Raw genomic sequence first — 70,908 nt, 5'->3', positions numbered from 1 at the left:
CTTAATGTTTGTAACGTGTTTATAATGTCACCCAGCAGACGGCAAGCACTCAGTAGGGATGTCCTGAGCTGGGTCCCAGCATCAGAGAGACCTCAAATACCAGGACCCTGCGACTTGAGAAGGAGGGTGCCACCTGGCCCAGGCGGAGCCATCAGCAAGTGGAGACCCGGCCATCGTCAAAGGCGTTGTCTTCCTAGCGTCTAAACTCTTCATCTGCACCCCCTCCCTCCAGGGAGCAGAGCTTGCGTGCCCCCTCCCCCACCCCCCCAAGATCCCGGAGGCCACCCAGGCCCGGCCCCCGACAGTCCTAGAGAGCCCTGGATGCAAGGCCACATGCCCATCTGGAGGCCTGACCTCCTGGGGCCAGTGGAGTCCAGCAGCCCAGCGCCAGGACACAGCAGGGGACCAGCACACCCGTGCAGATGACCAACTGGGGTCCATCACAGTCATGGTCGCCCCAAGGCTGGGCTGCTGGACTCCGCAGGCTGCCACTGTTCGCTAAGCAGCATCGCTGAGCGCCTGCTGGATACACTCACTGCACAGCGCTCTCAACAGAGCCAGCATCTGAGCCCCCTTCCTTGCCCGGCTCAGCTACCCGCCTTCATCTCCTGGGTCTCAGTGGCACCCAGGGCTCACCCTCGGCTGGCGGGAACAGGCCCGCGGCCCCTTTAAGGCAGGCCCCAGCTGGGCCGCCTGGATATTGGAGCAGGGACGAGATGAGGTGGCGGCTCAGCCCAGGCCAGATGCGCCCGAGCGGGGCCTCGTTATGTATTCATGAGCTGTGAGGAAAAGAAATAAAAGGATTCATTATCGCCCAAACTGTTACTAATGACATGTACCTGGAGCCCAGGCACCTCTGGAAATCTAATGCGACACACTCGGAGAGAAAATGCGTTCCCGGGCCCGGCGCCTCGGCCCCTGGAAGGCGTCCCTCCCAGCCCTGCCTCATTGCCATTCACTCGGGCGACATTTACAATTCTTCTGCCATTATGTCCGACCAGGGCCTCTAGCCTCTGTCACGACCCGCACATTAGCTGAAAATTGGAAATTCCACAGCGTGGCCGTGGCCGTGGGACGCAGCGGGGCGCGGGGACCAGAGGCGCACTGGACCGAGTGAGGGGGCACCGGGCGGCAGGGCATGGGGACGAGCGAAGGGACGGTGCTGCTGGCCTTGAATCCTGCAGGCCCGGATCTGTCCCCATTCCGGTCACCCACCACACCAAGCCCAGCCTGGGTGCCAAAGGCCCTGGGGTGACCGGGTGAGGACCCCACCCCCTTCTATTCCTTGTCTTGCTGTCCTGCCCACCCCATCCTGCCGACAGTCCAGCTGCGTCCTGCATAACAACCCCAATCCTTTGTTCCCTTCAAGCCTCCATAAAAATATTAACAACGACGCCACAGGAAACACGAGGCCCGATCTTACTTTGCACGTGTGCGGTGGGGGCACGGCATTGCCATCGTCCCAGCCGATCTTCAGCATCACCGAGGAAGTGGGTTCTGTTTCGATCCCCATTTTACAGATAATAACACCCAGGCTTGGAGAGGCAGGAGACTGGCCCAAGGTCACACGGCTAGGAAGGAGCAGAGCTGGGACCTGACCCCGGGTGGTCCCAGGACTTGGGCCTGGCCCTGGCAACACGTGAGCCCCAAGTTCAAGGCTTAGCTCCCCCAAGAAGCCTTCTCAGGGACACCTCTGCCCACTGTGGTCAGACTCCTGGGACGGGGACCTGCAGGACACCCCGCGACCGGCTGTCCCATGGGACGAACCGTGGGCTTCTGTTCAACGCACCTGACAGCTGACAGCTGCCTGGCTGGGCTGTGCCCCGGGGAGCAGGTGCCCAGAAAACGGGGGACTTACTTGCTATAGTTACACCACTGTGTGTCACCAAGTAGGTCCTCAATAAATATTTGTTGAACAAGTAAATGAATGATCTAAATGACCTCCAAGGGTGTACCAACAGTTGATTAATTAATTATAATCATTAGCATCTAATGAAAGTTACTAAATGGTTTTATATATTAACTTCTTTGATCCGACCCTCTGGGTAGGGTTCCCACCTTCAGAGATGGGAGCCAGTCACATCCCCATTTTTCAAACGAAGAAACTGAGGCAGCTGGTCCTGGTTCAGAGAGCAGGTCGGTGATGGAGCCAGGATGCGGCCTGACCCTGGGGGCCTCTCGCTTCGCTTCCTCCTGCCTCCCGTTAGAGAAAACATGAGCGAAGGAGCGAGGGAAAGGGCAACTCTATAACCTTATTCGTACCTGTATTCATTTTTTTCAGCAAATATGTTGCCAGGTACGCGCCAGGTACTATTCTAGAAGCCGGGAATTCAGCATGGAACAGCACAAGCAAAAATCTGTGCCTACGCTGCTTGTATTCCAGTCGGGGAAACAGACAGGAAACAAGAACAATAAGTAAAATACCCAGTGTTACTGCACAATTCCATTTGTATGAAGTTCAAGAACAGGCAAAACTAATCTATGGTGATAGAAATCCGAACAGTGGTCGCCTTTGGAGGGAGGATTAGCCGGAAGGGGCCTGGGGGACTTTCTGGGGGATGGAAGTGTTGCACATCTTGACGGGGGAGGCAGTGACACCGGCGTAAGCATTTGTCAAAACTCATCAGACTACACATGTAAGATCTGTACGTTTTACTGTCTATAAATTAAACCTCAGTAAAGGATAAGTAAAATATATGTGGATGGGAAATAGATGTACTGTCAGATGGTTCTAATTGCTAGGGATGAAATAAGAAAGAAACTGAGGATGGAAGATTCAGATTTTACATAGGGTGTCCATGGAAGGAAGGAACGGGGGAGGGAGGGAGGGAGGGAGGAAGAATAAGGATGGAGGGAGGGAGAGGTGGGTGAAGAAATGAATGAAGAAATGAGTGACTGAGTAAAAGGCGTTTCTGTCCAGACAGGGGCATGCACAGGGCATTCACGCACCCAGGGCTCGAGCCAGCTCCACCAGTGTGGGAGGGACGGTGGCAGTTTCTATGCGAGAATAGCCTTCTCCCTAGGGTTCTGACCAGGAGTCGTTTAAGGACAAACCCAGTGTCCCGAGGTCTAGGAGACAGACGCCACGGACAGACAGACCACGGAGACTGCTCGGGAGATGCAGCCCACTGTCCCCGCTAACACATCCCCCACCCACACCGCCCTCCCCCACTACAGTAACGGCACTGGGACAACTGGAAACCCGTAAGGAAAAACGAATCCGAAACCCGTCCTCACACCCTCTACCATTCTGGAGGGTCTGCGGCTCTCAGTGCGGAAGGTGAAATGATGAGCTTTTACAGGAAAACAGGAGAACGTCTTTGTGACCCCAAGGTAGGCCAGAATTTCTTCAACAAGTCACAAACAGTGCTAACCACAAAAGAAAATAATTATCAACTCGACTATATCAAAATTGAGACCTTCTATCTGTCAAATGGCACCATTAAGGAGGTGAAAATGCAGCCTCCAGAGGGGGAGAAGATATTCGCCTCTGTCTGCCGAGGGACTCATATCCAGAACAGTTTTTAAAAATTTTTTCCAACAAATAAATAAGAAATAGAGAAACCCATAGGAAAATGGTCAAGAGACTTAAACAGACCCTTCACGGAAGAAAATATCCAAATGGCTGTTAAACGTGGAAAGGTGCTCGATTTCATCAATTGTTAGGGAAATGCAAATTAAAGCTGCACACCAGGATGGAGGCGGGGGGGGGGGGGGGGGGGGAGGAGGGTACAGGAAGTGTTGTCGCGGGTGTGGACCAGCTGGAACTCTCACACGCTGCTGCCGGGGAAGTAAACGGGCCAGCTTCTTTGGCAAAGTGTTGCCAGTGTCTAGAGAGCCGAACATACACCTTTCCTACCATCCGGCAGTCCCTCTTGTACGTATTCGCCCAACACAAGCACTGGTGTTCTCCCAAAGCCATTCGCTAGCGTGCCCCTGGCAGGACCACTCGTAGGAGCCCCAAAGTGGACGCTCTCCAAATATCCCAGACAACAGATAGACCCTGGCATGTTCCTGCAACGGGCTAGAACACTACGATGCAATAGGAATGGGCGGATGAACCACAACTACGCACAATAGTGAGTCCAGAAGAACATCACGTAAGAGGAGACCAGACAGCAAGGATGTGTCCTGCAGCATCCCACTCATACAGAAGTAGGTACCTTTCGGGGAGGGGAGTGGTGACCGGCAGGGGACCTGAGGGGGACCTCGGGGAGCTGGTGACATTCTGTTTCTTGATCAGGGTGCTGGCTACACAGGTGTGTTTACCTGGTGAAAAGATTTCCAGCTGTAGGCTTACGGTTGGTGCTGTTTTCTGTATTTATGTCATACTTCCATAAGAGTTGGTTTTATTCACTTTAAAGTCAGAATTTGGCCACTCACAGTGGGGGCTCAGCTAGCCAGCTCGTTGGCACCTTGAAGTGACACCGGCTTGCCCAAACACCCGGTACCTGAGGTTTTAGTGAGAACCTGCTTTCTTTGTCGTTAGGGGTGTGTTTTTCTGAGAATGGCATTTTCCTTTTTTCTGTGATTTGGAAAGAGAGAGAGACAGAGGAAAGAGGGAGGGCTCTGTCAGAAATACTTTGTGACGTGGGCTCGGCGGGAGGCTGTGGACACTTCTGGCCGGGGATAGGTAAGTGGGTTCTCGTTCCACGTACCCCACACTTTGGGGTTCGCTGACCTGATGTTCTCCACCCCATGTTGCTCACCATCTATCCTTAGAGCCCACCTCGCTATCGGGCATACAGACGTGCTCAATAAATGAACAAGGGCATATAAAATAAGTGAATGAATTAAACAGTTTCTGGAGCCTCTGTGATACTGATGACACACCCCCAGTGATGGGGAACTCATCCCTCTGGCAGGAGCCTGCCCCTTGGCGAGCTCCAGCTGTCAGAAGGCTGCTCTGGGATGGAGCCGCCCCCAGCCCTCCATTCTCCTCCTCCACTTTCCTCAACCCCCCTCCAGAAGCCACCTCCCCCAGGGGCCTGGGTCCCAGACAGCCCCCCTACACACACCACCTGCCAGAGCCAGGGAAGACGGCTCTGGCATGTGGGTGGGAGAAGGAAGGCAGAGGTGGTTCCAGGACCACGCTGTGCGTTCATTCACTTGCTCACATATTTGTGCATTCAGCAAACCTCTGGGCTTCGGTTCCCCTTCCTGAGCGAGGCACTGAGAACAGAGATGAATGAGAAACCGCTCCTGCCCTCAAGGGGCTGCCAGCTCCGTAGAGATCCGGCCGGCAGGCAGAGGGGCCTGCTCTGTGCCTGGGCTGCCCTGGGAGTCAGGGCCTGGAAACGACAGGCTGGAGGGAAGAGACTCACAAGCTGACGATCCCCAGCCCTGCTGCCTGCTGGGTGGTGGGGATAAGAATGATCCTAAGAACAATGACGTGCTCTAAGCACTGTGTATTTATTATCTCACCTCATCTTCGGGAGAGACTATTATTACCTTCCGTTCTACAGACGAGGAAGCTGAGAGCTTGCGTCACTTAGCTCAGGACCTACACTGCTAAGGGGTGGGGAAAATGGGATTCAAACCCTTGATAGTCTGAGCTAAGAGCCGCGATGCCTCCATCAGAGTGGAGCATCGGGGAGCACAGAAGAAGGACACCGACGCTGATCGTGGTAGAGTGTAGGGAAGGCTTCCTGGAGGAGGTGGCCCCACAATCTGCCCAGGAAACCAACCCCTTAACTACAACGAACAACCCCGGGAGCCAGCCTGCTATCAGCCAGCATTGCAGGGAGCCAGATTGCCACCTCTAGTGATGATCCAGGAAGCTGAACAGGAACTTTATAACAGTCGGCCCTAAAGGGCCAGGACTTGGTTAATAACTGACAGCTTCCCTAATTTTTATCCCCACTTCCAGCTTAGGACCAAGCAGAGAACGCCAAACCTGCACCCCTGACCAATCATGTAGGATGCCCCATCCCGCTGGCCCACCTGCAGCTTCTCTGTGTCAGCGGCCTCCTCAGGGTGCGCCTGACGCCCGCCCTTCACCACTGTAGGGCTCTCACACTTCTGCCTGCCTCAGTCTCCGCCAAAGCACAGTGGGGGCGGCTGACTCCCTGCCACAGCAAGCTCAGGATAAGTAGCCTTTGCTTTTCTCCTTTGCTTGGTCTCGCTTATTTCCACAATGCAGAGGAGTTTGCCGGGTGGCACAGTAGGGGGGGGAAGAAGGCAGAGACTACAGTATGTGCAAGGCATAGAGGTGTGAATTAGCCAGCCACGGAGATAACAAGAGATGAGGGCAGTGAGGGTGAGCCAAGAAAACTCCTACTCAGCCGACAATACCCAGTTCAAGAGGTCTCCTCTGCACACACAGAATAATGAATACTTCTGGGGTCTGCAGAGACTAAGTGGACCAGCCAGTGCTCACCTGGGAGCCCCAGGGGCAGCTTGCATCACCAGGTGAAGGTGGTTGGGGGTCAGCAGCCTCATTGTCCAGATGGGGACCCCAAGACCGAAGAGCCCCTCTCTGCTCCTGCCCTCTCTGGGCTGCTTGGAAGCCTCTGCCTCGCCCTGCACCCCAACCCCGGTGCCCCTCTCTCCTCACGAGTCAGCCGCATCCCTCCTCTTGAGCTTCCCTTCCTGGCTGTGTTAACTGGCAGAGCACTCGGATTTAATCAAGGCTGGAGACAGCATGCCCCTGCTGCCACTGCTTGTACTGCCCGAGGCCCAGGATGCTCAGATTAATTCACAGGATGTCACAGATGCTGTTCTGCTGTGTTTGTCATCTTCCCCAGCCAGGTGTGAGGTTTCCCAGGGCCGTGGCCACGGGGTCTCAGTGGCAGGGCCCAGAGGCTCCCCCACCCACCACCTTACCATAAACTTCCCCCAGCTTAGGGAGACAGGCTCAAGCGAGACTCACCAGGCCAGAAGAGGGGCCTTGGGTGGGACCCTTGTTCAAATGTCTGAAGCTGGGATGGGTGGCGAGGTGGGAAGACAGATGCTGGCCTGGGAGGCAGAAGATCCCGGTTGGAGTCTCAGCTCCAGCCCAGGAGAATGAAGCTCGTGACCTCGCCCCCATCAATTCCTTCCTCTTTCCATCTTCATTTCAGCAAGTGTGGTCGGGTCACGCACCATGTGCCAAGGCCTGGGGACGCTGCCGTGAATAAGATGGGTGTCCTGCCTCGGGTAGTCAAGGCTCTCTGGCCTCAGTTTCCTCATCTGCAGAACGCAGATGCTGCCTGGACCACTCCCCAGGGCGGTTGTGAGGATGCTGGCAATTGTTAACGTGGCCGCGATGGGGGAGCAGTGGAAAGGAGACCCAACATAGAGTCAGGAGGTCTGAGTCGAGTCTCCAGCAGCCACCAGCTGGCTGAGGGACTTCAGGCAAATGTCTGCCCCTCCCTGAGCCTGTCTACTCAGCTGCAAACTGGGGAGAGTACCAGTACTCAAAACAAGAGCTACCCACCAAGTGCTGAGTATGGGCCAGGTACTGTTGTAAGCTCTGGATGAATTCAGGCCACGCTCCCACCCCCCCACCCCCTCCACCCCCCCACCCCCTCCACCCCCCCACCCCTTCCACCCCCCACCCCCTCCACCCCCCTACCCCCCACCCACCCCCACCTCCCACGTAAGCCCCACCCACCATCCCATCTGATGAAAGCAGCTGATGTGCAAGAGGTCGAATAACACGCTCAAGGTCACACGGGGTTGGGAGCTGGAGCCTGGCTCCCAAGCATCTCTGAACCGGCCACAAAGTTCTGGGAACACAGGCACTGCAGGGCTCTCTCAGAGCCCTCACAACCGGCTCGGGTTTCTTGCATAAATCTCTTGGTGTGTCTTTTTATGTTTGTTGGTTTGGTGTTTTAAAATCAGACGGGACGCTCTCCCAGGGGAGGGGCTCTGCCTCCCCATCAGACACCTTCCCCAGGGAGGGTGCCATGTCTCCTCCGTCAGAGAACCCCCCCAAACCAGGGATTGATTCTCCCCACTGTTTGGGGACTTCCCGGGGTGAGGACAAGAGGGGAGCACTGGTTCTCACCCCAGTTTTGCACCTGCCTGCCCTTTACCGCCCCCCGCCCCCGCCCCAGGTCTCATCTGAGGCCCAGCCATGTCTAGGGACAGCTGGTCTACCTCCTCCGAGGCCCCACCTGCCGGATGACCTTCTCCGGCCTTGGAGAAATGAAACACCCTTTCCTAAATTGCTGCCGCAGTCGGCTGGAGGTGAGAATCCTGGAGCTGGGGCACTGGGGGCTCGAGTGCTGGGAGGTCACTCAGTTCGCCAGGGCGTGTGAAGCTCCCGCCCCGCCTGCCTGCGCCCAGGGGCCGGCCGGCACCTTCCGGCTGGACTTTCCACTTCTGCCAGAGCCACCAGCTCCCGGATGAAACCCCAGCCTCCCCCTCCCCATGCCCCTCCCGTGTGGCCCTCCCAGTTTCCACTTCTACAAAAGCTCAGGCTTGGAAGACTGAGTAAGTCCCACCCCATCAGGCCAGCGACGGCCACTCCCCAAGTGGTGGCCAAGTCCAGCTTTGACCCCAGGATCTCTGACTCCTGGTTCCAAGTCCTGCCTTTGCATATCCTCTTCCCTCTGCCCAGAATGTGCTTCCCCCGGATCTCTGCTCGGCCCCCTCCTTCTCATCCTTCAGGTCTCAGCTCAAACGTCGCCTTCTCTGATCACGTCCTCTCCAGCACCCGCTCCCCAGCAGTTTCCATCCCCTTCCTTGCTTTATTTTCCAAGTGCCCTTGCCCTCAGCTGGCTCACCTTGTCTGCCGGCTCACCTCTGGCTCCGCTTTCGGACTGTCAGCTCCACGAAGGCAGGGCCGGCTGTCCGCTTGCTGCACGTCGTCTTGGTCACAGCGCTGTGTCGGCAGCTGGCACGTAGTGGCCCCAGTAAATCTTTGTGGGATGAATGAAGCCCCCCTGCCTAGGACTCGGCCTCTTCTTCTGTGGTGGTGGCAGCAGGGCAACCAGGGGGACCAGCGCTGCGGGCTGCACCGTCCCACTGCCCAGCTGTGGCTGCGGCCGCCTCTGATTAGGCCCCAATTAGCAGAGAGGCCTTGCAGCCATCAGCTTTCATTAGTCGCTCAGATTTTAGCCGTGAAGTCTGGCTGATGGCCAAGCAGGTGGTCCCCAGAGAGGCCGGTGGAGCAGGCCGCTTGGGAGGTCCCAGGGGTGTGACCGTCCAGCTCTGGCAGAAAGGCTGGGTGGGGAGAGGCAGGGTACAGAAGCTAGGGGCTCAGTGGCTTCCCTGGGGTCCCAGTTGCCCCTGCCGCCTGTCACGGGGCCAGGAGCTCACTCAACCTCTCCCTTCTTGGCCCTAATTCTGGCTCTGCCACCACCATGCTATGCAACCTTGGGCTGGACACTTGCCTTCTCAGAGCCTCAGTCATGGCTGCAAAATTAGGGGATGGGACATTCTTAGGGGTCTCCCAGCTTAGGCAATCAGAGGTTGCATCCACACCTTGTCTGGACATTGCCACCGTCTCCCGGCCTCCTCCCATCACTCCGGCCTCCACACCACAGCCAGGGTCCAAATCGCCCCATGTCCAGGCCTTCCCCTCGTCTCGCCTGCTGCCTCGTCTCTTGCCACCATCCCCCCATGCTGCTTCTGCCCTGCCCTCACGACCTCCCTGCATTTGCCCCCTGTCCCCCCACCCTCCCTCTTCTCTGGTGGGCGCCCCCTTATCCTCTGCCCTCAGCCTGTGTGTCACGCTTTCCTCAGCTCCCCAGATCCAGACAGACAGAATCACTCCCTCCCCTGGGCTCTCACGGCCCTTCGTGTCCCATGACAGTTTATCACATTGCTCTTGACCGTTATCTCGAGCACATCACAGTCGTGACAGCATCCATCTCTGTGTCCCCGGTGCCTGGCAAAGAGCACGGCAGAGGACGATGATGATACTAATAGTAAATATTGATTTGTTAAACCTCTTGTACATGCCAAGCACTATGCTGTGCTCTTTCTGCGAATATTTCATTCAGCCCTCACAATAACCCCATAAAGGAAGGTTCTTTAATTACCCCCATTGTACAAAGGAGGCCAGTGGGGCTCAGAGAAGTTAGGTAATTTACCCAAAGTTGCACAGTAAGTGGATGGTGGAGCTAGGACTTAACTTCCAAAAGTGTGCCCCAGGATATGATCTCCTTTTGAGAATGTTATATGCTTCCCTGTGCTCCAAAGCAGCTAGTTGTTGCCAAAGGGGTTAGAGGAAAATCGGGGGGCGTGATGGAACCTCCCATAGGACAGTTTGGAGATGTGTGGCAAAGCCTTGAAAATGGTCCACCCTCTTTGATGCAGGAATTCTACTTCTAGGAATCTGTTTTGCGGGAGTGGTGTGGTATGCGGACCAGGATTTAATCACAGTGGTGATCTTCACAGCGTTATTTATAACAGGGACCAGAGGAGAACGCTGGCACTCAATATGATGAAGGGTTCTGCAGTCATCACAAACGATGTTTACAGACAGTTTGCAAGAACTCAGGCAGCAAAGGCTAACATTGAATGTTGAGTAAAAAAATCCAGATTCAGGGTGGCAAATAAGCACACAAAAAGATGTTTAACGTCCCCAATCATTAGGGAAATGCAAATTAAGAGAACGACGAGATAGCTCTACATCCTTATTAGAACAGCTAAAATAAAAAAGTGTGATAACACCAAATGCTGGTGAAGATGAGGAGAAACTGAATCTCTCGTGCATTCCTAGTGGGAACGGGAAATGGTACAGCAGCCACTCTGAAAAATAGTTTGGCAGTCTCTTAAAAAACTAAACAGATGCTTTCTGTCTACCCCAGCAATTGCACTCCTGGGCATTTATCCCAGAGACATGAAAATTGGTGTCCACGCAAAAACCTGGACACCAATGTTCCTAGCAGCTTTATTTGTAACAGCCAAAAGTTGGAAACAACCAAAACGTGCTTTGATAGGTGAATGGTTAAACAAATAGAGGCACGCTCATACCGTGGAATACTCCTCGGAGAGAAAAAGAATGAACTATGGATACATGCAACAACGTGGGTGAATCTTTAGAGAATTAGGCTGAGTTAAAAAAAAAAGCCAAACTCAAAAAGTTACATATTATATGATTCCATTTATATAACATCCTTGAAATGACAAAATTATAGAGATGGAGAACAAATTAGTGGTTGCCAGGGATTAAGGCCGGTGGGTGAGAGGGAGGTGGGGGTAGCCCATGGGAGAGCCTCGTGTTCTGTATCTGGTTGCAGTGGTGGCTATGCAGATCGACACGTGGGACATAAAGTGACACAGGACCTTACAATACATTGCACCCGTGTCAATTTCCTGGCTATGACGTTGAACCATGGTTGTGTAAGATGCAACTGTCAGGGGAAACCGGATGAACGGTGCACAGAAACTCTACTATCTTTGCCACTTCCCGTGGACCGATAATTATTTCAAAATTATAAGTTTTTGAAAGCAGGATCCCAAAGTATATACAGCACGATCCTCATAACACAGCGTGATCCTTCCATAATCACAGCCTGGTCAGCTCCTTGCGCTCTGACCACAGGCTCCACGGAAGGCACTTTTCAAACATCATCTTATTTTTTTCCCACAACCACCTTCCCGTGATGTCGAAAGGGAGGGTTATCCCCATTTTACAGAAGAGGAAACTGAGTCTCAGGGAATTTGAGTGCCCGTCCCCGGGGCAGAATAGAGATTTGAACCCAGAATGTCTGGCTTTCAATTACTCCTCACTGCCTCCTTTTCAGTAGTGTTGGCCACTGGGCAGTGGTGTTTGTTTCCTTCTTTGTACGTCTCTGTATTTTCTCTAATAAGCGTGTCTTACTGCAATCATCAGAAGGGAAAATAAGCAAACCCAAGACAGCGTTCCTTGGTGGGTTGCCTGTTTGTTCTGGAGCCCGCCGTACCGCAAGTCTGCAATTTCTGTCTCAAAGACACTCTATCCTGGCTGCGGGCGTGACGGGACTCGCCCCAGGGCGCTCTGGCCTGTGTCCCCCCCTCCACTCCCCCACAGCGTAGACAGCGGGGTCTGCGGTGGGAGTCCTCGGTCTGCTCCACGCCAGCTCGGAGCCCTTGGGCAAGACTCTAACCTGGGAGCCTCAGTTTCCTCATCTGCAAAATGGGAATGAGCGGCATCACTTCTCAGGGCTGTTATGAAGACCCAACAGAATAAGACAGACTATTCCACCAATATTTATTGCGTACCTACTACGTGAGAGCATTGGGTCATTCCTGAAGTGGGATGCAAATTTAAGGAGCTGTCTCGGATCCCACTTAGAACCCAGCGGGGCAGAAATGGCCAGGCAAACGCCCCGGGCTGGTGGCAGTGTTGTCTCCGTCTAGCTGGCCGCAGCCCTGGGCATCCAGACGGGCGTGGTGCCTTGGGAACGGGTGGACCCGGGTGGAACCGAGCCTCCCTGGGAATGGCCGTCCCCAGAGGACTGAGGGGAACATGCCACAGCCCGCAAGCTCGAAAGACCCCGAAAGACCCCGCTTCACCCGTTGGTTTTCCACACCGAGAATCGATTTTCAAGGGTGTTTCCCAGAAGTGGTCTGGCCTCTCTGGTGTCATTATTCATCTCGCTGTGGCTGCCGACCACCTCCTGGCCAATCCCTCCCCAGCCTCTTGCATTTGGGGCCTCCATCACGACTGAGACGGGGGTGGCAGCTGGGGCAGGAAGCTGGTTCCCGTAAATACCCCCACCCCCTGTGGGTCTGGATGCCAGCACCCCCCCCACCACCCCGTATCCTGGCCTTCACCAGCTGAGGCCCTTGGCAAGGCTGGGCCAGGAATGCCACCCCGGGGCCAGGGAGCCTTTCCCAGGCCGGGGCTTAGAGGACAGCAGTCCAGGCCAAGCGGCCATAGCCAGGGTGTGGGGAGACTTCCTGCCCCAAGGCCGGGGATGAGGCCGCGGCCAGCTTCCCATGCCCATCCTAGCTTGCACATGTTCCAGGGCGTGCTCTGGGGAAGCGCGAGGATTAAGGCAGAGAGGAAGGAGATCCACCCAGGGAAGATGGGCGAGCAGCCCCGGAGAGGTCGCAGGGAACAGTGGGAAAGACGTGGCCACAGTCGCCTCTGTTGCTGACCCGCTGTGCCACCCCACGTCACTCCCTCCCTGGGCCTCACTCCTCCATCCACAACCGAACCCAGAGGGCTGGACGAGATGGCTGCTCCCAGGCCTCACTGAGTGCCCAGTGTGAGCTGGGCCTGGGCTGGACCTGGACAGCAGCAAGCCACAGGCCCTCTCCCTGCTCCCAGGTTGGCGGCCTGAGGGGAAGGTGACGTCCAAGGACCTCACTGAGGAAGGTGGGAGCCAGCCTTGAAAGGACGCTAGGGAAGGCCTGACTGACGGGAGGCAGGACCTCCCTGGGGGACCTGGGGGGCTCCCCTGAGGAAGCGAAGACCAGAGGAGTAGGAGCTGGGCTGGGGTCTGGAGGAGGAAGCAGCATGACCCCCTCCGAGGACAGAGTGAGCCCGGCAGCTGGTCTGGGGTGAGGATCACAGGCTGTGCGGGGCGGGACGTCAGCCCGCAGGCCGTGGTCAGGATGTCGATCTCTGTCTCGAGAACATCCAGTAGCGTGGAAGACGGTGATAAGATCTGCATTTTGGGAAGTTCCTGCCCGGAACCCAGATGGATGGAGCAGACACGAGAGGTGCACTGGGCCTGAGGCCGGTGCCCCTGGCGCCCTCGCATTCCCAGAGACGCCCCTCTGGGAACCCCACGACTCTGAAGAACCCAGTTTGGGAAGCCCTTCCAGCACTGACATTCTAGGCTCTGTGAGGGTTTTAGGACGTCCCCAAGCCGCGCTCTGTCCCATGTGACACAAACAAGCAAAGCTGGGACCGAGTCCCCAGCCTATACACCCCAGGGATGCAGCTCAGCAGCCCTCGGGCCCAAGGCCTCCACCAACGGTCTCGGGAGGAGGGGAGGAAGGGCGAGGGCGGGTGGCCACGTAAAGGTGTTCCTTCAGCTACAGGGCGCTTCTCACTTCCCTTCTCTCCGTGACATTCATGGTCCCTTAATGCCATCGTCACATTCTCAAGGTGACAACCGTCACATTGTCACCTCTCAGCAAAACCTCCTCAGACCCCCTAGGCAGAATTGATCCCTCCCTCCCTCGGGGGCCCAGAGCCCTCGTGCCACTCCTACTGCATCTGCTGATCATCTCGCCAGGCTGTGAGCTCCCTGAGAAAAGGAGCGGCACTGATCCATCTGTGCATTCATTCATTCATTCGTTCATTCACTCATTCAACAGGTGCTGGAAATCCCGTGAGGAACAAGTCAGACAAGCTCCCTGCTCTCAGGGACGCAGGGTCTAGGACGGTGTTGTGTTTATTGTGGTACATCGGGGCCCCCCTGGGCCTGGCACTGAGGGTCCCCAGTGAGTCTTTGCTGAATAAGTGAATTCAAGAACGAAAGAGTGTGGACAGAAAGAGGGAGGGTCTGAGGGGAGAGGGGGTTAGCCCATGGGAAAGGCTGCGTGGGCCCTGCCTTGCCCAGTCTCCCCCCACCCCGTGGTCCCCTCTTTCTCTTCCCAGCCTTGCTGGACACCTCGATCCCCTCCCTCACCCTCCGAGCTGTGGGCAAACGCACCGTCAGCCCAGGCTGGAGGTTTTCAAAAGGAAAACCGGGACAGGCCAGCTGTGACGCACACGGGCAGAGGCTCCTCAAGGAAAGTCTGGCTGGAGCGGCTGAAGGGTCGTTGGCCAGGATGGTGTTTCAGCCTGGCTGGGCAGGGTGCTGGACCCAAAGACAAGAGCACCCCCCAAACCACCACCACCACCACCACCACCAGTAACCATGTTAGCACCACCACCGCCACCACCAGTAATCACGTCAGCACCACCGTCATCAACGCCAACACCACCAATACCAGTGACAATATTAGGACCACCAACAATGCCAGTAACCATGCTAGCACCGCCATCCACACCAACACTGACACCACAAGTAATTGCGTTGGTACCATCACCACCAACACCACCAGTACCCATGTGAGCACCTCCATTGACACCAACACCACCAGTAATGTTAGCGCCACCATCATCAACATCCACATCAACAACATCAGTAACAATATTAACACCAACACCAACACCAGTAATCATGTTAGTACCAAAACCAACAACACTGACACCACCAATAATTGTGTTAGCACCGTTATCGACACCAACACCACCAGCAGCAATGTTAACACCAACATCACCGCCATTAGCACCAATACCATTAATAATATCATTAGCACTAACACCACCAGCAATAAGGTCAGCGCCACCACCAATACCGCCAGCAATAACATTAGCACCAACACCACCACCATTAACATCACCAGTCCCAACAACACTGAAAAACAACCTCAACACCAACGCCAATAACTTCAACATTACCTCTAGTAACAATACCACCAATTACTACAACAATGAGAGCCCCTACTCCAACCCCGATATCACCAGTAGAGACATTAACACCACCCCCCTCACCAATGACAGCTTCAACACCGACACCCATCACTTCCGCATTGCCGATACCGCCACACTACTCCTCACCAGCAACACTGCCACCAGCAACAATATTAACACGAACACCGTCCGTGGCCACACTGCCTGCACCATCAGCACCAATTCTAACACCAGTAACCAGTACCATTACTGCCACCAACACTGTCTCCAACACCAGATCACCACCGTCAACAAGAGCAGCAACAATCATCCCAACCACAGCCATTACCGCTACATCAGCTCGCCACCCCCAACTCCTACCATAACAGTAAAACCAACAATACCGTTAACACCACCAGCATAAGCCCCCTGCCCTTCTCCACCGCCAGCAGCACTCACTCAGTGCTGAGCACTCCACACACGGGATTTCAGTCCAGGCTCGTCCCGACTCCGTGTGGCACCTACCGTGGTCCCCTCTGCCGTAACTATGAGAAGACAGAGGCTCAGAAAGGTCACCCATGGCGCGATAGAACAGGAATGCTGCCTGCTGACTCCCAGGCCAGTGCTCTCCCCTCTGCCCCTGCCTGTCTCCTTTGCCAGAAACCCTCCCTTAGCGGCAACTGGTCCCTTGTGAGGCTGGCCTGAAATCTGTCACCGGCTAGGAGGTGAGTCTCTACGTATCTCGGGCTCTCTCCTGCCTCACCTGTCAAAATGGGACAGTTAATCCTTCTACCCGAGTGGGGGGCAGACACCCCCGAGCGCGCATGTAAGTCATCACGCAGGGCCCCCAGCACCCAGGAGGACCGCGTGGGTGGCAGCTGCTATTGTCATCAAGATTGGCAAGAAAAAAAGAAGGTTCTCATTCTGTAGATCAGGATCCAAAGTCTTCAGAGGCTGTTGTGGCAACCATCACGATAATGACAGCCAGTGCTCACTGAGGACCCACTGCTCTGCCAGGCAGCGTGTGGCCCACGAGGAAACTGAGGTTCATGATAATTAATGGTAATTAATTAACCAAGCCAGGAAGTGGCGGAGGCAGGATTTGAACCCAGGCGGTCAATCTCAGCCTGTGCTCTCCATCACTAGCCTTGTCCCCTCCAGTAATGTAATTAGCATCTATTGAGCTACTATTAACTACTACGTGCTGGTGCTTCCATATGTTATCTCTAATCTTTACAACAACCCTGCAGAGTAGATAATACCAACCCTGAAATGAACTTGAACTTGGGTGCCCCACTTTGGCCGGCTCCAAATTGGGGCCCTTGCTGTGCCACGGGGCCCCCACCTCCCTGTCTCCCAGGCTAGGTTGCCCTGGCGACCCAGGAGACACCTCAGCACCCCCGGAGCAACAGCCCCAGGCCCCCCTCCAGGGCGAGTCGAGGCCAGAGGCTGCAGGCACAGAGGGTGGCAGATTCCAGGCCCGCCCTCCTGGCCCCCGGGGCTGTCGGGGCTCCAAGTGGCCCCCCCTTCCCTGTCACAGCCCCAGGGGAGCCCAGAGGCCAGGCTGTTCGGGTTTTTGGCATCCTCATGAGCAGCTGCCTGGGCAGAAGGGTTTCGTCTTTCCAGGCTGGAGGGGAGACTCCCGCCCCACCCTGAGCTCTTGTTCCCAGCAAAGACCTTGGCAGGACCGGTGATCCCCTCTCCTTCGCTGGGACGGATGGCTTCCAGCTGCCCTCCTCGCGGCCTGGGAAAATTCCTAGGAGCTCTGTGGGTCCCGGGTTCTCTGAAACCTGAGTGGCCCCTGCAGAACCCCGGCCCTCTCCCTCCGCCCTGCCCGGGGCTCCCTCAGGCCCCTTTTCCCTTCATCACTGCCCCTTGTTTTCCCAGCAAACCCCAATTAGAGCAATCACAGAAAGAGTGCCGTTCCAACCTGAGAGGGGCTGAAAACAGACGAAGCCCTCCGTCATGGGTCACCCAGTACTGCCGGGCTCCCTGCTCGGCGCCCTGCAGAGGCTCTCCCAACTCCCTTGTGAGTTTGGCGTTTTACAAATAGGGAAACTGAGGCTCAAAGAGGTGAATCCACTTGGTCCCATCATCAATAAACAGCCTAGCTGGGTAGTAGCTTGGGTTGGCCCAAGGTCCCCCACACCTTGTCTGTCCGACTCCCTCATTACAAAGATGGGGAAACTGAGGCCGGCGGGGGGGCGACCTGCCAAGGGGACACCGCCAGGAGGAGCAGGGTTGGGTGTGAGCCAGATGTGTCTGACCCTCGAGCCTGTCCTCGGTCGACGCCATCTCACGGCCTTCGAGTTGGAGCGCATCTCTGGCCTCATCTATGTTGCATCAGGTCCCTCCGTCTCTGCCTTGCTGTCCGCCTCCATCCCACCCCCTCCCCCCCCCCAGCCCTGGGAGAAGATCCGACCATGTCTTCTCCGGCTTTAGAACCCACGGTCACCCCGTCGCCCTCAGGATGAGTCCCAGGGCAGGGCCCTGTCCCCGTGACCCAGGCCCTTACCTACACGCCTGCTGGGGCTGCCCCGCTCCCCGCCTCACACCCGCACAGGGTTCCCCGGTACGCCCTGCCCCACTGTGCCTCTGGGCCTTCACGGATGCTGTTCCTTCTGCCTAGCTCGCTCTTCCCCTCACTGCCTGTGCTCCACACCGCTCTGTAATTGCCGGTCGTTATGTCTGCCTCCCCTAACAGTCCAGGACCAGCTCCTCTCCCCTCTGGGGACTCTCCAGGACCTTCCACCTCTTCTGGGAGGAGAGCATTGTAGCACAGTGGCCGACAAGCCCAGGCCTTGGACAGACGCTCACTCCTATCACAGCCTCGTCACCCTGGGCCATGTCAGGGGTGCTCAGAGCCTGCGACGATGACAGAGGTCCCCCCAGAGGCCTCCGCCATCACAGCCTCCAGGAAGGACTTGGACCAAGCGGCTCAGGGAGAGTGAGAGCAACAGGTGCTGCGCCCCGGCGGGGCCGTTCCCACACGCGGCCGCCAGCTGGGGAAGATGGATGGGCCCTCCCCGGCCAGGGCCGCGGGGTGGGGAGCTCATGTCGCTGGGGCTTCACATCCCTGGCTGGAAAGGGCCATAAAACGTCCCGGAGCCAGACACAGGATTCGGGCCATGTTTCCAAGTCGTGGGAGATCCGGGGTTTTTGTTTTTTGGGTTTTTTTTTTGTTAAGGAAGAAAAGCAGAAAAAAACAAGGAGGAAAAACCTTCCACAGTGCTGTTCCCCCCTCCATTTGCCTGTCGCCGGGATGGCCAGGAGACACCAGCCAGCTCCCCGAGGTGGCTTCCTGCCCAGGTTTCGTCTGCGACCTGCTCTGCCTCCATCGGGCTGCTGACCTGGGGGTGTGGCCCTCTGAGCCTTACCTGCTTCTCTGCCAGACGGACCCATGGGCCACAGACGTTCAGAGGGGCCCCTCCCAGCTCTGTTTTCTACAAGCCTGGGTTTATCAAGAGCAGAGGCAGGATCCCAGTGGAGTTTCTGGGAAGTCTAGTCGAAAGTAGAGAGATGAGGCTGAGCGGGAAGATGGCGAGGACCTTCCAGGGGCTTCTCTGACTCAGCGTGCGCCTTGGTCAGGCACTTGTTAAACATTAAATAAATGCAGGAGCTCTCTGAGACTCAATTTTCCCCACTGAGATATGGGTATGAATGTCCCTTTGCTCATCGAGTGGGCCTGCTGAGGGCTGACCATGGGCCCGACGCACCTCCTGCCGTGGCACACAGCCCCTGTGGGGTCGGGGTGCAGACGGGGTGTGAAAGGGGGTTAGGAGCTTGCCCCTAGGGTCACCCAGCACCTGAGCAGCAGAGCCGGGATTGGAACCCAGGCACCTTGGGCCGTATGCTATGCCTCGTCCAGCGGTGTTCCAAAGGAGAAAGAACTCGAGTAACAGCAAAGCCTCTGAGTGACAGCCGGGAGCCTCTCACCCGGCAGGAGGGACCGGCTACCCCAGGCCCTGCTCCCAGGGCGGAGCTTCCACTCAGCCATCACATCGCCAACTCTCCTGTAAAACCCTGGGGACCAGGAGTCAGAGACCCCGCCAGCCCATCCCCATCAGCTGCCAGAGGGCCTGCCAGTGATCATCCATTCATTCAGCAATCATTTATTGAGGACCTACTATGTGCCAGGGACTGAGGAGGCCCTGGAGATACAACCGGTGTCTCCTTGGCCACAGCCCTGCTCTCACAGAGCTTACGTCCTCGTGGGAGGGACAGGCACAGATAAAGTCGCGGGGGCTCGTGCTGGGCACCAAGGAAAGGTGTGCAGGCTGCTGTGAGTGAGCGAGCCAGGGGACGTGGGCCGCCAGTGGCGGGAACGGAGGCCTGTCTCCCTGAGGAGGTGACGTCTGAACTGAGATCCGAACACAAGGAGGAGCCAGCCTGGCTCACTGTTCCCTGGGAAGCAGGGGAAATTGAGCCCAACTCTGTCCACTTTCAGATGGGGAAACTGAGGCCCAAAGAGCTCACACGGCCAGTTAGAATAGATCCGGGACTGGGCACCAAATGGCTTGACCCCCACCCAGGACCTGGGTTCTTTTCCTCCCTGGGAGCCAGGAAAGGGACAGGGGAGGGTCTCCAAGCCTGAGGCACAGCCTGGTGAAAAGGCGAGGGAGATGACGAGGCCTCTGGAGCTGGGGGCAGGGGAGGGGGCTGCCCTCCACCTGCAGGCACCAAGCCCCTCCCCACGCCAGCCGAGGCCCCCCAAGGCCGGCCTGCCCGCCCCACTGACTAGGCTTCAGAAAATTGGTTTTCTAACGGCCATCCATCAATCCGGCACATCCAGCTGTTGGTGTGACACTCATGTCCCCAGAGCCTTGTCCCCCTGAGGAAACTGCTCCTGGAGCTCCTGCCTCTTCCGAATGACCTCTGAGATTCCAGGAGCTGGTAACCGGAGCCCCGAGAAAGCACGTCCCCTGCCGCTCCCCCCTCGATGCCCCCTCTCCATCAGCACCAAGAGGCCCACCTAGTTCAGCCCTCCCCCAAGATGCCTCCCGGGCCTCACAACCACAGGTCTGCTTGAATACCCCCAGTGACGGGGTGCTCAGCCTCTCCCCAGGTAGGCCTGATGATAACTTCGGTTCCACTGAGTGCGGAGCGACTGGGAGTGGATATTACTTTATTTAAGCTTTAAGATAATCAGATACGTTCTTCTCATTTGAGGGGTGATAAAATTGGGATCCAGGGTCACCCAGCCAAGGCTCCACTCATGGTCCTGCTCACCCCAAAGCTGGGGGTGTCAGCGCTGCAGCACCAGACTGCCCTCGTGACGTTAACAAGTTCCTCCCCCGGGGCTGCTGACGGCTCAGAGCTGGGGCGGCGCCTTCGGGCCCACTCTGAGCTCCCCTAGGCCCTCAACCCCATCCCTCACCTCCGCTCCCAGGCGCGGCTGGACATCCGTCTGTCTGTCTTGGTCCTGACGGCAGTCCAGGCCCAGGACGGTCCACAGGTCTGTTTCCAACGACAGGAGGGAGGAAGGGAGAAGGGAGGAGAGGCCCGGCCCTGGGGTTGGCAGCAGAAAACTGGAACTCCAGCGCAACTCTATGCTGTGATCCGGGGTAAGAGAGACTCCTGTGGGGGCCTCAGTTTCCTCGTCTGTAAAACGAAAATACCAATTCCTAAGAGAGGTGAGACTTTCTTATTGTGGTTAAACTATTCCCAGGGGAGAGGACCCTGGTATAAAGACGGCAGGGCCCAAGGCCAAGAATCAAATTTCACACACGTTAAAGACAATAGGACTACCCCTAGTAAGATAAGCAGGAAGCTGTTGGGAGTCCCAGATGAGAGCTGAGGACTCCAGCCCAGAGAGGGCATGCAACTTGTCTGAGGTCACACAGCCGCAAATGGGCAGACCTTGAGCCAGAGCCAGGTTTTCTGAGTGCTGGGCCAGAACCGTCCTCTAATCCACAGGCCTTCCTGCAGGTCCCTGGGAGCAGTCAAGACCCCAGGACACCTGCCCACGGCCCCCCTCAGTCCCTCTGTCACCCCTGAGGGATCTAGTTTGGCAGGGTTTGTGGGAGACGAGCTGTGCCCCAGCTGGTGGGAACTGGATCAGAAGGGGTTAAGGCTCCACCCGGCTCTGCCTTGATCCTCCTAAGCAGGCAGGACCCCAGGCGGAAGGGGGCTTGGGTTTCATGCCCCCCCAACGTCGGCCTGGCTATAAAATACAATCGTGTCTTGCTGCTGATTAATGGTCTGGGGGAACCCCGGGGAGGCGGGCTGGGGCAAGATCAGATTTTCAAGGGCTCAGCCACTGACATCCTATCCGAAGCCCCCCGGAGCCCAGCACGGGCCCATCCCCACGGCCGTGAGCCTGGGGGAGGCTGCACAGCGGAGAGGCCAGGTGGACTGTCCTCACGGCGCAGCCGCAGGCAGAGGGTTTCTGGGCCCAGCGCCTGCCCTGAGAATGGCTCACAGGACCCCCTCCAGCGCTCCAGGGAGCCTTGGCCTGGGCAGCCGTTCTTCATTCATTCATTCATTCATTCACTCATTTCCTGAGACTGACTAAGTGCCTGATGAAGAGGCTCCAGAGGTGAGCAGAGCTGGACACGGTCCCTGGCCTCACTGAGCTTTTAGTTGGCCCAGAAAAGACCGATTCTGAGGTTTGGTTCCCACCCACGGTGTGCAGGATGGAGGGTCAAGGGCCGTTGGGGCCCGGGGCTCCAACCCTGGCTCTGCCACCTAGGAGCTGACCTCTCCATGCCCACCTGTGGAGTGGGCGTGCTGGTGGACCCATCACTCGGAGCTCTGGGCTGGTGCCGACAAAGGAACAAGCATGGAGTTCGCCCGTCGGGCCTGGCGCTGAGCGATTAAGTACTTCACGTCGCTGTAAGATCTCAGATCCTGGGCAAGGGCCTGGCACTCTATGTGAATGAATGAATGAATGAATGATGAAGCTGGGGTGCCAGGCTGCGTTAGGTGCTTCCAACAGGATATCTCATTTAACTCCCATGGTGATGGCGGGGTGTGGGGAAACTGAGGCTCAGGAAGCAAGGTGCCGGGGCATTGCAGGCATCCCCTCCTCCTGTGAGCCTCGACGGGAGACCAGCCACTTCACGAAGGAGGTCCCGTCTTTGCCCTCCAGTCCGTGGGGAGCTTCTTGGCGGCAGAGGGGTGCCATTCATCTCTGGGACCTCCTCTCACTCACTGAGCACCAAGTACCCAGGAGGCAGGAAGAGAAAGGGAGGAAGAGGAAGGGAGGAGGGAGAGGAGGCGGCGGCGAGGCTCCCAGCCAGCCCCGGGGCCTTTGCACCAGGCGCAGCTCGGAGACAAACAGTCTCGAGACCACGGCCGCTCCTCGGCTCGCCCCCAGCCAGCCGAGTATACTCAGAGCCCAGCGTGGGGACACCAGGGCCAGCGCCCGAGAAAGCAAGACTTGGCCTGGGGAACCCACCCAGTGCATCGGAAAGCCCCGGTCAGGTCTGCTCCCAGCAACCAAGAGGGCAGAGAGCTCCTCAAACCCAAACCAGACCCCACTGGAGACCCCTCAGCGCCCCCCACTCCTCCTCGAAGTCCTCTAGGACTCCAACGCCAGCTCCCCCAGGGAGCCCCTCCCAGGACACACTGAACCACCTCTCTCCCGCCCTCGAGCCCAGGCCACGCCCCTTCGATGGCACCCATCCCTCTTGTGTTCTGCCATCAGCGTCCATCCCCGTGACCGCACCTGAATTAAACACACAGGCTTGAGAGCCCGGCTACCTGGATTCAAATCCACCATCACGTAAAACCACAGGCCCCTAGGCGAGTCACCTCCCCTCCCCGAGCCTCAGTTTCCCCCCATTCAATGGGGATCGTAACGAGGAGGTGGTGCAGACTATTGACTTCCTCTTTCCCCAGCACATAGTAGGTGCTCAGTTAGCATCGTTATTTCCAAGGCCCCATCTGGTTGTCAGACGCAACCCCAACAAGCAGACTACGAGGGGAGAAGAGCCCAGCCAGCAGCTGGCCCTCAGCCCCGCCCCCAGCTCCCCGCATCTCGGCACCCCCAATCCCCTGGCCCCGCGGTCCCTAATCCACCCCAGAGTGACACAGAGCACATGCTCCGTCCCAGCGCCCACCGCCGCGAGGGGCCAGCGGGTCACACAGGCCAGAGAAACCCAAGCCCCCAGAGCCAGTGGGATGTCAACAGCAGATTAGATCTCGTGCTATTCTCAGGATCCAAGAGGGGAGGTGGGACTCTCTCCCCCGAGTTCTCCCCCACCTTCTGCTCCAGGCGAGAGACTCAGCCCACGCCCCACACAAAGCCTGGGAAGCCAGGACTCTTGATAGAACCTGTTTGCTCTTGTCACAGAGGCTCAGAGAGGGCGAGGGGCTTGCCCAAGGTCACACAGCAGTCTGATCCAGACCCAAGACCAGATGCTCAGCTTTCTGCTCGCAGGCCTCATTGCTTCCTGCACGGTCTCCTCGTCCTTCAATCCCAACCTCACTCCAGTGACTTGCTCTGACTGTGACTTTGGCCGGGTCAACGAAGCCTTTCTCCCTTATTAAATCGTCAGCTCACAGTCCGCACCCCAACCTCAGAACGTCTGTGCAGTCGGGCGCTCTATGGAGTGTTTGATACGGGCGGGCTCAGGACCTATGGGCATCACACTGGGGAGGAGACGGGGCCCCGCACCGTAGCTGTGCGAGGTTGCACCTTAAAATCTGTGTTTCCAGCCTCTCTTGAAGAAAATGTTCAGGCTGCATAGTTCCCGTATTTCCACCCAACCACCCACAGGATCGGCCTGGCCTCATTGGCAGTTCTGTCCACAAGCCTTAAGGTCAGGGTGCGCCCTGGGGCGGGGAGGGGGCCGGGGAGCGTGGAGACCGGCCTTCGCTGAGCGTTTCAACGCTGGGGCAGCCGTGGTTCTGGGAGCATCCCGGGCCTTAAGACCCTCTGTCCCCACCACTACGGGAACTCCTGTTGCCCTATTAACCAACAGGCCAGACTCCGAGAGCGTCTGGCCGCGACGACCACGGCCCGGAAGTGGCAGGACTGGAACGCGAGCCCAGGCCAGCGGCTCCAAGGCCCGGAGCTGCCACCCCTTCTCATTCGGAGTACCGGCGCCACTGCCTCTCAGCCTCGAAGCTTAAGTCTCCAAATTAACCCAGCTCACCCCGCTCTCTTCTTGGCCTCTCCCTTCCTCCCCACCCGCCCCCCCAAACTCCCTGGAGGGGTGCTGAGCTTCCACTCCTCCAGCATCTGGCCCTCTGGACAGACTTGCTGGGGTTCAACTTCAGCCCCACACTTTCCCTTGGTCACCCCACAATGTCACCATGTTGCTAAAACAAATGACAAGGGCCTGAGCCAGGCCACCTTGCTCCCTCCTCTGCCTCCCTTCCCCCTCAGGTTGCCCCACGTCCCCCGGGAGGAACACTCTCTGACCCCACGACCATCGGCTGTCCTGCCTCGCTGCCCTGGCTCGCTGCACCCCTGCCGGCACTGCCCTCCCCGCCGCAGCGCCCCCTCCGAACCTTTCCCCACTTCTGGACTCGGCTCAGCTGCGTCCTCCCCACCCCGGTAGGACTGGCCCTCCCGCTGTCTGGCAGGCACGGATCTCAGAGTCTGATGGACCCAGATTCGAGTCCAGCTCGGCCACCCACCGGCTGGGGGCCTTTGAGCAAGTCACTGTCTTCTGTGCACCTCGCCTTCCCCATCCGTAAAATGGAGGCCGGGAGTCCCCCGTGCGGGGGATTTGCGAGGATGGACCCCGCCCTCCCTCGAACAGCTCTTGGTTCTACAAGGAATCGGTGTAACCCCGTGTGCAAGCCCCTCGCGCACCGCAGGCGCCCGGTGAACGCCCCTCGCCTGCGCTGGAACCCCCATCTATCTCATGCTCAAGGTTTTAAGCTCCTGGCATGCAGGATGCTGGTTTTGTTCACCTTTTTTGCCTCTGGATGGCGCTGAGATTCAGGAAACGTGCAGGAGGCCTCGTCCACTTGCTCCCAGACGAGATGTGGGGGAGCAGGAAAGGGAGGAACTAAGGGCCACGCCCGGGTGGGGGGACGGGAGCCGCTGGGTCTGAGCAAGAGCTCGCAGACTGGAGCCTGAATTCAGCAAGCGTCTACACAGGCCCAGTACGGTTATTACTCACCGTGGGACTGAGTGAACCGCTTGGATTCTCGGAGGCCCAGTGTCCACATCTGTAAGATGGGAACGAGGACGTGTGCTCACACGGAGTGTGGTGAGGACCGTATGAGATAAAGGATGCGAAGGGCTCCGTAAATCATGAAATACTTTAAAACAGGAACTATACAAACAAACTTCTTAAAGTCAAAAGCCTACAAAATAGCCTCAGTATCATCAAGATCACTATTTCAGCAGAGGCTCCCCGTTGCGGGCGGCCCGCGACACCATGCAGGAGGCCCCTTGTGCCTCTAAGAGGAATAATGGATCCCACGTCCACCGTCTAGTCGGACTCCTGCCCTGACGGGGTGGAGGGCCGGGGCGCAGCTCGGACAGTAGAGGAGGCCCCAGCTTTGGATCCAGGAGCCCTCCGCCCGTTCCCAGCTCAGTCACTGACTCTTGTGTGACCTTGATCCAGTTGCTGCTCCTCTCTGGGCCTCAGTTTCCCCTTCTGTAAAGCGAGGGGATTGGGAAAATGACCCCCAAAGGCCCTTCCAGCTGTGACCCTCTTCAAAGCCCGTGCCCAGCCCCCTCAGTCGTGCTCAGAAGTTTGGTCTCCCCGCGCCTCCCAGGGAGGGCCAGCTGGCCACACCTGGGACCGGGCTGCCCGGGGAGGGCTCCCCCACAGGCCGGTTTCAGACCCAGCCGATTCCTGCGCCACCCCGGGCCCTCCTCTCCCCACTTCCTCTCCCATCTCCTGGCTCCAGCCCTGCCAGGGTTAATTGGCCCACAGCCCTCAGCCCTGGAGGAAAAACAGAGAAGGGGGGCCAGGGTCCCGAGGCCTCCCCCCCACCCCACCATCCCCGGCACAGCTGTCTCCCCACATCCCAGCCGCCCCAGGGTTACCAGGCTCCCAGGGGCCCAGGAGGAAGTGGATCACATTCTTGAGGGCCTTATGTCAGGCTTGCTGCTTCCCACCCCTGCTCCAGACCCCCGGCCCCCACCTATTCTCCGGGCCCCCCCTGCACATCCCGCTGCCAGGGCGGCCCAGTGGGCACGGAGCCAGCCAGGCCCGGGCGTGCAGCCTGGCCAGGCGAGTCTCCCGCCTCGCTTCCCTGAGCCTTAGTTCCTCACCTGCAAAATGGGGATCAGTCTCCCCTCAAGGGGGAGATGCAAAGAGGCAGTCTGTAGACAGCAAGTGCAGCACATAATCATCGCCAGCCTTACTGCATGCAGCCCCGTCCTAGGGGCTGCATACGAACTTATTTAATCCTCTGAGGTAGGTGGATCCCATCATTTTCATCTCCATTTCACAGACAAGGAAACTGAGGCACAGAGAGGCTGAGTGGATTGCCTAAGGTCACACAGCTAGTACATGGGATTCAGGGCTGGGAACCAAACCCAGGCCTTTCTGGCTCTGACGTCCACAGGACTGATTACACTAAAGTGTCTGCTGGATAAGAGTTAGTTCCCTTCATCCATTCTTCCCCAGCCCTCAGCTGCTCCCCACCCTTGTGGTCCATCCATTGTGGGGAGAACTGTGGGTAAGGTGGGGGTCACACTGTGGCTTTCACCCGTGATCTTTGAGCTGCTGCTCTGCCTCCCGAGCTGTGTGGCATTGGGCAAGGCGCTGCCCTCTCTGGTCATGACTCCCATCGTGGACACTAACATCAGAATGGGAGGCACTGGAGTGGAGGAGCCGGGTGGATACACTCTTCTGGGCTCTTGTGCTTGCAGAAAGCTCAGCTCCCAGAGATGCAGACAGAGCGGGGAGGGAAGCTGGCCGCCCGAGATGCATCTGCAGATACACTTGACACATGCAGATGGGAAGAGGGGAAGGATGCTCAGACATCCCCGTGCAGCCCCCTCGGTGGCTCTCCAGCCTCGCTGCTGCGAGCCACCCCGCTGCCTCCGAGGGGGCCTCCCGCAAGGCCACCCCCTGCTTTCTGGAGCGCGAGTCCAAATGCGCTCAGTGTGTCCATCTGTAAAATGGGAGCTCCAGCTGGAGGCCGGGCTCCTCATGGGGCCCCAGGTACGTCATGGGGACACAGAGGCTGTCGCCCCTCACACCTTGGCCACGGCTCCTCTCTCTCCAGCCTTCTCTCTCTTTCTCCCTCTCCAGCTCCTCCCCTGCCTGCTGCTCACTCTTCTCCGAGCCTCTGAGCCCGTCCCTGTGCTCACACCTTCCCAGCCACCTGGAGGGTCCAGCCCCGGAGCCACCTCCCCCGGTGCCTCCCCGATCCTCCAGCCCCTGCATCTCCTCTGAAAAGAACATGCGCCTGACAGCGGGTCACCTGCCACTTGCCTCTAGACCGTGTGTAGATATAGTTGCTATTTTACTGATGATTCTTGAAAGTCAAGGGTTATATTTATTTTCCCCCCGAAATTTGTTGGCACAAAACACGTGCTGGCTGTTTGACACAGTGAATTAACAAGTCATGATCCCCTCTGTCGCCATCACCACCGTCGATATCACCACCATCCCTTTGCCACCGTCAACTCCCCCCAAAGCAGGAAAGGCAGAACCTTGCCACCTGCATCGCCTTTGTCTCAAAGGCTCCCGTCGCCCTCCTCAGCAACGGCAGCAGCCCTGCGGCTGTCCCCACAGGCCGTCGCCGTAATGACGTCCTTCCACGCATGTTTGCTCAAAACCTCAAGCCGGCCGGACACCGCGCTGAGGGCTCTCCACGCATCGTCCCGTTTGATCCTCGCAACAGCCCTGCTCTGGGCCCCGCCCCTAAGGAATAGGTCCTCTTCTTGTCCCCGTTTTACAGATGAGGAAACTGGGACACGGAAGGGTTTCTTGAATCTCTGAAGCGATAGAGACGAGGTGGAACCCAGGCTGTCTGACTCCGGGGTCCATCTTCTTAAAGACGCTTCATACCATCACCCACAAACCAAGGCAAAATTGCCCCCATTTCCACCACCAGATAAATAACCACCATCAGCGTCATTACTGTGATTACTCCATCGTCAGCACCACAACCATCGCTGCCAAGACCTGTCGCCAATAACCTCCCCAGCGTCACCTCCACATCACCACCAGCCCCATCATCGTTTTTAGATTCAACTCAGCCGACATTAGCCAAGGACGGAGGAGTAACCCGGGCCCTGGCCTCGTCTGTGCCCATCATCAGCACCACTCCTTCCTCCCCAGCCGTCCCACCTCACTGTGCAAAGGATGCCCTGAGAGGACCAGTTGTTTTCCTCAGGATTGTAGGGAGGGAAATTTTCAGGGCCAAAAGGTAGGGCCTTTGTTTGAACAACTGCATTCAGTGAGCATCCATTCAATCATTCATTCAATACAATCAGCATTTATTGAGCACCACCATGTAAGCCAAAGGGATACAGAGTAAACAAAACAGAAACAGGGCCTACTGAAATGGAGTGGGGGGGACAGATGTCAAATAAATCATTACAGGAGGGATGGAGCACCAAAGAAACGGGCTGGTGGTAAAAAGGAGTGGAATGGAATAACCTAACCTGGGAAATCCAAGAGGACTTCATGGAGGAAGTTACATTAAGTCGAGACCTGAGTGCCAAGTGGGAGTGAGCTAGGCAAAAGGAGAATATGTTGAGGCTGCTGGGAAGGAGTTCTGGTGGAGGATGCAGCATGTGCAAAGGTGCTGAGGTAGAAAAGGCACCTCCTCTTAGGGGAGCTGAAGGGAACATGATATGGCTGGTACAAGATGGCACAGGGGAAGGGAAGGTGACCAGAAATTGAGGCACCCCTACCAGCCTCATAGGGAGAGGAAGGAGGGTAGTGGTGGGAGGCAGGAGACAAGGGGTAGTTCTTTCTGGGATTTGGACAGAGAGGGCCCAGTCCCAGAAAAGAGGGCATGGGCAGCCCAGCACGAGGCCCAGAGGAAGTGGCCGGAAGGGCCGATGGGGGCTGATGAAATGTCATGGCGGTACTCAGCGACCACACAGGGAGAATCAGTCCCACCGACTCTCGGGGCACGTGGAGGGTGACGGTGGCAGCTCGAGGGAGGGCCGGAGTGGGAGCCCGAGGGAGGCGGAGGAGGCCTGTGGGCCCTCCTGCTGACCCCGACGCCCTCCTGGCTGTGCCCCTGCCCCAGAAGCCACCTCTCTGCAGAGCCGGTGCCTGTCTCCAGCCGGGGCAGCACCCCGAAATCATGATGCCCAGCGCCTGCTCTGTGCCGTGAACTCTCCCACCTCTCGTCTGAATTTCCGGCTATACCTTCAAAGTGGGTGTGATCCCACAGGAGGAGAAATTGCGGGTTGGAGCTAAGTGGCCCACGGCGGGCCGTCCAGGTCACTAAGGGAACAACTCCTGGCCCTGCACCGGCCCTTTGCACGCTCCATCCCATTTCATCCTCGTCGCTGTCTGATGCACTAAGACGCATCCCCATCCCCATTTTACAGATGGGGAAACTGAGGATTTCAGAGAGGTAACTTGACCAAAGTCATCTTGCCAATAAGAGACGAGCTGGGAGTCAAACTCTATGCCAGGATGGAGGGTCTCCACCCGGGACCTCGCTCCCAGGATCCACAGTGGCGAAGAAAACACTCGGGGCATAAGAGCATTTCCGGCTCAGGGACAGAGCCGGGGGTCACAGGACGCACGGACCGAGGGAAGGACGTGACCAGGAGGAGGGTTTGCTCTGGGATCCAAAGTTCAAACGCCAGCTGCCCAGGCCGCCCGTGTGACACACGGTGGGTTTTACAGGGTCCCTGCCGCCCAGGAGTCCCTTTCTGCGGAATTCTCCAGATCACATCCTGGCCGCTTTAAAAGGCAACTCAGATCGGGTCCTTGCCTGGCAAAGCTTCCTGTGGCGTCCCCGGGGGGCTGAGAATGAACCAAGACCCTCGCGGACACCCCCAGGCCCTGCTGGCTCCGCCACCTGTCCCTCGGCCCCCGCACGTCCCTCCTCCTGGCACCTACCTGGGTCTCAAGGGGTCTCATCTGTGCTTTCTTCTCTATTTAGTGTCTCCCTTGTGTCCTGAGCTGTTTCCTGGGTGGGGGAGCGAGTGTTACTGCTACGTCCCAGCATCCAGAACCAGGCCCAGCGCACAGCTGTGCTGTGAACACTTGTGGAATGAAGGGGGCGGGCGGGCCCAACAAGGCTTCTTGCACCAGGTCAGGGCCCGGCACACGGGGAAACCGAGGCCCTCAGAGGCGGACCCCACGCTGAGGGCAGGGCCGATGCTCTGAGGCCAGATTTTTCCGCAGTCCCGGTTGCCTCCTTTCAGCCCCGGAGTCAGGGCCTCCCTTCCCTCGGGGCCCTGGCTCTGACACCTGCCCTCCCCACCCCCAGCCTCGGGCCGGCTCTCACCAGTGGGCGTAACTGCCCGCTGGCCAGGCCTGCTGGGGTGGAGGTGGCTGAGGGACAGGGCCCCGGGCCGGACTTTTGTTCAAGATCCAGCTCCCTCACTTCCTGGCTGTCTGACCACAGGCAAGACACGCTCTGCCTCCCTGAGCCTCAGTTTCCCCATCTGTAAAAGGAGGACAATACAGGGATGTCAGGTGAGACAGCAGATGTGAGGGCCTGGGAGAGAGTGCACACTCATTAAATTCGTAATCACAGTGACATGGCTGCCTCCCAGCTGGAAGGGGTACCTGCGTCCCCCTGATCCGGGTCCAGTGCCTGCACACCGGGTCTGCAGCCTGAGCCTCACTCACCTAACAAAGTCGTTAGCTCCTCTCCCCGGCCTGTCTGTCCACACCCTGCCTACTCCTCACACCGTTCCCGGTTCCTTCTGCGTCCTGTCCACCAGCCCAGCCCAGAGGCTGCAGGGAGTTTGTGATGTGCACACAAGCAGGTGCACATACCCAAACACGTGTGCATGCACACACACACACACACACACAGGCACAGATACACGTATGAATAGCCATAGACACACACATCGGCACACACACAGCTGCATAGGCACAGCCAGAGGGACGTGGTGTGGGGGTGCTTACAACACCCGTTCACATGTGTGTGCATACGCAGACACACTTGTGCACCCACATCCGTGTGCTGCACCCTTCAGGTGTGCACATGCACACACACGGGCCACAGACACAAGTGTGTGTGCACCCACGCTTACCCACAGGGATTCACGCAGCTGGGTCCCTCCACTCCCTCCGCACCCAGCCTGGCCGACCCCACGCCATGTGGGTTACACGGATGCGCACACACAACCCTTGAAAATCGCATGCCAGGCATGTGGCCCCACGCAGATGGAGGCTAACAGCCTGTGTGCGCCTCTGTCCCTGTGTGCACGTATCTGCGCAGCTGTGCATCCCGCTTTCCGTGTCTCCCACCCGGGGGCCTTTCCCCAGCACAAGTGACGGGCCACGGAGGGTGTGCGCAGAGTCTGGCTTCGAGTGCAGAGGAGACGGGACGCCAAGCCCCGCGGAGCGCTGAGGGCCCTGGAGCTCCGGGCCGCCCCTCGCGCAGGAGTGGGGTCAACAGCACCATCTGCTGTCGGCTTGCGGACGTGCCCTTCAGCAAGGACACCGCGGCCCTCAACTGGCTTTCCAGAAGGCCCAGGGCCACGGGAATGATCCAGGGAACAAGCTGGGGCCCCAGGGACACCCCAGTACCATGATCTAGAATGAGGCTCGTCATCAGAACCACCCAGGAAGATCTGTACCCAAGATGGGGCCCACTGTCCTTTCATGGATGGGGAAACTGAGGCCCAGAGTCAGGGAGCGACAGGATCCCCTGGCTGTCCCAGAAGGCTGTGGCGATTTCACAAATGCAATGTTTTCTCAAATTCCTCATTTCGCTTCTCATCTTACGAGTGTGTTTGACGGGCAGGAGACACTTGGGGGAGCTGTGTGGTGGCGCCGGGGGGCGGGCAGCCTGGGGTGAAGCGATAGGAGACACACCGGGCCCGGCCCTGGACCCGAGGCTCACGGTACCGGTCATGCTCACCCACACGGATGTGCACCCACTTGACACCTTGTGACAGAGGCCGCGGAGGGGGAGGCGCAGGCAAGAAACCCCAAAGGATGAAGGCTGGAAGGAAGGCCGGGCCACACCGACGGGAAGGCGGCCCGGCTGGGTCGGCACCGTGCTCCAGTCTCGCTGGGCTGGACCGCCGCTGAGTGCAGGACGAAGCAGCCTGAGAGTGGAGACGACCTGATCCTCCATTTTACAGACGGGGAGACGGAGGCCCAGGAGTGACCCCCGAGGTCACAGGAGCCGACGATCAGCTAAGAACCGGTCCAGGTCCTCGGAGCCCCAGCAGGGTCCCGCACTGCCCGTGCCTGGCTCCTTCATCCCCTTGGTGCCGCATGACCCTTCTGGGGACGGGGGCTCTTTTCACATTCCTGGTGGGCGTGGCTGAGTTAGGCCCTAAAAGGGTCGGGCGGGCCTCCCTCCTAGAACCAGGGGCTTCGCGGAGCCTGAAAGTGCCGGCAGCCTGGGGACAAGGTGGCTTCTGCCAGGTTCCTAAGCCCAGCCCTTGGCCACCCCCACCTCTGCCTGCCTGCTACGCAGTCGTAGATGTCACCGACCCCTCGAGGTCGAGGGCTTCCTAACAGCAGTGATCTGATCAGCAGCGACTGCGTATTAAGGAACCTGGGCCTCTCCCCGCAGGAAGGGCTCCTCTTGCCCCACTCAGGGGAGGGGAGCAAACTCCGGAGGTGCAGCAACAGACCCGACGTCACACCGTCTCCAGCGGCTGCACCGGGACTCGCCCTTGGGATACTGGCCCCGAGCCCGAGCCCCTCTCGTTGCCCGCACTGCCGACGCGGGCGGGGCAGTGTTCGCGTCCTGGAATGTGTTCAGCAGTGTTGGTGCCCCACTGCAAACGGGTGTGAAAACCCACGGAAGTTCATCGACAAGCACTTATTGAGCACCTACTGTATGCCAAGCTCTGTCTCAAGGGCTGAGACACAGCAGAGATGAAACAGACAGAACTCTCTTCTACTGGGGAGACAGGTAAACAGATGAATTAGCAAAAACACACCCTGCCAGATTGTGCCATGGGCTGTGGGGAAAAACAGAGCGAGGAGGAGGAGAGGGGATAGAGAGTATGTAGGAGGGGGTGGGGCGTGACTATAAATGGAAGGAGGCTCAGGGAGGTGTAAGAGAGGAGGGAATGTTTGAGCAGAGACCTGATGGAGGTGAGGGAACCAGCCATGTGGATGTGCCCTCCAGGCCGAGGAAACAGCCTGTGCAAAGGCCCTGAGATTGGACCGTGCATGGTTAACATGTTCAAGAAACAGAGAGGAGGCCAGTGTGGCTGGAGCCGAGCAAGCAGCGGGGAGAGCAAGAGGAGGTGAGGTCAAGGAGGCCCAGGGGCATCAGGGAGGCCTAGGGGACCCCCAGTCAGGACTCCGGCTTTCGCGCCGATGGAGGGGGGAGCCATTTTGAGCAGGGAAGTGGCAAGGTCTGATGCAGGTTTCAAAGGGCACCTGGGACACTGTGGCTAACAGACTATAGAGGGGGCAGGAGCTGGGAGACCGTGAGGGGCTGCCTGGAAATCCAGGGGTGAGAGGAGCGAGGGACGGCTAAAGGGGGCAGGCTGGGGGAGGGGTGTTTGTGACCTGTGTTGAAGGTGTGCACACACACACACATGTTCACACCCCCCTCAGCTGTAAAGGACCAGCTACAACAGACCCTTCACTCCCTCGCACATGGTCCCCAGGTGAGCCCACCACACACGGGGCAGAGGGGCCGGGCTGGCTGATGGCAGGCCTCGGCAGGGTGATGAAGGGAGCCCGGTGTGGACCTCCTGCCTCCATGCTGCCCCGGAAGCAGTCCTCAAGCCACTGTGAGAAACAGCTTAACCCTCAGCTCTTGTCTAACCCCCTCATTATGCAAGTGGGGAAACCGAGGCACAGAGCAGCAAAAGGACTTGTCATGTCACTCACGGGGCCAGAACCAGGGCACGGTCTCCTGGCTCCCAATCCAGTGCTCTCTCTGTCTCTCTCATTCCGTCAGCCCAAGGCCTGCCCTCAGGACTGTGGCGACAGAGTGTCAGGGGGACGGTCAGCCCCACCCACCCTTTTCTTGAGAAGGGGGTTATGGCGAGGGGCAGGGAAGGAACACAGCCTTGTCCACCCACTTCCTCCCTGCTCCACTCCACCCTGTGGTCTGCTCCACTCCAGCCAGAATCTGGATGGATCCCCTGATGACTCAGATCTGACAAGGTCTACACCGTGCTGGTATAAGAGAGGACAAAGGAAGTGACCTTGGCCTTTGACCTCTAAATCAGAGGCTTAATGAAGGCATTCAGCCAGAAAGAAAAGGATCAGCATTAATATCCTCCTCCCTGCGACCACCACCATCATCACCATCACAACCAGCATCACAACCAATACCATCACCATCACCACCACCACCATCACAACCAATACCACCATCACCACCATCACCATCACCATCACAGCCAATACCACCATCACCACCATCACCATCACCATCACAACCAACACCATCACTATCACCACCACCACCATCACTATCACCACCACCACCACCATCACAACCAATACCATCATCATCACCATCACCACCACCACCACCATCACAACCACCAACATCACCACCATCATAACCAATACCATCACCACCACCACCATCACCACCACCACCATCACAACCACCAACATCACCACCATCATAACCAATACCATCACCACCACCATCATCACCACCACCACCATCACAACCACCAACATCACCACCATCATAACCAATACCATCACCACCACCATCATCACCACCACCATCACCACCATCACCATCACCACTTCATCACCAACACCATCACAATCACCACCAGCACTGCCATCATCACCATCACCAGTACAGTTAACGCTATCACCAACAACACTATCATCACCATCACAGCCAACACCATCATCACCATTACCACCACCATCACCAACATCAACACCAACACCATCATCACCACCTCAATCACCACCATCACCACCAACACCATCACCACCAATAGCAGCACCACTAACTCAAACACTGCCAGCAGTGTCATTACCACCACCACCACCTTCACCCCCAGCATAAATGCCATCTTGATAATCATCCTCACCACCAGCCTCTCCGCCAGCACCATCAGCACCATCATCTTCCTCGTCTTCACCATCACCACTATCCACACCTCACCACCCTTGCCACCACCATCACTCAGCCCATCTAGGTTGGGTTGCACAAGGGAGCCAAGGGGACCCCCTGCAGCTGACACTGAACCCGGAAGCCCAGCTGAAGAGAGCGAGAGTGGACTGGCTCTCAACCTCCAGGGAGGCCCAACAGCTGTTAGTCAGCAGGGAAGTGAGGCTGGGTGGACTGCATGGCCCTGAACTGGGCCTGGAGGTCAGAAGCAGTAGACAGACCCCACCCAGCGCAGGCTTCAGGCTGGCCAGAGGAGAGAGGGACTAAGGAGAATGCAGGCTGACAGCTGTCCACATGGAATGTTCGAGAAAGGAAGAAAACAGCCCCTACAGGAGTGTTACCATGAGGTGAAGGCCAGCAGCAGGCAGCTTCTCAGAGCTGGGGTCCGGCAGGCAGGCAAGCCTACCCTGGTGAGTGAATATCAACATCGCACCATCATGGCTTCCCACTCTCTATCATGGCCATGACCCCCATCACCAGGACAACCAGCCTCACACACCGACACCAGAGCTGTCAACACCTCACATCCCCACAGTTATCCCGCCATGATCCCACCGTGCCTGAAGCAGGCTTCTGCTGTCCATCAGGCACCCTCTCCCTTCTTCCTTTAATGACGGAACTCCTTGTGCATTTGGTGGATGCCGTTGCAGGCTGAGTTCCCGGGAAGCAGACCCCGAGATGGAGATTCACGGGCAGGTTTACTGGGGGGCGCCCCCAGAGCCAACACCTGCGGGAGGGGAGGGGGAGAAGCGGGACTGGGCGGAGGGAGAAGCTGGGCTGCAACGCCGTCTCAACAAGGGCTCCGGCCGACCCCACAAGAACCCCTGGAGGTTGGATGGCTCCTCGCACTTGTCCTGTTTTGTGCCTAAGAGGTAGGGCCTTGACATCCCGCAGCTTCCAGTCAATGAGCTGCCCCACTGGATGGGGGCATGTCCTTGGGTAAGACAGCTCCCTCAGGCCGAGAGCCATTTCTGGAGAAGCCTGAGGACCTTCAGCCAGAGCCCTCCCAGCAGCTGGGAGAAGAAGTCCTTCAGACCTAAAGGGAGATCTGGGTGATGCCTTACAGTGTCCACAACACGCGTCCACTAAATATCGCCTTCCCACCTTCCCTTGTAGGCAGGTGTAACCAGATGGTCAAATTCTGGCCAATGACATGTGAGAGGAAATTATGTCTGTCACTTCCAGGGTGTGTCTGAAAAGGAATGGGCATGTACTCTCCTTTCTATTCTCTTTCTCACTGGCTGGGATGCAGATGTGAGGGTGGGAGCTGGAGCAGCCACGTTAGGTCCAGAGTTAGGTGCTTCAGGCAGAGTTGCCCACCAGTTCTCGACTGTATATGCCCAGCTCTTACATGACAGAGAAGCAACTTCTGCCATGTTTAAGCACTTCAGGAGTCTGTTATTGCCTACTCTCCTTTGCCCTAATAGAGAAGCCACCACCTATATCACTATCCTGCCAACAGGACGACCACTGTGTCCACGTCACCAAGTTCCACTCCAGGTTCAATCCCGGCTTTGCCACGCACTTGGTCTAAGGCCTTGGACAACTCACTACACCTTTTTGGGGCCTCAATTTCCTCTTCAGAAAATATGTAGTTGAAAATATATAATTGTGTATATGTCGCAAGGTTGCCAAAGGGTTAAACAAAACGGCATCTGTATGAGAGGAACAAAATGCATCAACACGAGCTTTGCCTTCTTCGCGCCTCCCCACCCTGTGAATCCACAGCTGCCTCCTCAATGGCGGCCCTTGTTGTTGGGACTGCTGTCACGTGACACGTTATCGCGGCATAGTGACGAAGGCCACCACCAGGTGATCCCCTTCCTAATGACTAGAAGGGTCGCTTCCATTTTTACTTGCAAGTCCGACAGACCTGGGTCCCAGTCCCGACTCCATCCATGACCAAATGAACGACCCGGCCGCCCCCAAGCCTCGGTTCTCCCATCTGTGAAATGGGGGTGACGACAGCGCCCGAGTGGGTGGCTGTGAGCATCAAATGGGACGACGTGTGTAAAATGCTACACACGGGGCCCGGCTCACAGGAAACGCTCATAAATGGCACCTGCTGTCGTCGCTGTTTATCTTCCTAAAACACCTTCAGTTTACCAACACGAGAAAGCCGTGAACGAGACCCTCCCTGGGCCCGGAGACAAACCTGCTGCTGGGGGCTCGTGACTTGTGTTCAAGGAACCTGCCGGGTACCACGATTAGGCGGGAGCCACCGGGGCTGGGAGAAGGGACTGAGACCAGTGCCGTCCGGAACCCACGGGACGGCCAGCCTGCCGCGTCCCCAGGAGCCTACGCTTCCAGGGCACTGAGAAAGGAGCCACAGAACAGGCCGTGATCAGAGGTCCCCCGAAAGGCTGGTCTTGACCGTCTCTGGTTGGGACAGGCGGCTCATGGTCCAAAGCAAAGTTAAGGGGGTGACCTTCCGTAAGACCCTCACGTCGCTGACGGCTCAGCTCTGAGGCCGGGCGTGGGGGGTAACCAGGCTGATCCATGCTCCTAGGGTGGACTCCCTGCTGGGACTGGGAAGGCCTCCTTGGCAAGACTGTCCCCCTTCTGGCTGGCCCCTGAGACACCACCACCAGCTGCGTGCTGAGCTCAGAGCCCTCCTCCCGGAGAGACCCAGACTTTCACCTTTGGGGAAGTGTCGTCTGAGGCCTTTGCCTACAGCAGGAGGGACGGGACAGACCGAGCGAGAGCCCCAGAAACAGAGGGGAGGGACATTAGCGACAAAGTTTGAAAACCTCACCATGTTGCCACAGTTCAAAGCAAACTGAGCACAGAACATCTGGGTAACGACCCCCCACGTCTCCTTGGCCCCTCGTTAATCAGTCACATGTGGTCGATCGCATTGTCCTCTGCACATTCACTGCCCTTCCAGGTGACAGGATTTACTTTCCCATCCCATCAACATCAGGCTGGGTCACGTGATGCACTTTGGCCAATGAAATGGGAGCACGAGTGACGTATGCCACCTGAAAAAGAAGTGACGTGTGCCACCCCACACAGAAGCTTTAAAAGATTTTGCCATCTCTCTGTTCGCTCTGCTGGATCCTGGAAAGAAGACACATGGGGAAGAGTTGCAGGCAGCCCACGGCCACCTTGTGACACAAGAAAGGAATTCATCTTCGCTCTGTAAACCACTGGCATTTGGGGGATGTTTGTCACGTAGCATAACCTATCAAACGCTGACCAATACACATGCTGGCATTCACACAGCGTTGACTCTGGGCCGGTCACAGTTCTGAGTACTTTCCGTGTATTTAACCCTCACAGCAGCCCCAAGGGGATGGTTCCTGTCAGTCACCTGCTTCACAGATGACGTTAGAAAAGCTCTGACAGGTTGGGTATCACGCCCAAGGCAGTAACCAGCACAGCTGGGGTCTGAAGCGAATCTGTGCACCTTGAGTGATGGACAAGGGTTGTTCCTATTTTACAGATGTGGAAGCTGAGCCTCTGAGAGGTAAAGCCACCAGCCCAAAGTCACACAGTGAAAGCCAGCCCTTCACGGCGTGCCACCCACAGCAGGGCCTCCAGGAAGCAAAAACTGAGGTCTCTCCGCTCGGAGCCCGGTAGCTTCCCGCTATGTCCATCTCTGCCGGACCCGCCAGCTCTCGGATGGATGTCTCAGAGGAAACCGCCCTCCGGGAGCTCTTCCCTCCTCCTCAACGTTCAGGCTTGAGTTTCAGGGGCCCCGCGCCCACCCCGGCCGGAGGGCGGGGCCAGAGCCGCATCTGCCCGGCGATTCAAAGCTTTTTGACACCTGTGACTATCCTCCCCCTTCCGGCGCGAGGTCTGGTTCCCATTAGCGCCCCAGGCCCGAGGTGGTCCGACGGAGGGCTTGGGCTCCGTCCAAAAGTGTCAGCCTCCGCGGGGGCTGCTCTAACTACTTACCTAACACGGAACATCGAAGGGTTTGATCTGCCAATTAGGCTCCCCCGGAGCTGCTAACTGGAAGCAGATGGGCCCACGCCTCGATGCATGGAAAGCCCTGCACCTCCCGCTGCCCTGCAGAAGGGGACGGTGGCAGGTCCGAGGGCCTCCTCAGGGGGCCTGGCGGGAGATCTGAGGCCCGTGGAGATTCAGCCTCATCCCCAGTTCCCAGAGAGTCGGAGGAGACGATGCTCCTGCTGGTGGAGAGAGGCGGGCTGGGAATCACCCACTTGGCCCTGAATTCCCGGCGTGTCTACAAGCTCCTGCCAGCCCCCCGCATCCAGGGCTCCTGGGCCCACCCCGGGAGACCTTTATAAAGTGGCTCAGCCCCACACGAGGCCGGGCCCAGGGCTGCACAGAGGCTCGAGGGTGGTGTGAATGAACTGGTGGTCCCGTCTGACTCTTAGGTGGTCCACACCCACCCAGCCGACAGCTGTCCCAGCCAGCCACCACCCAAACCAGGGTCCCCGTCCTCACTCCAGGGCCAGTCTGTCACCAGAGAGTATTGATGCTGCTGCCCCATCTCCACGGCTGCCACCGGGCCAGGCCACCATCCTCTCTCACCTGGACCTGGTGGCCGACAGTCGAGGGGTCTCCCTGCGTCCTCTCTCAGACCCACACTGCTGGTTTCCTCTCTTCAAAAGCCCTCCAAGTTCGTCTCTTAGGACGAAGTTCAATTCCTTACAATGATTGTAGCTGACATTGCCGAGTACTCGCTCTGCGCCCGGCTTCCTGCTGAGTGCTTCACGTGGGGCGTCCCGTGTGATCCCCAGGCAGCCCTGTGGGCCAGGACCATGACCATCACCCCTTTTTATAAGGAAACAGCAATTCAGAGAGGTACATTATCTCACCCCAAGTCACACAGCTGGACAATCTCTGTCTCTCCTTCTCTCAGTCTCTCCATCTCTCTATCTCTCCTCCTCCCTCCCTTTCTCTCTTCCTCTCAGTCTCTCTCCCTCCTTCCCTCCACCTCCCTTTCCTTTCTCTGAGCTCCAGAACATCTCTGAGCTTCAGCAGCCTCTTCAGTAGGATAAGGATGCATTTGGGGTTGCGAGTGGCAGAAGACCCAGCTCGAACTATCTGAAGCAACAGTGGATATTACTGGCCTTGTGAAACGGAAGACGTCAGAGGTCAGGCTGCCTGCAGGCAAGAGCCATCCGCTCAGAAAGGCTCCGAGGACCCAGGTGTCCCACCCTTCCACTTTGCCTCCTGCCAGGTCCAGCTCTCCTCTGAAGCTGACTTGCTTGTGGTCCCACGAGAGCCACCCTCAGCTCCTGCATCTGTAGTCTTGCTGGTTCCCAGAGGAAGAAGTCCTGAGAGTCCCTCTCTCTGATTGGACCAACTCAGGTCACGTGCCCACCCCTGAGCCAATCAGTGCTGCCAAGGGAAGGGCGGGTGCTGATTGGCCTGGCCCAGGTCACCTGCTCCGCCCCCTGGAGCCAGGACACGGAGTCAGCTCCCCTGGCACCCACAGATCTCCCTTGGGAGGCAGGGCTGCTGGGTAGGGTGGGAGGGAAGGGATGCTGGGAGGATCAGCACATGGCCACTGGTACCCATCACTGGGTACCAGGGTCACTGGGACCCACCAGTCAGGGTCCTTGTGGGCATTAGAGATAAAGCGAGTCGAGCACCTGGCACACAGTAGGTGCTCCTAGGAAGGCAATTATTCTTTCTGTTGTGACATACAAAAGCCCATCATGAGAAAGAGGAAAGAGACTCAATCTGTGGTCCCAAAGGATAAAACTGGTGGCCATAAATGGAAGACACAGACAGTTCGGTTTTGATTTAATCTAGGAAGAATTTTCTAGCTAGCATTGTCCTCAATGAGTCTCCCGTCACTGGAGGGGAACAAGAAAGGATTAAGGTCTCAGCTCAGGGCAGCTGGAGGAGGTGTGGAGCCTCTGAGGTCGGCGGGATTCCGGATTCTCTCTCTAATGGCGGTCCGTGAGGCAGAACCAGAAAAATGAGGTCATTATCTCTCAAAAAAAAAGATTTAAACCAGGGCGTCAGAAGCAGGCAAGAAAAGAGAATTAAGAGCTTAAAACTCCCTGAGCCTGACAATCTGGTCCCGAGGGTGAGGGGGACGGGACACAGGCACAGCCGGGAACAGACGACAAAGAGCCGCTCCCCGGAAGCTGGGGGCCAGGAGGGGTCTCAGCCGAGGCTCGGGGCTCCCCTGGGAAGCACGTGGAGGAGGGAAGCTCACACCAACAGTCTGTCCTTGGGGTCTTCTCCTGGCAGTCTCCAGCCTACCGGGCCAGGACAAAGCCCAGGACTGTGGAAAGAGGACCAAGCCAGAGGAGGCTGGTCAAACAGGAGAGGGAAGGCCAGGAACATCACCTTGGGTGCCCCAGGAGAAGGGCAAGCCAGCCTGTGCACAGACGTCTGCAGCAGCCACCAGGGAAGACTAGGGTCCCCCATGTGTAGCTCAGCCATCCTTCCAAGCTTGCCTCTCACCATCTGGCCACCCTCAGCCCCGGGCTCCTGTCCGAGCTGCCCTGGGCCTCCTCGTACCCCTGTTCTGCTCCTGCTGTCCCCTGCCATCCTTCCCGGCTAAAACCTCCCGCCTCCCAAACACTTCTCAGCCCTTCCAGGCTCTTTCCAAATCCTGGCTTCCCCCAACGTCTTCCCTGGTCACCGCAGCCGCCAGCCACCTCCCTAAAATCTGAAGCCCCCAGCACCCCACGCTGCCTCGGCGGGGACCCCAAGTCTCCCCACAGTGACCGCGGTTCCCCTGAAGCAGCTTTCCAGGCCGGCCCGGGTCTTACTCCACAGCAGGGCGCGGTTCCGCGGGTGCGCTGCGCGGGGCTGGGGAAGTTTCACAACCTCTTGGCGCCCCTTTTTCTCCCTATCTGTGTCAGAGGATGCTGACGCTACCCGACTAATAGGGTTCTGTGAGGACTGAGTAGATGAAGCAAGCAAGTGCTTGGGAGGGGAGCAAGTGTTGGCCGTTGTCCTCGTCGCCTGGAAGTACAAATATTTGTTCTGTGTTTCTGAATCCTCTCAGCGTCCGGCACCCGAGGCCGTGAGAAGTGAACTGAATGAAGGAGGTGATGGTTTGAGGGGATGGGTGGTGGGGGAGAAGGGGAAGGAATCCGACGGGGCCTCAGCTGTTCCATCAACACGCACGGAGCACCGCCGCGTGCCCGGCTCTGGAGAGAGGCTCACGGAGGAGACGCAGGGACCATCCCGGCCGTTATGGAGAAGTGGTCCAAAAATGGGAAGGCCGGTTCCCCAAATCCCAGATGAGTCAAGCTGAGATCCCACCACCCACCACCTTGAAGCTTGAAAGAGGTAAATTCAGGACAAGGAGGAGCCAGTCCTGCCCTCCCACTGCAAATAAGCTTCTGGAATTTGCTCCTGCAGAGTCGGGCCGGCCAAACGCTAAACCACTCCTGGGAGCCCTGAGGCGGCCACGGCACCACAGAAACGGGTCTTCAGGGAGCCTGTCCCCCCGCCTGAGGCCGGGAGCTCTGCCACCTGTGAGCTGGGTGCACCTGCACTGGCCGCTCAACCTCTCTGAGCAGCAGTTTGGAGGGCTCAGCACTGAAGTTCCGGTTCCCTGGGGGTCTGTGAGAGGCCAGGTCTGGTCCCCGGACAGGGAAGTCAGAGCCCTTCCTGCTGCTGGCACCCATCCTGGCAGTGGCAGGGTCAACACAGCACAGCCATGCCCGGCAGCCCAGCGTCTCCGAGGCTCGGCCATGCCAAGGTGACAAGGCCATGGCCCATGCTGGCTCTGGAGCATGAGTGAGGCCCGAGGACCCCAAGACAACACCCAGAATTTGCTGGCATGGGGCTAGTTTCCAACAGAGACGAGCGCCGTGGACGAGAGCATGTACGTGGTCATCGGGGTGTACAAAGGAAACACAATCTTATTTTGTCCCTGATGGTTCCAGGGACATGTGGATTTGCAGTGGTTGGCATTTATTGAGTGCCTACTGTATGCACTTTATACACATTACGTCTGACCCTTAAATGTCCTCACTGGTCCCCATTTTAGTGAAGGGGAAGTGCAGGCTTGGGGGCAGCAAAGAATCTATCCGAGGTCCACAGCTCGGAAGAGGCTACGTGGGGACCCAAACGGAGGTCTCTCTGACCCCACAAGTTCTTTCCCAGGGGACCCCTGGAAACAAGAAGGAAACTTGTTCATTTCACCCAGGTGAGGTTTATTTACGAGCATTTATGAAGCGCCCACGGTGCCCAGCCGTTGCTCGGAGGTAACAGAGGAGCTGGGGTCTGAGCTCTGGGAGAAGCCGGGAGAGGAGCCCCAGGTGTGCGCGCAGCTAATGAAGGAGGCCAGGGCAGCACTGGCTGAGCTCACCTCCTCCCACACCGACCCCAGCTCCCCCGGCCCACCCACCAGAGTGGCTTCTCTTCCCCCACCAGGAGCGAAGAGCGTGAGCCAACGTGCAGATACCGCTGTGACCACCAGATGGCGACTGTAGGCCACTCAATCGGACTCTGTCCTTGGAGACCAATGGGTCACCTCAGGCCGTTTTTCTAGTGCCTGGCAAGCTAAACAACTCAAGGGAAAGGAACAAAGTGTGTGTGTTTTTAGGCATCCATCACCAGGTGGGTAAAAACGGCCAGGATGCGGAGAACCTTGGAGGGACACCAAATCAGAGACCAGGGATGGGTGGAAAGTCAGGGATGGCTTCCCTCATCCGTCCGGAGTTGAACGAGCGAGCCCTCTGGCCCCCGCCTCCCGACGCAAGGCCCGCTGTGCAGTGGCAGCGCTAGTCCCTGCCCATGGTGAAGCCCTGAATCATGCTGTTGAAGTAGGCCTGCGTGTTGCGCTCCGGGTAGGAGAGGATCATGTAGCACTTGGGCCCGAAGTAGCCCAGGCCGATGCCCAGGAGGTTGAGCACCGTGACCAGGAGATCCAGGATGGTGACCAGCACCCCGTCGTAGACGGACATGAAGGTGCAGAGGGAGATGGAGGAGGTGAAATAGAAGGTCATGCAGAAGGTGATGAACTTGGCCTCGTTGTAGTTGGTGGGCAGCTCGCGGCCCGTGTAGGCGAAGCTGAAGCCCGCCACGCAGAGGAGCAGGTCCAGGCTCGTGTTCAGCAGCAGCGCCTTGCGGTAGTTGGGGTTGCAGGAGACAATCATGATCTTGGGGTCATCGAGGTCGGCATGGGTGGAGGGCTCGGTGGTCATGCCCAGCATGTTGCCCGCCACGATGACCCCCTTGAGCGCCGTGACAAACGCCACAAAGACGTAGGGCCCGTGGTAGCGGACCCAGTAGGCGTAGGCGCGCGGGAGGCGGCTGGCCATCTTGAAGATGCAGACGATCTGGAAGGAGCGCACGGTGAAGCAGGAGATGCAGATGGTGAAGCAGATGGTGAAGAAGGCCTGGCGGCATAGGCAGGAGAAGACGGTGGGCGGCCCTATGTACACGGGGACCATCATGTACGCCACCAGCAGCGGCGTCAGCATGAGGAAGCACATGGGGCCCCCGGCCGAGCGGACCATGGGCGTCTGGAAATGCTTCCCGAAGATGACCACGATGGCCAGGGTGCTGAGGAAGCCCAGGGCGGCCAGCGTGATCACAATGATGGTGGGCGCCTCCTGCCATTCAAGGAAGACCAGCCGCCGCTTGAAGCAGGACGTGTCGTTCCTGTGGGACCACTCGTTACTCGGGCAGGGCTGGCAGTCAAATTCATCTGCAAGAGCCCACAGCACCCCGTCAGCCAAGCCACCTTCCCAGCACCTGCCTGCTCCGGGCTGCCCTGGGCTCATCCCCAGGGGCGGAGAGAGAGACACGCGGGCAGCCCCCGCCATCATGGCCAACACTCATGGGTCCCTTACACCCCGGCTCATTGATTCCTCATGGCAGCCCCATTTCACAGATGAGGAGACCGAGGCTCAGCGAGGTAACGTCACAAAGGCGGTAAGTTAGAGAGGAAGGACTTGAACCGAGGTCTCCCTGACTCACAGCTTCACAACTGTGATTCGTTCCTTCCAAGACCCCAGCCTCTGATGGGAGAGACAGTCACCCATTTCTTCAAAGACTCCATTCGACGAATATTTCTTGAGCACCATCACTGTCATAGGCACCCGGAGTGAGAGGCCACAGAGACGGGTAACACCCAGCCCCTGCCTCCGGGCTATGGACCAGCCGGGGGAGGACGGCCAGTGAAATGATTCGACAAGCCAGATGAGCACCCACTCGGCGCCCTGTGCTCTGCTGGGCACAGAGTAAGTCCTCGGGTTGCTGGACGTTTGCATCCACTTAATCTACTAGTCAGCAAAGCCATGAAAAGAGATTTGAGCCCCAACTCTGAACTATGCTAAACACTAAGGTGGACAGAGAGACAATGCTGTCCCCACCGTTCCAGAGGTTGCGTCCTCTAGGGAGGCATGTTAATTCTTCCAGCAGAGGAAGTCATTCAGTAAACATTGCCTGAGTAAACAGCATATGCTCCGAACTAAGCACTTGGGAGGCCAGAAGAAGAGGTCAGGTACTGTCCCTGCCGCCCGGAAACGTTGCTTCTGTTGGCAGAGCCATGCACCATTCCTCAGTCTTCATCCCTGGACCCTCCCTGGCCTGACGGCCCCGGGCCTCGGTGGGGTGTGTGTGGAGCGGGGGTCAGTCACGGCCCCGCCTGGGTGAGGGCTGTGCCTTCTCCACCCTCCTGGAGGCATTGCGGATTTTGCTCCGCACCAGGAACTGGGGAGATCCAAGAGGAATCAGACATGGTCCCTGGCCTTTGGACAGTTATGTCCCCTGGGGGAGACCCCAGAGAGCCTGACAAAGGGGAGGGGCCCCGGAGAGCGGCAGGGCAGGGCAGGGGCATGGGCCTGAGAGCCGTACCTGCAGTCTGGTTGAGGAACGTGCCGGGGAGGCAGTCGATACACTCGAAGCAGCACGGGTGCATGCCCACCACCTTCTTCCTTTGCCCGGGCTGGCAGTTCTTGGAGCACATGGACACGGGGACCTGGAGGGAGGAGGGCCAAAGACCCTGAGCCCTCTTTCCCCACCCTCTGGGGCCCCCTACTCTCCCCAGCTAGCAGGATGTTCAGGGGAGGGAAGCCTGGCCCCTGGCTGGGGTGGGCAGGGATGCCGGGACTGCCATTGGAATTGGGACCCTTGTAGTTTTGCCTGCCCAAGACCCAGGCCACCTCCTTCAGGTAACAGCACCCAACTGTTGAGATGGGGACTTTCTGAGGTCCTGAGGAGACAGGGTGTGACTCCGGGGCTGCTGGCAGACATCTTTCTCCAAGGGGAGAGCATGCCCGACAAAGGCTCTGAGAGTTGGAGAGAGTGAGATCCTGGATCCAGCCTTGCCTGAAGCCTCATGGTCTACCCGTAGAGTTTTCAATAATGTGAGACAATAAATTAACTTTTTTGCTTACATTGCTTTCTGTCGCTTACAACCAAGAGTCCTAATTATCCCAGGCTTCGTGGAGGGGCAGGAGAGAAGAGGCAGGGATCACATCTATTGTTTCGACTGCTATATTTCTAGAACCTAGAAGAGTCTCCAGCACCCAGGAGGCCTCCAACGATTGTTTGTGAAATGAATGAAAGAATTCCAAGTGAAGGAAACAGCAAGAGCAACGGGGTAGAGGAGCGGAGCAGGTGGCATTTTTGGGAAGAGGGCACGTCTGGGCCTGGCTGGAGTCAGGGTGCATGAGGAGAGGGTGGGAGAGCCACGTTCTGAAGGCTCGTCAACGGCACACTAAAAATGGAGGGCAGTGGGAGGCGGCCATGGGGTTCTTGAGTGAGGGAGCGGCCTGATTATGTTCAGGCTGCATAAAAATCATTCTGATGACCAATTAGGGAAGTGTTGCAAGAACACACATAGGAAGAGCCAAAGGCCCAGACAAACGGACACCCTGTAGGACCACTTGACCCCAGTGCCCCTCTCTCCTTGCCTCTCAGAGGTCTCCTGCCCTCCACTCCACCCCCATGGTCCCTCTTGCACACGGCTATCAGACGGCATCTCCAGATGTCTCGTTCTCCCAGAAACTCCTTCATGGAAGAACCTCAGGGACTCTCCATCAACCAAAATTCAGTCTGATCCCCTGCCAACCTTCCCAGGCCCCATGGTCTTCTCTGCCTCCCAGGGGACCACACACAGGTGAAGGCATGGACACACCAACAAGCACACACACACACCCCTCATCCAGACCTACACACCCCACTCCCTTGCCATGTATCCTCCCTCCCCCGCTCCAAACTCATCTCTTCACTATCCCCTAAGTAACCAGATTAATCCGACCTCTTACTCATGGAACCTCAACCTGCTGTTCACTCATTCATTCATTCAAAGAGCTATTGAGCACACACTGATGCCAGGCGCTGCGAATACAGCAAGGAACCAAATAAGGCAAAGTCTCTGTTCTTAAGGGATGAATATTTTCATGGAAAAGAGAGACAACACACATATAAATGTGTGATATGACAGATGGTGATAAATACTATGAAGGAAAATAAAGCCATGCAAGGGGGGTGGACAATGACGGGAGAGCTGATTGCAATTTCAAATGGGATGGGTGACATTGGATCAGAGACCTGAAGGCTGCAAGGGAGGAAGTCATGAAGATGTCTATTCTGGCAGAGGGAATGACATGTGCAAAGGCCATGTGGTGGTGAGACTCAGCATAGTTGAGGAGCACTAAGGCCAGTGTGACTCAAGCAGAATGAGCAAGAGGGAGAGTGGTGGATTGGTTCAAAGACTTTGTCTTTTACTCTGAGTGAAATGAGAAACTACTGGAGGATTGAGAGCAGAGGAGTGACAGGATCTGACTTCGTTTTGACAGGATCACCCTGTTTTCTGTGTTGAGTATAGACTGTGAGGGGCAAGAGCCGAAGCAAGAGACCAGGGAGGATGTTATGCAGCAGCCCAGGTGAGAAACGGTGGTGGTTCTGATCAGGGAGACAGCAGCAGAAGAATGAGAAGTCGTCACATTCTGCATGTAATTTAGAGGTAGACTGAACAAGGCTTACTGCTGGACCAGATGAGAAAAGAGTCAGGAATAACTCCAGTGTTTGGGGTCTGAACAAAGGAAAGGTGGTGTTGCTTTTTACTGAGATGAGAAGACCTCAGGGGAGCAGGTCTGAGTGGCCAGGTGAACATTTGAATTGAAGTTGAGGGGAGAAGTCCAATCTGAAGATATAAAATTGGGAGCTGTGAGCATATGGATGATATTTCAAGCCACGTAGACAGAGAAGAGAACAAGTCCAAAGGCTGAACTCTGGTACCCCCCCCCCCAAGGTTTAAAGGTCAAGGAGAGAAGAAGGAATCAGGAAAGGAGACCTAGAAGGAATAGTCACGGATGCGCGAGGAGCAAGAGGGAGAATGGCTTGGAACCCAAGTAAAGATATTATTTACAAAGAGAGGACGTGATCAGCTGTGTCAAAGCTGCTCACAGGCTGACCGTGACGATGACCATTGGAATGGCAATATGCACACATCAGTGACTCGACAAAAGCCATTTCAGAAAGGTGGTGTGGAGGAAAGTCTCAGCAGAGTGGGTTCCAGGGAGACCGGGGGACCAGTGGTTTCCAGTCTGGTGTGTAAGGAGCTAGGGCTCGTCATTTCTATCCTCACAACAAGAAAAGGCTGAAAAACTGAATATCAACAACTCTTCTTAGCTCCATCAGAGAATTGGGGTCCCAGAGAAGCACAGACCCCAAAACTGGAGAGACAGGTGAATATAAAGAACCACAGCTTATCAGGAATGGAAACTGCAGCAACTGGCAGGAAGACTAAGAGAGTGACTGCTGGAGACTGAGCTGGGACCAGCTTCAGAGAGAGACTTCCAGGGGCACAGCCTTAACCTCCAGGAGCCTCATCAGGCTTTCAGGGTGAATACTGAAGAAAGATCCCCTCACACTCCTAGTAGGGGAGGAGAAAAAGTAAACATTTTAAAGTACACCAGAGCATTCTGTTCTCCATCACAAAGGCCTGCCCTGGATGGGGGGGATCTATTTTATCAGAGCTTAACTGACATAGGGGAAGGGCCCAACCCCAGCCCCCTCCAGCCTTCCTGTCTCACCTAAGGTGGGGGAGCTGAGAAGCACTTATGAAGGACACAGCCTAGGGGCCAGGCTGTGTGAGTGAGACCTAGTTCCAGGATTATTTCAGAATGCTTCCCCTCCTCTCACACCTTGCCACTGCATCATTCAGGCTCACATATAATAATGGAGGGTTACAACTGAAAGAGCTGCAAAGTTCAGATTCTGTTTAAGAAGGAGTCTACAGGGAAACATGGAGACAGCAGGGGAGACAACAAAAAAAGGACACTGGAGGCAATTTTAGTCTCTGACATCACAGCTGGAACAAAAAGTAAATACAGCAGCTCATTTTAGAGGTTTATTTATCTCAGTTCTTTTTACCTAATATATCATATCTAGCTTTCAACAAAAAAATTACAAGGCATGCTAAAAAGGCTGAAAAAAACAGCCTGAAGAGACACAACAAGCACTCAAGCAAGAATGAGAAGGAGCAGAGATTCCAGAATTAGTGGACTAGGAATTTAAAATCACTACGATTAATATGTTAAGGGCTCTAATTGAAAAAGTGGGCAGCATGCAAAAACATATGGGAAATGTAAGCAGAGAAAAGAAAACTCTAAGAAAGAATCGAAAGGAAATGCAAAAATTCTTTAAAAACCCATGGTAACAGAGATGAAGAATGTCTGTGATGGACTCTTCTGTAGACTGGACATGATCAACAAAAGAATCAGTGAGCTTGAAGGTATGTCAATAGAAACACCCCAAACAAAAAAGCAAAGAAAAACAGAGTGAAAAAAACCCCAGAATATCCAAGAACTGTAGGGCAATTACAACAAGTGTGACACACACCTAATGGAAATAGCCAAAAGAGAAGAAAGAGAGAAAGGAATAGAAGAAATATGGCTACGATGTCTCTAAAATTAATGACAGACACCAAACCACAGATTTAGGAAACTCAAAAAGTACCAAACAGGATAAATACCCAAAAACCTACCCCTAGGTATATCATATTCAAATTGCAAAACAACAAACAAAAGAAAGACAAAGATAAAATCTTAAAGGAAGCCAGAGGGGGAAAATACCAACAAAAATGGTAACTAGAGAAAAAGAAGAACATTTTATTATGATGAAAGCATCAACTCATCAAGAAGATATAATAATTATTAACACGTACACATGTAACAAGAAAGCCCCAAAATACATGGTGTAAAAACCATCAGAACTGAAGGGAGAAATAGACAATTCATCACATGATATTCCACAATAACGGTTGTAGACTTCAATACCCCACTCTCACTAATGGACAGAACAACCAGACAGAAAATAAGTAAGGAAGTAGAGGTATTGAACAGCACAATAAGCCAACTGGATCTAACAGGCATACAGAGAACACTAGCCAACAACAAGAGAACACACATCCTCTCAAGTGTGCATGGGACATTTTCCAGGACAGGCCATGTGTTAGACTACAAATTATGTCTCAATAGATTTTGTCAAATAGATATCCACAAAGTATCTTCTCTGACCACAATGGGGTGAAGTTAGAAATCAGTGACAGAAGGCAAACTTTGTGGAAATTAAACACAGCTCCTAAACAACCAACAGATCAAAGAAGATATCACAAGGGAAATTAGAAAATGCTTACAGATGAATGAAAGGGAAACACAACATTACAAAACATGGGATACAATGAAACAGTGCTAATGGGGGAAACTTATAGCTACAAATGCTTACGTTAAAAAAACAAGAAAGATCTCAAATCAACAGCCTAACTTTATAATTTAAGGAACTAGAAAAAAAGAACAAACAAAACCCAAGGCTAGCAGAAAGAAGAAAATAATAAAGATCAAAGCAGAGATAAATGAAATCGAGAATAGAAAAATAATAGAGAAAATCAATGAAACCAAAAGTTGGTTCTTTGAAAAAGATCGACAGAATTGACAAACCTTTGGCTAGGTTGACTAAGAAAAAAAGAGAGAAGACTCAATTATTAAAATCAGAAATGAAAGTACTGATTTTACAGAAATAAAAAGGATTGTAAAAGAGTACTATGAGTAATTGTACACCAACAAATTGGATAACTTTGATGAAATAGACAAATTCCTAGAAACACAAAACCTACCAAGACTAAATCATGAAGAAATAGAATATCTGGATACACATATAACTAATAAGGGAATTGAATCAGTAATCGAAAATCTCCCAACAAAGAAAAACCCTGGACCTGATGGCTTCACTACTGAATTCTACCAAACATTTAAAGAAGAACTAACACCAATCATCCTCAAACTTTTCCCAAAAATAAAATGAAGAGGAGGGAACACTCCCTAACTCATTCTATGAGGTCAGCATCAATCTAATACCAAAGTCAGACAAAGACACTACAAGAAAAAACTATAGATCAACATCCCTTATGAATAGCGATGCTAAATTCCTCAACAAAATGCTAGGAAACCAAATTCAGCAGCATATTAAAAGGATTATAGGGGCTGGCCCCGTGGCCGAGTGGTTAAGTTCGCGCGCTCTGCTGCAGGCGGCCCAGTGTTTCGTTGGTTCGAATCCTGGGCGCGGACATGGCACTGCTCATCAGACCACGCTGAGGCAGCGTCCCACATGCCACAACTAGAACGACCCACAACGAAGAATATACAACTATGTACCGGGGGGCTTTGGGGAGAAAAAGGAAAAAAATAAAATCTATTGAAAAAAAAAAAGGATTATATACCACAACCAAGTGGGGTTAATTCCTGGAATGCAAGATGGTTCAATATATGGAAAATGATCAATGTAATACACCACATTAACAGAGTGAGGGGGAAAATCCAGATGATCATCTCAATTGATGCAGAAAAGCATTCGACAAAATTCGACATATTTTCATGATAAAAAAAAAAACACTCAACAAACTAAGAGCAGAAGGAGACTACCTCAACATAATAAGCCATATATGAAAAACTCACAGCTAACATCATGCTTAATGGAGAAAGACTGAAAGCCTTTCTCTAAGATCAGGAACAAGGCAAGGATGCCCACTTTCATGACTTCTATTCAACACAGTACTGGGAGTCCTAGCCAGAGCAATAAGGCAAGAAAAAGAAATAAAAGGCACCCAAATGAGAAAGGAAGAAGTAAATTACCTGTTCACAAATGATATGGTCTTATGTGTAGAAAATCCTAAAGATTACACACACAAAAATTTGTTACACTCATTAAATTAATTCAGCAAAGTAGCAGAACAGAAAGTCAACACACAAAAATCCAGTGCATTTCTATAAACTAACAATGGACAGTCAAAAAAGGAAATTAAGAAAATAATTCCATTTACAATAGTATCAAAAAGAATAAAATACTTAGGAATTAACTTAACCAAGGAGAGAAAGACTTGGACAATGAGAACTGCAAAACATTTCAGAAAGAAATTAAAGAAGACACAAATAAATGGAAAGACGTGCCACGTTCATGAATTAGAAGGCTTAATATTAAGATGCCAATACCATCGACAGCAATCTACAGATTTAGTGCAAGCCCTATCAAAATCCCAATGACTTTTTTTTGCAGAAATAGAAAGCCCATCTTAAAATTCATGTGGAATCTCAAGAGACTCTGAATACCCAAAACAATCTTGAAAAAGAACAAAGCTGGAGAACTCACATTTCCTGGTTCAAAACTTACTACAAAACGACAGTAAGTGAAACGGTGTGGCACTAGCACATAGACAGAGATACAGACCAATAGAATAGAATAGAGAGTGCAGATATAAACTCTCACACATATGGTCAAACGATTTTTGACAAGGGACTCAAGGTCAATGAGGAAAAATAATTTTTACGAATGGCACTGGGAAAACTGGAAATCCACAACCAAAAAAACAAAGTTGGGCTTGTACCTAACACCACATACAAAAATGAACTCAAAATGGATCCATGACCTAAATGAAAGACCTAAAACTATAAAAACTCTTGGGAAAAAAGCACAGAACAAAATTCCATGACGTTGGATTTGGCGATGATTTGCTGGATATGATGCCAAAAGCACAGGCAATAAAAGAAAAAAGAAACAAAATGGACTTCATGAAAATTTTAAAATCTTGTGCATCGAAAGACACTATCCAGAGAATAAAAAGGCAACCCACAGAATGGGAGGAAATATTTGCAAATCATCTATCTGATAAGCACTAATATCCAGAATATAAAAAGAACTCCTAAAACTCAACAACAAAAGTACAAACAAGCCGATTCAAACAGGAGCAAAGGACTCGAATAGACATTTCTCACAAGAAGATACACAAATGGCCAATAATAAGCACGTGGAAAGACGCTCCCCATCAGTAATCATTAGGGAAATGCAAATTAAAACTACAGTGAGATACTATCGCACACCCATTCGGATGGCTACTATGAAAAGATCAGAAAATAAAAAGTGGTGGCAAAAAATGTGGAGGAATTGGAAACTTTGTGCACTGCTGGGAATGTAAAACAGGACAGCCAATGTGGAAAACAGCAGCAGTTTCTCAAAAAATCAAAAATAGAATTAACATATGATTCAGCAATTTCACTTCTGGGTATAGACTCGGAAGAATTGAAAGCAGGATCTCAAAGTGGTATCTGTACACCCGTATTCATAGCAGCATTATTCACAATAGCTAAAATGTGGGAGCCACCCGAGGGTCCATTGATGGATAAACAGATAAACCAAACGTGGTCCATCCATGCAATAGGATATCATTCAGTCTTAAAAAGGAAGGAAATTCCGCCACAGGCTACAACACGGATGAACCTTGAGGACATTATGCTCAGTCAAATAAGCCAGCCACAAAAAGACAAATACCACACAATTCCACTTTTATGAGGTACTTAGAAGAGTCCAAACAGCAGAGACAGAGAGGAGAATGGTGGTTGCCAGGGGCTGCGTGGAGGCGGGGATGGGGAGCCATTGTTTAACGAGGATAGAATTTCAATTTTGTGAGATGAAAGAGTTCTGGAGATGGACGGCGCCGATGGTTGCACAAGAACGGGAATGCATTTAACACTCCTGAACTGCACACTTAAAACTGGTCAAGATGGTAAATGTTATGTTATGTGTATTTTACCACGGTAAAAAAAAAATTGTAAAAACGCTTAGGATGGTAAATTTTATGTTTTTTACAATTAAAAATAAAAATTGATAAAAACATACCAAAACTTACGAGGAAGCAGTTCTTAGAGGGAAATGTCTAGCTGTAAACGCCAATATTAACAAAGAAGAAAGATCTCAAACCACGGGCATTCATCATCTTACGGCAGAGTTCAGTTTACTCTTCTGCCATCACAGTGTGGGCCACGTGGGACTTCATCGTTCTGACACTGCGGGTCATCCAGCTGGTCCACTATATTAACGACGTCCTGCCGACCGCGTCTGGGGAGCACTCTTTATGCCACAAAGACAGGAATGCTGGAGGGTAGAAGATAAACCCTACAAAGATTCAAGGGGGACCTGCCACATTAGTGATGTTTTTAGGGGTCCAGTGGTCTGGGGAATGCCAGGACATCCATTCTAGAGTAAAGGACCAGTCACCACATCTTATATCTCCTACCATTAAGGACGGCAGCTGGTGAACCTCTTTAGATGGAAACAGCATAAATTGCTCTTGGAAATACTGCCCCAACCCACTTTGATCAGGTGACTCAGATGGCTTCCAGCTTCAAGGCAGAGTAACGGGCCCAGAGAAAGACTCTGAGGAAGGTCCTGGCTGCAGTGTGAGCTATGCTGTCACTCGGGCCATATGCCCAAGCAGATCCGAGATGTTAGGGTTCCCTGTGGTGGGTAAGGATGGGCAAGCCCAGTGGGAGAGTTTGCGACAAGGCAACTGCAACATGCCTTCTGCAACAAAGCACCGCTCACTGTTTGCAAGTTAGCTCCTGGTGTCCTGCTGGGCCTTCGTGGGGACGGAGCACATGGCCTCAGGACATCAAGTGATTGCCACATTCAGAGTCATGTGGTTGGGCAAAAAGAGTGGCAAGTCGCCACACAATGGAAATGACGCATTTGGGATCAGGCCAAAGCAGGTCCAGAGGCTACAAGTACGCTTTAAGTCAGTGGTTACGATTCTTACAACATCCACCTCTGTCGTGACAATTCCTCTGCCTCAGATCACGGCTAAGTCCTCTCGGAGGGATCCTCTACGGCCAGTTGACAGAGGTGGAGAATGTTCAGGAATGATTCACAGAGAAGGCAGCTTGGTAGATTAATGTGAGCTGAAAATGAGCGACTGCCCTGGTAAGCTCCTCTCGGGGTGGGGGTCGGGGGGTGGGACCCTGAGGGACAGGAAGGAGGGAAAGTGCTCCTCGTGTGGACAGGTGCAAGCAGGGCACTTGCTTGACCGCTCTGCATGGATGGAGAAACTTCCTGGAGCCTGGGGAGTGGGGCCCCTGGGCAGTGAGGAACGGCTGGGCTGGTGGTTCAGGGGCCCGGGAAGAGCACGATTGGAAGAACGGAGACAAGATAGCTCGAGGGGAAAGGTATGAGCATGCATCTGTGGGAGCGAGCACAAAGCACGAAGATCTTTGCATCTCATTGGAATGCCAATCAGAGAACAGAGAGGAATGAAAAGCCAGATAGAAGAGATGAATCATCCAGGAGGGACCAGCTGGCCTCTGTCCTCAGCCACCCAGGGCTGGCACAACGGCCATGAACAGAGTGGCCACAGGGCCAGGGATGGAGGCCATGGGCCTGGACCCAGCATCTTGGGCTTCCTCCCACCATGGTCAACCCAGCTACTGCCATGGCTGGACACCTAGCCTGCCCGCAACAGAGACCACGCTGAGCCCCAGGTTTGGCACCATTATGCAAGACGACCAGCCAGCCGGCTGCTGGCAGATGAATCACATCAGATGCCTTCATCCCTGGCAGGAGCACTGACTCATCTTGCAAGGATTTGCTTTCTCTCACAGTTGCGCAGCATCGCTATGCAAGGGCTCACAGACGGCATGATTTACTGACATGGGGTCCCCTGTAACAACACCTCAGACAAGGGACCCATTTTATGGTGAATGGGTGTGACATGGGCACGTGATCCCAATATACGCCACATCGTCTGGAAGTATCCAGCCTAATAAAATGAGAGGATGGCATGCTAGAGCATCAGGCAAGGCACCAGCTTGGGGATGACCCAAGGGCGGGGGCACTGCCCTTTAGGACGAGGTCTAAGCCTTGAGTAGAAGCTGGTTCAGAGCGCTGTGGTCCCAAAAGCTAGAATATGCGGGTCCAACAACCCCGAGGGAGGAAGATGGCCACACTTACCAGTGTTCTCAGGGGCATGCTGTCAAATTGGTCCTTCTCGTCCCCACAACCTTAGACCCTGCTAGAATAGAGGTTCTGGTCTCCGGAGGGGACTACTCCCACCACCATTCACGTGGGCTCTATGGGTACCAGCTGGTCATTTAGGGGGCCTCATGCCAGTGAACAAGAAGGCCAAGAAAGGAGAAGGTAATTGACGCGGATTAGCACAAGGCAGGCAGGAAGGAGTAGGTCTGGATCTCAGGGGGCTCATCAAGGCAGCCCTTGGCGCTTCTGGCCAGTGATTACTGCTACTGGACAACAGCCACGACCACAGGCCAGCAAGGAAAAGGCGACTACGGGCTCAGACACCTTGGGGATCAATGTCTGGGTCACCCCACCAGCCCCGTGACCCAGAGCAGCCAAATGGCTGAGGGTGAAGGAATCCAGAATGGATGGTGGCAGGGAGAGAGGATGCATATCTGTTACACCTGGGCCCAGCTGCAGCAGCAGGGCTGTGGCTGGGCCACTCCAGTCCCCTTGGGTAGAGGCGGGGCCCTACCCGGCCCTAAAAGCTCCCACTCACCAGGCTGAAGGGAGGACACAGACACAACGAGTGAAATGAAGCATGGACGTCTCTGTGGCCTCCCTCATACTTTCTCGGCCCACCTTTCATTCTGGCCATGGCTGCAACAACCAATTTCACCCAGATGTCACCTGCCAGCACCTCCCTCGGCTACAGATCTCTTTCACTGTCTGCCCTGGCGCTGCATTGTGAGATGCCCGCAGGAAGCTGCCGGGCTCTCCTCCAGGTGCGACCCGGAAGTGCAAGGAAGTCGACGCCCCTCGGAGCAACCCTTGAGCACTGGGGTGGGATCCGGTATGGAGCCGGTGAATCAGTGCTAGCCTCTTCCCTCCCTTGGGGGACAATCTAACGTGGCTCCTCAGAAGGTCCTGGAAAGACTGAGTGCCGTTTGTTCACAGCGGCGTCCAGCTAAGAAAATTCTCTTGTACCGACTTTTCCTCTTCCCTGTCAACCTCTCCCCGGTCTCTCTCTCCTGTTCCCCTGGATCACGTCCTGGAATAAACTATCTGCACAGAAACCCTTGCCTCAGGCTCTGCTTTCTGGGGGAGACCCAGGCTAAGATACTGTTGTTTGTTGAATTGTGACCCCCTCAAAATTCAAATGTTGGAGTCCTAACTCCAGGACCTAAAAGGGTGACCTTATCTGGAAATAGGGTCATTGCAGATCAGCTAAGACGAGGTCATACAGGAGTGGAGTGGACCCTTCCTCCAGGACAACTGATGTCTTTATAAAAGGGAGCGATCTGGAGACAGACGCGCCCACAGGCGGGACGCCGGGGGAAGGTGAAGGCAGAGAGGGGGCGATGCTTCTACCAGCCGGGGAGAGCCAGGGATGGCCAGCACAGCGCCAGAAGCCAGGGGGAGGCTGGGACGGATTCTCCTTCATGTCCGTCCGTGAAGCCCCCCAGTTTGTGGTACTTTGTGGGCAACTCTAGCAAACAAATTGACCCCAACCCCACTTCCACCATAAAAATCCCCGAGAAGGCTGGAGCTGGCAGCACCGGCTACCTCTGGGACTGGGGATAGAGTCGGGCGTGGGGAGATGAAGCTTCTTTGAGAAGCTCTTAGAGCCCCTCCTCACTGCACAAGGCTGGGTCTCCACCCCTCCCCGCACCAGTGGCATTCTGACAGCTAATTGTCTAAAGAGGGTAAAACGAAGGAGCTTTAGACCGACAGATGTCAGACACAGTGGAAGGCACAGCTACTGTGCCAAAAACGTGAGTATTAATTGATAGGATGTTGCCTGAATGTGTATACGGAGACACAGACAAGCTGTGTGGCCTTCGGCAGGTCATGCAACCACTTTGTGCCTTCAGTTTTCTAACCCATAAAACAGAGAGAATAGCAGCATCTATTTCCTAGGGTCGACATGAAAATTGAAGTCCTTTGCACACAGCAAACGTTTCCTTTCCAGGGGACCCTGAAGAGCGAGAAAGCCCTGGACTGCCACAGTCCTCAGTCAACGGAGGAAGGACAGTCCCCCAGACAACACACCTACAGAGAGAGACCCCCCCCAGCCCTCAGGCCCCGCCCACACCAGCCCCGCTGAGAGCTGACCGTGTTGTTGGGGGTGTGCCAGGAGACCTCACGAATGTCCCTCAGCTTCTGCAGCATGGGGTGGTAGGAGGCCACAGTCTGGAAGGGGCTCTGGCTCGGGTCCCACTGCCGCTGGACGATCTCCAGGCACACGGGCAGGTCCCCTTGCTGGTCGAAGAAGATCTGGTGGCCCAGGAGGGTGAAGTTGACCTTCTTGATCTCCTGAAGCAGCTAGAGGGGCCGGAGGGGACGAAAGAGGAGCTGGAGTCCAAGGTCGGGTCAGACTGGGAGAAATGCCACCCTCCCGCTGGCCGTGGTTTCCACATCAGTCACGTGGGGCAGTAAGGCTTTGAAAGTGTGGGGTTTGGAGGCAGTGGCCCGGAGCTCGGACTCCGGAGTCAGACACATGTGAGTTTAGACTTCCTGCTGCGAGGCCTTGGGCCTGTCACTTAACCTCTCTGAATCCTAGTTTCCTCTTCAGCAAAGTGGGAGAAACAGAAACACTGTCTTCTGGGCCCTGAAGCAATCAATGCGTTAATAGATTTCTGGGGCTTAGACAGGTGCCTGAAAAATAGTCAACGCTCCCCTCCCACCAAAGAGCTGATGGTTCCTTTTCCCTGGAAGCCACCTCGGCCACCCCTCTGGGACCCAGTACCTGGGGTCCAGAGTCCACTGCCTCTCCCACCTGCAAGGGTCAGCTGGGATCGCCCTGCCCCCTGGGTGCCTCCTGCCTCCCTACACTGTAGAGTCTGCACTCTCTCCAGTCTCCCCCACCTCATCCCGCATCACTCAGGATGCAGAAGCTGGTACATACGAGAACATGCTTTGGACTGGGCCTCCTTTGGCCTGAATTCCAGGCCTAGCTCTGTCCTCAGTTTACTGGGTGACTTTGGGCAAGTCACCGAACCTCTCTGAGCTGATCCCGAAAGGGCTTCAAGCTTAGATAGCCCATTAATCTGGCTCCTAGGTTTTCCCTCCATAAATGGGAGAGTCTATTGCGCTACCTCTTGGGGACCCAGAGCTCACCTCACCTCGGGGACTGACAGACAGATAGCCAAGGGAGATGAGCCCTAGCCTTCTCCCTGCCCCGCCCGGGGAGTGAGCCCCTGGCTCTGGAAGCCTCTTTGGGATTTGCACAGCTTGCCGGGCCTGAGGGCAATGGTCCTGGGAGAGGAGAGGAGGGAGGCTCCTCCCAGGTGGGTGGCCTGAGGATGGGGATCGGGATGGCAGAGCCTCTGGAGAGCCAGGGCTGCCGGCCCTGTCACACCCCTGCAGTGACCTGGCCAAGCTGGCCTGAGCAGCCTGGGCTTCCAGGGGTCCAAGGCATGGGGTCGGAAGACATTGTCCCTGCCATTGTGCGGCGGGGGCAGCGGCCAGCACTGTCATCAGCAGGGGCCTGGGCATCTCAGGCGCCCCGTGGGGCACGAGCCTTGATTCCCTCCTCACCTAGCCCCGGCCCTGCCCCAGCAGTGGCTCCACCCCCAGCCCCACTGTCTTCCCTACACTGGGGGCAGAAATGAACGCAGAGGACACTCAGCTTCTGCTCTGAGCCAGGTGACGGGCACACGTTATTGTCAGTCCTCTCAACAACCCAGCAGGGTATTACGAGTCCTTTTATTTAACAGATGAGAAAACGGAAGCTCAGAGATATTAAATAACTTGCCCAAGGCGGCACAGCTCATGGTGGCGGAGCTGGGATTCGAACCCAGGTCTGCCTGATTCCAAAGCTCTGCTCAGTTCCTCATCAGCTGCCTCCCAACAGATGGGCGATGGGTCATAACTGAGACGTCTGAGGGGTAGGGGGAGGTGGAGAGAAGAGTGAAGCGCGAGCGAGGACGGCGAGCAGGTGGAAACGAACCCGGCTGTGGTCCTGGCTGGCTGAGTGGGCCCTGTTACGGTCCCTGGGACCCCATCCCCCATTTGTAAAATAAGGGATTGGACCAGAAGATACTGAGGGGACCTCGCAACTCTGACCCTCAATAACCTGCTGAACACTTTCCCTCTGACGGCCGAAGCCCCCACACACGTGCCAGCTGGCGTCTACCCAGCCTCCCCTGATCGGACACCTGCTGTCACCTGCCAGCACGTCCTCCCAGCTTCCGTCTCCAAGCCTCCTCATCTCCCCCGAGGCCTCTCCCTCCACCTCGCCTCTCCCGGGGGTGCCCTCCTCTCCATCCCCACTGCCCCTCCCCTATTTCACCGCCTCTCCCGAGCTGGGTGACCGGCAGCTCTTTGAATGTCCGTTTCATCTGCATACGGGAGAGAAAGAGTAAAGTAACAGTGTCTGCACACGGGGTCCTTGGGGATCAGTGATAGTTCGTGGAAGGGGTTTGGCGCTGTGCTGGGCACACTGTGTGCTCATTCCCCCATCCATCATCCAATAAACCTTCAGTGAGAGTCAGCCCTGAGCCAGACCCAGAGACAGCAGCCAGGGACACAGCACTGAATACGACTGACAGGTCCCTGCTCCCCTGGGCTTACATTTGAAGGGCGGGGTAGGGAAGAGACAACAGGCAAGGACACAAATAAATAAACACAATAACAACAACTTGGGATCAGTGTTATGACAAAAATAAACAGGGTGGCCTGGCATGAGCCAACCTTGGTGGGGGCACATAAGGACGCCACGTACGGTTTCACAGGTTGTGGGTCTGCGCAAGTGGGTCCAGCTAGGGCGATGGGAGGGAGGGCTGGAGCCCAGGTCGCCCAGCTCGTGGAGCCGCGCACCTGCTCGGGGCTGGCCTCTATCGCCCTCCACCCTAAGCCGAAGCTGGCTTATTGGATTGTCTCAACAGCACCATCGTAGTGCTCAGCGTGAACTCTCTGCAGGCTCCTGCTGCATCCAGGACAAAGCCCCAACCGCTCCCTCTGGCCCTGATGCCCTCCACGGTCACCTCAGCTCCCCTTCCCCCGACTCTTCCGCCACACTGGTCCGACCACCTGTCCAGGCCCCCCTCCCCTCCTGGAATGTGCAGTGTCTGCCCTCCCCCACTCCTTGAACCCTGCCTTCGCTGACCCCTGCCACCCGGTGATGCCCCTGTCCCCCCCAGGCATGGTGGCACCTCTGACTGCCTGCTGTACCTTTTTGAGATAAGCATGTAGGGCTGCAAGGTTAGGCTCTGAGATTATGGGGTGGAGAGGTACCTACAAACAAATAGAATAAGGGGAGGGGATTTTTTAAGAGCTAACGAAGTTAAGGAAGTGAACAGGTGTTTGGGGATGGGGTGACCCACAAAAGGGAGGAAGGCGAGAATAAAGACGGGACATACACAGGGGTTGGGGGAGAGGCCAAGCAACAGCCTGGGCAGCTGGGCATCCAACTATGAAAAGACAGTGAATTGTTTAAGCCCAGAGAGCAAGGTACAAAGTGCACGCCTCTGACAGACATCCCCTCTGCTCCTCCCGGTCCTCAGCAAAACCTTCCACACCCCCGAAGCTTTCGCAGGAGGGTGAGTGTGACTAGGACCGACAGGTGCCTGCTCTCCCAGGCTTACATTTGATGGGCGGGGTAGGGTGTGTGTGTGTGTGTGTGTAAGTCAAGAAAATACAGATTTAAATTCCGGGTCTGAATCATGGTGATGCAGAACCGGGACACTGCGACGGTCCACAACCCTGGCCACGGCCCGGGAGGGCTTATGGGAAAACTCAAGCCCACCGCCGGGGCCTCAGGCCTGGAGGGATGGCAGGGGACCCGGGGCTCCCACTGCCCGCGGGACTTCCTTCAAGGGTCATTCACCCGAATCTCCAACAGCAGACTATTTTGGATGGTGATGATTAAATTAGTATTTTTAAAAGGCACGAGGAGGGAGTTTTGGTTCCATGCGTCTAGAGCTGGGCCTGCCCCACGGTATCTCCCACCTGTGTATCCAGAACCCGCCAAGGGAGGGAGAAGCTAGAGCAGAGCAGCAGGCACCCTGTGGTCTCCTCGGCCATGGACTCTGCGCCTGCTCCCTGGGGCCCCCGCTTTCTCCGGGCCGAGCCTCACCCGCCATGGGTAGACCACCTCCTTGCGGCACTTGGTCTGGTTGCAGCCCAGGAGGCTGTGCAGCGCGTGGGCCACGGTGTACACGGCCGAGTACACGCCGTAGGACGTGCGGTCGCCGGAGAGAGTGAGGATGGTTTTGAAGGATGAGGTGGTGTCCAGGCAGGTGTCACACTCCTGGTTGCAGGTGGCCCCCTTGCTGGTCCTGTTGGGCGCGGGCTGCCTGGCCTGGGCGCGGCGCAGACGGAACTCGTTGAAGCCCGGGATGGTCATCCTCTGGGTGGTGACGCCCAGGAAGGTGCCCGTGTGGCGCAGCTCAGTGAGGTTGTGCAGGACCGGGTCAACGGCCCAGGACTCAGAGGCGATCCACACGGCGCCCGTGAAGTTCTGGTTCAGCACCTCGAGAAAGAAGTTGTGCAGGGCCAGGTCGGGCGAGAAGACGACAACCACCCGCGCCGTGCTCTGCTTCAGCTTCTGCACGATGACCGCCAGGCGCTGGCGCTCGTAGGGCGTCACGGTCTGGTTGGGCTGCGGCATGGGCAGCACCTCCTGGAAGGCGATGCAGATGTCGTGGCTGGCCAGGTGCTTGCTGAGCAGCTGGCTGTTGTCGCGGCCGTAGTCGTCGCTGCTCACCAGCACGATGATCCAGTTCCAGCGGAAATGCACCATCAGCTGCACCATGGCCTCCATGTGGTGATGGGCGCCCAGCACCGTGCGCAGCACGGCCGGGAAGCTCAGCTTGTCGCGCAGGTCGTCGCTGATGGCACTATAGGTGATCTGCCGGAGGGGAGGGCCGCTGGCATTAGTGAGGGCCCCACTTGGCCACGGCCCCACGGGGGCTCCACCTGCCACATCGTCCTGGTGGCGTTTAAGGAGCACGGAGTACCAGCCACGCCCAGGGGTGGGTGGTTTACCCCATCGTCATCATGGTCATCACTGTAGTGACGTTTCATAAGAACCTACTGTGTGCCGGACCCCAGCTAGGTTTTTTATGTTAGCATCATCATGATGATCATTGTAGTAACATTTATTGAGCACCTACTATGTGCCGCACCCTGGTCTTGGTGATGTCCACCATCATCATGATGGTCATCAGCACACAGCATTTAATGAGAACCCATGACATGCCAGGCCCAGCCTATGATTCATATCATTGTCATTCCTACCATCTAGTAACACTTACTGAGCACCTACTGTGTGTCCCTGAGCATAGTGCTTTCCTCCTCACCATCACCACCATCAGATTAGTCCCATTTCCTCCCTCACCCTCTTGGTCTTCTCAACTTGCTGGTCGCTCGATCTCCTCTGCTGGTTCCTTCTCTTCCCTGTGACCTCTTAACCTTGGAGGACCCAGGGTCTGCCTTCAGTCCTGGTTTCTTCTCCCTCTGCTGTCCCTCCCTGGTGATCTCATCCAGTCAGTAGTTTAAAAGTGTTTGAAATACTTTGCATGCTGACAACTCCCAACAGCCCTGGCCTGGACCTCTCTCCTAAACTTCAGGCTCCTATTTGCAACTGCCCATCTGGCGTCTCCAACTCAACAAATCCCACCCGAACTCCAGTCCCTCCGAACCTGCCCCGCCCACAGCCTGCCCATCTCAGTGGATGCGAATCCATCCTTCCAGTTCCTCAGGCCCCAAACTGTGGAGTCCTCCTCGGCTCTTCTCTCTCACACATGCCACATTCAACCCATCAACAAATCCCACTGGGTCTGCCTTCAAAATGTGTCCATCCAGAGCCGGCCACCTTCCCGCACCATCCTGGTCCAGCCACGATCATCTTTGCTTGGGCTACCACAATGTCCTCATCTACCCTTAATGTGGCAGCACGGTGTCCTGCTCACACACAGGTCAGTCACGTTACTCCTCTGCTCAAACCCTCCAACAGCTCTTCAGGAAAAGCCAGAGGTCTTCAGTGGCCCCTAAGGGGCCCCGTCCTTGGCCCAGCCCTCATCTCCCTGACTTCATCTCCTCCTGCTCTACCTCTGCTCCCACTTCTGAACACACCAGGCACCTCTTCCTGAATGCTCTTCTCCTAGAGGCCCACATGGCTCCCTCACTCCTTCACCTCCCTCAGGTCTCTGTGCAACTGGCAGTGAGACCCCCTGACCACTCTGTTTGGAACTGCAGTCCCCCTCTCCCCCCGTGCAGGTCCCCCGACACCCTCCATCTCCCTTATCGCTTAACCCCTCCCAGCCATCGCATGTCTCGCGTGCTGACATCCTCCATCACTGATGCATTCGCGTCTATCGTCTGTCTCTCCCCAAGATGAGCTGCCTAGGGCCGTGACTTCTGTTGGTCTGTTTGCAGCTGCACCTCCAGTGCCTCCAACGGTACCCGGCACAGTAGGTGCTCAATAAATCCTCATGAGATCAATGAAACAACGAGTTCAGTCCCGGACTAGATGCTTCACATGAGAATATTAACACTTATTGAGTACCTACTGTGTGTCAGCCCCTGGGCCAGATGCTTTCCACACTAAATACAAGAGTGAAAATGACAGTATTTGTAACTACCTGCTGTGTGCCGGGTCCAGTGCCAGCTGCTCTTTAATGAATAGATATTTTATGCCAGTTCTGGACTAGCCCATTTCAATCTAGTAAGAGCAGTAATACTAAGGGCACTTTTCTGAGGACCTGCTATGCAGCAGACAACGAGCTAGGATAATATTGGGCACTTTCTGAGTTTCTGTGTTTGTGCAAGATGCTTTACACGACAGTGTGGACTCCCTACCTGCAAACTCTTCCGTAGGTTGAATGTTGATCTTCAGACAGTCCTGGGATAGGACTCTTAGCATCCCCTTTTATAGGTGGGGAAACTGAGGCTCAGAAGAATTAAGAGATTTGCTCAAGGCCTCACAATGGCCAAGACTCGGAGCCAAGATGCACACCCAGGTCTGTCTGCCTCCAGAGCCGGAGCCCTGAACCAACAGTCCAGGCTGCCTTCCTGGATCAGGGTTGTGGTCCTGATGCTGCGTCTTCTCCCACCTCCACCCCCTGTGATGGTGGGGGGAAGTGAGCCCTCTGGACAATCACTCCTCAGCCCCCCATCCCCAGCCTCTGCTCCACGGGCCCAGGGCCTCACCTGCGGAAGGAGAAAGAGGGAGAGGAAGTGAGCCACGGTCATGGTGGACTCAGAGTTGTCAGGGCCGATGACGGCCACCACGCGGGGCGCGTAGGAGCTGTAGTCGTCCTCGATGGGCAGTAAATAGTCCTCCCCCGCCAGGAAGTAGAGCACGGGATGCACGTTGTTGAAGACGTAGCAGATGTCCACGATCTCGTAGCCCAGCAGCACGCCTGGCAGCAGGCTGCGGTGGTTGTTGATCTCCTCCACCGCAAAGCGCATGGCCTGCATGAGGTTGTAGCCCAGCACCTTCATTTCATACCTGGGGGCCACCACAGGGTGGGGGTGGGGACAAGTCCACAGTGAGGAGGAGAGGGGAGGGCGGGGGAGGGGAGAGTCACCTTGCCCCTCCTGCCTGTCATAGGAAGGCCAAGGCGTTGCCTAAGAACGAGCCACTCCAGAAGACTCTGGAATTTTTATCACATCATTGTTACCATTATCACGTCTCTAGGATCACCATCGTCCCTATGAGCACCTCTGACACTAGGATCTCTGTGGCCACCATTGCTATCACCATACCCATGACCTCCATCACCACGCTACCAATGGCCACAAATGTGACCACGACTACCCACTCCATCATCATTATCACCACTCTCACCATCATCATCTACTATTCCTATTACCAGTATCATCACTACTGCCATCACTGTCACCATCATTACCAATACCACCAGGACCACTATCATCACCATCACCACCACCACCATCACCACCACCATCACCATCACCACCATCACTACCATCATCACCACCATCACTACCACCATCATCATCATCATCACCATCACTACCATCAACACCACCATCACCATCACTATCACCATCATAACCATCACTACAATCACCACCACCATCGCCATCATCACCATTACTGCCATCAACAACACCATCACCACCACCACCATCACCACCATCTCTACCATCAACACTACCATCACCATCACTCCCATTACCACCACCATCACCATCACTGCCATCAACACCATCATTGTCACCACCATCACCACCACCATCATCACCATCACTACCATCAACACTACCATCACCATCACTCCCATTACCACCACCATCACCATCACTGCCATCAACACCATCATTGTCACCACCATCACCACCACCATCATCACCATCACTACCATCAACCTCACCATCACCACCATCACCGCCCTCATCATCACCATACTCTCCACCATTTTCATTGTCACCAGCACTACTGCTATCACCATGGTGAGCATCATCACCCTCACCACCCTCACTTCGTTGGACTCCCCACCATTATGGCAAGCATCAGAACATCCAACATCATGCTTAGTGTCTTCACCGGCACCACCACCCTCACAATTCTCAAGCCGTTACACAGCCTTCCCCAACATCATATAACTTGTGCGTTTCTTATAGTCAGCCCTTCACCATCTACTCCACTCTCCCTCCTTGTGCCTCACTCCCAGAATGCCTTCTTCCCCTCTGCACGAGGTCACCACTCTAATCCCGGGATCCCATGCGTGCAGGAAGATGGCCAACCCAATCTCTGAGTGATGCTGCCATGCCAAGGGGCTCACAGGGGAAGGGGGCACTGCCGAAGGAAATCCCTTCCAGTCCTGACAGCACTCCTACCCACCCAACCACAGCCCTGGGAAAACACAGCCTTCCTCTCCAGTCTGAGGACCTGCTGCAGAAAAGCGCATCCTGCCTCCCAAAGGCACCTGGTCTCCAGGCTGGGCCTTGACGCGGGCCCCCTGGGAGGCCCCCAGTTGCCAAAGTGATGGTTTTGAGAGTCTCTAAGGCTCCTCTAGCCTCAAACATCCTATCACTCTTTATTAAGAGATCTGACATTGTGACAATCAGGTCTCAGCATTTCAGAATACAATTGCCAACGATTTCCGTAACGTGGACTGGGTGGGATCTCCCTGGGGGCCAGTGGGGTGCACCCAGGATGGGGGTTTGGCGGTGAACAAGGAGGAGCATCCTGAGCCCTCGGTGCTGGCCTGGCCTCCCCAGGCCCAGCCCCTGCTTCCCACTCCAGCCCACGCCACCTTCCAGCCTCAGCTGGAGACTCACTCCTTGCACTTGGGCACCTTCAGGTATCTGAGGTTGACTGTGCCCTTCACGTTGGCGTGGAGGGTGAAGAGGCCGCCCAGGAGGTAATCGCCAGCCAGGTAGAAGTCCGAGTTCTCAGGCGGCTCAGCCAGAACCTGCAGCAGGAAGAGGACGGAGCAGACCGCCCTGGCCTGGGGTCCCATGGCTGGAAAGTGGGGGTCCCGGGAGATGGCTGTGCCTCACTGGAGAGCTGGCAGCTTGACACCAGGACATTTGCACAGACATTTACATAGGCACGGTCCTGCCACTGTCCGGGGGGCGGGTAAAGCACCTGCGACAGGTGGAAAGGTTCGAGGGCTCTGCGGGAGGGGGAGGAGGCTGGAATAGGATGGTCCTTCTTAGGGCACCGTGGGGCCTGGGTGGTCTGGGGGAACCCCATTTGGAGAGAGAGGGTGTCCTGCTAACACGGCCACACCATAGCCTCCTGACACTTGGTTGGGGACAGGTCTTGTCCCCATGACGTTTCAAACATTTGGGAGGAAAGGACATAGGTACTCACATCAGGAGACAGTAGGCTGGCAGATGGACCCCAAGTTTCAGAGCCCGACCAATCTGGGCCTGGCACGTGGTGACATACACATGGCATCTGACCCACAGTAGCTGTGCCAAAAGTAATGGCCACAGTCAGCAAGAACCAGACATCATGCCGGGCGCTTGTCATTCGGCATCACTGAATGCTCACAGTAACCGGGACAATTCCTAACCCCAGGGGGCCGAGGCACAGAGAAGTTAAGAAACCTGCCCTGGGTTGCACAACCAGCAGCGCTGGGATGGAAGTGGCACCATCAGACTCCAGGGCCGGCTCTGAATCACCACGCCACACTACACACTGCGAGGTCACTGCTTCGTTGAGAGCAGCAGAGCAGCAGCCGGGAGACCAGGAGGTGGGGGCGCAGGAGGGGTGGCCTCCCTCCCTCCCAAGGCCGCCGTCTCTCCACCAGCAACCATCAGTCAGCAAGTTCTGCAGAGTGAGCCCCTAGGGTGCCCCGTGGGGGACCCAGTACCCAGGGGCAGGGGTGTTAGCAGAAAGGAAAGTTGAAAGTTCCTAAGGTCAAAGGTGACTACCCCCTGAGGAGCGGGATGGAGGGAGGCAGCTCCAGCAAATTTGGGACCCACTTGAATCAGAGACCCTTGTCCACGTGATGCCATTTTGGTCCTTTCCAGCCCTAACTGTGTGTGGCATAGTGGGAGCCTTAGGGGACTTGTCACAAAACGCACAGCTCAGATGGTCTGTCACAGGCCTGCCAAGTGCTCCTGAGTCCCGGGCAGTGGGGAGGCTCCATGGTACAAAACAGTGATTGAAAACCCAGCGCTCTCCCTCGGCCCCACCCCAGCAGAGCCCTGTTCCCCCTTCAAGGCCCAGTCTGAGCCTCGCCCTCTCCAAGAAGCCATCCTGGGCCCCAATTCACAGGAACCACCCTGCTCTGAGCTGCAATAACTGCCAGGTCTGTATTGTCACTGAGCCCCCCTAACAGCCTTACATTGTTGACTGGCTCGCACTGATGGGGCATCTACACCTGAGGAACCCTGAGGCAGCTTGACTCTGGCTGACCTGATGGGACATCAGCTCTGTTTGCTGTGTGAGCACAGGCAGGTTGCTTAACCTCTCTGAGCCTCTGTTTCCTCCCCCCACTGAAATAGGGACCACAATTCCAGCCTCATCGGATCCACGTGGGGATTAAATAAAGTGGCATGTGCAATCACGGGGTGCAGAGCAGACCCTGGAGACAGGTGGATCTGCCAAAGTGCGAGATTGTCCCTTCTGAAATGAAACAAACTGCCACAGGGGGCCCCACAGGCTCTGCGTCCCGCTGAAAGAGCACAGAGCTTCTCGAAGTCCCTGGAAGACTCTGAGTGTCTCTAGCAGCTCCGGAAGGAACACGCCTCCCTTGCCCCTGACCTCTCCTGGGGTGGAGTCATCCCACAGACATAGACGTAAATGACAGGGAGAGGTCACCTGCTCCTGCAGAGAGACACCTGATGGGCTGTGTGATCTTGGGCCTGTCCCTGCCCCTCTCTGGGCCTATGTAAACCAGTGGGAGAGAGGCGGAGACTCAACCCATAAAACAAAAGGAAAAGCCCTGCATGAGGTGCCTGGAGGTGTGGCTTCTGGGCCTGGCTCTCCCCTCCCGTGCCTCAGTTTCCTCCTTTGCACGATGAGACCCACTGTGGCCTGCCCTGATCCACCCTCCGCGTGAACCAGTCTCAAACCCCAGCCCAGTCCACCCTCTGTCCTCCAGCTTCTCTCCGACCCCTCCCCGCTTCTGCCCACCCCAAGCTCAGACCCTCCCCACCTCCTTTCTGGACCTTTCTGTCCGCCTCACGTGGACAGTTTAAATGCCCGAAGCACTGCCCGCATCCATCGCTCCTCTGCTCTAACGCCTCCAGGGGCTCCCCACAGCCTGCACGGGCACGGTTGAGCTCCTGGTCGTGGCATTCGAGGCCTCCCTGCCTGGTCCCAGCTCGTCCTCCTCTGTCCCTCCCTTGCAGCCCACTCTACTCTCCATCATGTGCCCAAGCCATGGCCACACTGGCCTCCTTGGAGAGTGGTCCCTGGAGGCTCCTCCTAGGATGGCATTCTGGGAGCCTCCGAGATCAAGCCACCTGCCCTCCAGACACGCCGGGAACTGCAAGGACAACAGCGCCACTGCAGCTTTTCCGGGCTCGTCACACGCCAGGACGGTGCTGTCACTTCATATGCATCATTCGTTTCATTCCCACGACCCTGCAAAGCAGCCGTTTTTAAGATGAGGAAACTGAGGCTGAGAGGTTAGCCAACTTCCAGAGTCACACAGCTCACAGGTGCTGAAGCTGGACTATGCAACTTTGGCTGTTCTGCCTCCAGGAGCTGTCGCCGCCACGGCTGCCGGCGGTGGGGAGGGTGGGCTGCCCTCCCGCAGTGAGGTCCCACCTCGAGTCCGAGACGTCGGGGAAGGACGGGTTCCAGGGCGTGACGTCAGCCCGGCTCA

General features: G+C 55.8%; 1 protein-coding gene and 1 long non-coding RNA gene across 2 annotated transcripts in view; both read right to left on the bottom strand.

The window, feature by feature from the left end:
* Positions 1-20,908, bottom strand: part of LOC139080445 (uncharacterized) — a 33,675-nt gene extending 12,767 nt beyond the window's left edge. The window contains exon 1 of the long non-coding RNA XR_011534963.1: positions 20,691-20,908. This is a non-coding gene — a long non-coding RNA (uncharacterized lncRNA). The remainder of the gene's footprint in view (positions 1-20,690) is intronic.
* Positions 20,909-43,545: 22,637 nt separating this feature from the next.
* TAS1R2 (taste 1 receptor member 2) lies at positions 43,546-68,082 on the bottom strand. The gene is made up of 6 exons (XM_070600862.1): positions 67,901-68,082; positions 65,801-66,101; positions 62,724-63,497; positions 58,760-58,969; positions 46,217-46,340; positions 43,546-45,065 (listed from the first exon to the last, which is right to left on the bottom strand). Exons 1-6 carry the CDS (start codon positions 68,080-68,082, stop codon positions 44,137-44,139), a joined length of 2,520 nt encoding a protein of 839 aa, XP_070456963.1. The 3' UTR covers positions 43,546-44,136.
* Between the last annotated feature and the right edge of the window lie 2,826 nt (positions 68,083-70,908).

Source organism: Equus przewalskii, chromosome 2, assembly GCF_037783145.1.
Source record: "Equus przewalskii isolate Varuska chromosome 2, EquPr2, whole genome shotgun sequence".
Taxonomy (NCBI): domain Eukaryota; kingdom Metazoa; phylum Chordata; class Mammalia; order Perissodactyla; family Equidae; genus Equus; species Equus przewalskii.
This window is presented reverse-complemented; position numbering and strand designations above follow the sequence as displayed.

What these genes read in the sequence shown, in the direction of transcription:
- TAS1R2 (XM_070600862.1), bottom strand. Translation starts at nt 68,082, where the DNA reads ATGGGACCCCAGGCCAGGGCGGTCTGCTCCGTCCTCTTCCTGCTGCAG. An exon ending in AAGGTGCCCAAGTGCAAGGA is followed by an intron (nt 66,102 to 67,900) that starts GTGAGTCTCCAG and finishes GGTGGCCCCCAG; the next exon opens with GTATGAAATGAAGGTGCTGG. An exon ending in GGCACACCCCCAACAACACG is followed by an intron (nt 46,341 to 58,759) that starts GTCAGCTCTCAG and finishes TCCTCCCTCCAG; the next exon opens with GTCCCCGTGTCCATGTGCTC.